Here is a 72,089-nt window from a genome sequence, read left to right on the forward strand (position 1 = left end):
AGTTTTTTTAACTGTTTTAATTTGCATTAAAATGTTCTATTTGCTTATCAGTGATACCACAGCTTGTGTATGAGAATTTGAGATAAAAGTATGCTGTCCAAAGCAGTTATCTATCACAGGAAGTCACTCACTATTTCCATGGTTTCAGCTCTGCTATGTTTTTCAATGGAGCAGAAGTAAAGACAATAAGCTTATCATGTTAGAGACAGAGTTTTGGAAAAAGCTAATCTTTTCTTATTACATAAAGGAGAAAGATTAAAAGAAACAATTTGAAAATTCTGCAGTGTGGGTTGCATACATTAAATATTGTAGCAGCTGATAGTAATTACAAAATACAGGTGGTAAAAAGCCATTGAATACAGTCAGGCAGCTGCTGCATTCTGTTCTTCAACCAGAGTTATTAAATACAGGGATGTTAGGACCTTAATATTTTTTGCACTATTTAGAAATCTAGAAGGCAAATGTCTATAGTGGAGAAGGCCAAGACAACTGATAGAAGTTTTTAAACTTTATTTATTAGTGTCACAAGTAGGCTTACATTAACACTGCAATGAAGTTACTGTGAAAATCCTCTAGTCGCCACACTTCAGCGTCTGTTCAGATGCACTGAGGGAGAATTTAGCATGGTCAATGCACCTAACCAGCATGCCTTTCGGACCGTTGGAGGAAACCAGAGCACCCGGAGGAAACCTGCGCAGAAATAGGGAGAATGTGCAGACTCTGGACAGACAGTGACCCTAGCTGGGAATTGAACCTGTGTTCCTGGAGTTGTGAAGCATAGTGCTAATGATTGTGCCACCGTGACACTGATAATGTAATGTAAAAAGAAACTGGGATCCGGTTGAGAGACTGGTGCATCGCTGAGAAGACATACCATCCCCTGTGGTAATATTCCAGGCAATCCAAAAAAAATCAAAGATAACAGCAGAAAATACTGGAAACATTCAGCTGATCAGGCGGTCTCTGTGGGAAAACATGTTTCAGGTCACTGACCTTCCATGAGATCTGGAAGATGTTAGAGATTTTTTAAAACAGGAGAGAACCAAAAGAGGCCCATAGATAGGGTAAAGAGTAGAAATAATTAAATGACAAAAAGTATGATGGTACCTGGTAAAAGTGGTGGTAATGGCTCAAGTATAGAAATGAAAGGAAGTGCAAGTTTCTCTCTCTGCCCTCCAAATTTCATTATTTCTTTCTGGTTCAATTTTTTTCCAAATCGACCTGAACTCTAACAGTAAAATCTTTCCCTTCTCCAAATTTCAAGTGCAGAGCTAATATTCCAACAAGCTCTGTTTCACTAGCACCTTAATTCATGTTGATCCCTAATTCCTCTGCTGCAGCCTTCAAGTTAACCTTTGTCAACTGTTGCAAGGTACTAAGAGACAAATTGTCTCTCTTCAAAATGGTTTTAGTCATGGGTCATCACACTCCTCATCTCAGTCGCAAACAGGAGAACTTTTTTTTAAGCTGTGGCCCCTAGTTCTAGATGCCCACAGCTGGAGAGCTTCATGCCAGTTTCCTCACCAGAACTGACACTTTGCCAATATTTGGTCAGATCGCCCCCTACGAGTACAATCAAAGTACACTCAGATACCACTGTACCACAGAGTTCTGCAGTTTCCCTCCATTTAAATTATATTCTGGTTTTCCATTCTTCCTGCCAAATTTGACAAACTCATCTTTTCTCTAATTATACTCTGGACCAGATTCTCCAGCCTTGCCTGCAGCTGGGATTCTCTGGGCCTGCTGTAGTGAATGGAGATTTGGTTGAGTGCTAAGTTCTCTGTTCTCACTGGCAGCGGTAGTGGGGCATGAACAGCCAGAGAATCCAAGCCTCCATCTTCAAATTTTTGCTTACTCACTTAATCTAGCTGTTTTTCCTTTGTACATTCTTTGTATTCCCCTCATGTTTTTCTACCTATCTTTATATCATCAGTAAACTTGGCTACAATGCATTCAGATCCTTCATTCAAGTCATTAATATGAATCGCAAATAGTTCAGGCCCCAGCACTGATTCCTATGGCACTCCACCAGTAACAATTTGCCAAATTGAAAAATGGTCCATTTTTCCCGACTCTGTATGCTGTTAGTTAGTCAATCATCCATCCACAGTAATATAAAACTTCCAATCATGAGCTCTTGTGTGGTATTCTTTTATGTGGCACCTTATTGAATGTCTTGTGGAAATCCAAACACACTACATCTACTGGTCCTCTTTTATCCATCTTGCTTGTTACAGCCTCAGAGGACTCTAACCAATTTGTTTAACATGTTTTCCCCATTCACAAAACCATTTTGACTCTGCCTGATTGTATAATGATTTTAGAAATGTCCCACTACTACTTCCTTTAAAAAGATTTTGTCATTTTAGAGTAATGGTAGAAGTTAGACTAACTGGCCTATAACTTTCTCCTTTTCATCTCCTTCCCTTCCTGAATAGCAGTGTTAGATTTGTTGTTTGCAAATCAGCTGGAATCTTTCTGGAATCTAGGAAATTTTGGAAGATTGCAGCCAATGTAGCCACTATCTCGACAACTACATACTCTGGGATGCATCAGATCCACGGGAACTGATGTCTTTCCTATCACTTTTTCTCCAGTTATTGATTGTTTTAAGTTCCTCTTTTGCCTCTTGATTTTCTACTGTACTCAGGATGCTTTTTCTGTTGTGAAAACAGATATGAAATACTTTTCAGGCCTCTGCCATTTCTTTGTTTCAATTATTAACTCTTGAATCTCCGCCTCCAAGGGATCAACTCTTACTTTAGCTACTCTCCTCCTTTTTATATATTTATAGAAGCATTTACTGTCTATTTTTATATTTCTTGCTCTCTCACTGCATTTTTCTTTAGTTTTTTAGTTAGCCTTTTCTGGTTTGTAAAACTTTTCCTATCTTCTAGCCCATTAATGATCTTTGTAATATTCTCAAACTTTTTTTCAATGTGGTACTATCCTTTATTTTCTAGCCACAGATGATGTATCCTTCTCATACAGTCTTTCTTTCTCAATGGAATATGCCTTTATTGAAGGTTATGATATATCTCCTTAAATGTCTACCACTGTTTCTCTACCATCTTGCCTATTAATCTATTTTCCCATTCCAGTTCAGCCAACTTTCTCATCACACCCTTGTAAATTCTTTTGTTTAAGTTTAAAATACTAAGTTTAGACCTACCTTTCTTGCCCTTTTCTTTTCTCTTTTGAGATTTTGCTTTCAGATTATCAAGAACTACTATCTGCAGAGTCAAAGGAACTCCAAGAAGCGGAGAGGCAGAGCAAGGGCACAGCCTTGTTGAAGAGGCCCCATCACTAGATATGACATTTAGCTTAAATACTGGTAATGCACTTACCTTGGGGATTAGTTAGATGAACAGTGTGCTTTGTCTGTATAGCACGTAAGAAACAATACTTTTCAGTGTGTACCAAAACATGTGACAATAATAAATCGAATTAAGTCAAATTGAGTGGGCTTTCCTGATAGTTTGGAAATATTGCCGTTCATGAACATACTGCTGGGGTGAAAGAGGATGGGGATTAAAATTTGCACATGATCATCATTGGGCACAGGTTGGCTGCAGCCAGGTCAGGGCTAAGAGCGGTTTATTTACCAGCACCCTGTCACAGACCTGTTCCACTACAGGGGAACTTAGAGGATTATCATGATGGGGTGGCATAGAGGAGAAGGCAGGTGGCCGCTCACACCAGCACACTGGGTTCTAGCTGCTCTCGCAAATCTTCTCACTGTCAAAGAGCATGGAGGAATCTAGTCCTGAGCTGGCAGACAGCATTGTGCAGTGTTTGCCCTCCACACAACCTCGGCCCATCTTCCTGCCATGTTACAGACCCAGAGGTCTTGTCACTACGACCCTTTTGTAAGAACAGGCCACCGACCCTGTGGGAATGCCGCAACATTCCCTGCCAAATCCAGCAACTCACCACAACTGCAAAAACACTCCGCAGCAATCGGTAATTTGTTAAAGTTTACCTGGTCTACAATCTGGGTGCCTGACTCTTTGAATAGATTAATGCAGAGCTCATCTTGCAAGACATTGTTTGCAGATTGATCTATGATGACACTAACTTGACCTGCGTGGTTCAACTTTGGTATCCTCTCATCACAGCAGCCAATTAATTGGTCAATGCGACATCAGGATGTTGCCAGTTCAAAGCTTTTATATCCTCAAGAGGAAGCCTTCTCATCATAACTATACAACGCCCCCACAAAACCAGCACTTTTACAACCATTAACAAAGCAGTCAACATGGCTGCAGTTTGCAGTGTTCACAGCAGTTCAGCAATCTGTGCTCGAACAGATTACTAGGGTTATTGAGGCACTACCCTGGGAGAGTTACCATGGCACCAGTGCAGGATCCATGAAGCATAAAACTGCTGTCCTTTCTCAGAATTGCAGCATTTGTTCTCCAACCCCTGCAACCCTTACTGCTGCCTGTGAGCCAGCCAGCCAGGACAGACTGCTGCCACTCATGCGAACTCGGTGCTGTCTGACCAGAGCCCCCACCAGCAGTTCTCACTTGAATTATCATAAATTCTCAAGATGTGATCATTTAAATATTAGTAGTAGATGACTACATTTGAAGTGGTGCAACAGGAGTATCCATCCTGCTCACATGTCAGTATATCGGAGTGGCTCTTAAGGTGTGTCGGACGGATCTCCATGAACAGCATTGGTATATTTTAATATAATGCCTGACTGACAGGGCCCTAGACGAACCGTATTCTCTGTCTCTGTGATCAATTTACCTTTCAATGGCCACTCCTATGGTTTTTCTCAGTGGATGCAGAGAGCACAGGGCCTAGTGGGGCTTATCTAACGATTCTAGTGACTCAAGAATACCTTCTCCCCTGCTGCCATCAGACTTTTGAATGGACGTACCTCACACTAAAAATAAAGTATACTTATTAGTAAAAAGTAAGGCTTACATTAACATTGTAGTAAGGTTGCTTGAAATTCCCCATGTCACCATAGTCTTGTATCTGTTTGAGTCAATGCACCTAACCAGCACATCTTTCAGAACATGGGAAGAAACCAGAGCACCCAGAGGAAACCCACGCAGATACGGGGAGAAGGTGCAAATTTCACACAGACAGTGACCCAAGCTGGGACTCAAATCCAGTACCCTGGCGCTGTGCTACCATGCCACTCCCAGTCGATCTTTCTCTATACCCTAGCTATGACTGTAAATCTACATTCTGCACCCTCTCCTTTCCTTCTCTATGAATGGTGTGCTTTGTCTGTATAGTGCGTAAGATACAATACTTTACACTGTGTACCAAAACATGTGACAATAATAAATCAAATCAAATCAAACTGAGTGGGCTTTCCTGATAGTTTGGAAATATTGCTGTTCATGAGCATACCACTGGGGTGTAAGAGGACGGGCAGGCAGAAAAGACATCCCCGCTGTATCGGAATTTCCCCATATGAGGTGGAACCTTGTTGTACCTGCCTCCTACCCCTTTTTCCAACTCCTCCATTGGAAAACTGCTCTTTTCATACAGTTTTCAGCTTTGGAAAAATGTCTGCTGTGAATGCCAGATGTAGGTTGAATAATATTATGCTGAGCAAAATTAACTTCTGTTTTGAAACAATTGTCTTCTGACTCATTTTCAATGATCATATATGGCAAATGTTTATTAACAATGCTGGGTGTCAGCTTTGGTACCACGGTGTCATTCACATAGACTCAAGCCACGCTCTTGTTCTCACTGGAACAACGGAGGTTGAAGGGTGACTTGATAGATGTCTACAAAATTATGAGGGGCATGGACAACGTGGATAGTCAGAAGCTTTCTCCCAGGGTGGAAGAGTCATTTACGAGGGGGCATAGATTTAAGGTGCGACGAGCAATGTTTAAAGGAGATGTACGAGGCAGGTTTTTTACACAGAGGGTGCTGGGTGCCTGGAACTCGCTGCCAGGGGAAGTAGTGGAAGCAGGTACGGTACTGACTTTTAAGAGACATCTTGACAAATACATGAATAGAATGGGAACAGAGGGATATGGTCCCTGGAGGGGTAAGGGTTATTAGTTCAATCAAGCAGCATGGTCGATGCAAGCTTGAAGGGCCAAAGGGCCAGTTCCTGTGCTGTAATTTTCTTTGTTTTTTGTTCTTTGTTCCAGAGACTTGAACATAAACTCTAAGCTGACTGTGCAATACAGTACTGAGAGAGTGCTGCACTGTCAGAGGTGCCATCATTTGAACAAAATGCCTTTGTTAAAGATCCTATGATATTATTTCAAGAATTTCATCAAAGTTCTCCCTGTGTCCTGGCCAATATTTAGCCCTCAATCAATAACACTAAATAAACAGATTACCTGATTAAAATCACACTGTTGTTTATGAGAGCGTGCTGTACACAAAACGGCTCTGATGTTTCCTACAACATGAACTGCACTTCATAGAATCATAGAATCCCCACACTGCAGAAGGAGGCCATTCAGCCCATTGAGTCTGCACCAACATCCTAATTAGGCCCATTCAAGCTCTATCCCTGTAACCCCACACATTTTACCCTGCTAATCCCCTAATCTACACACTAAGGGGTAGTTTAGCATGGCCAATCCACTACACCTGCACATCTTTGGACTGTGGAGAAAAGCAGCACACCCGGGGATATCCACGCAGATGCAGGGAGGATGTGAAAACTCCACACAGAGTCAGCAAACTTGGAATCAAACCTAGGTCCCTGACGCTGTGAGGTAACAGTGCTAACCACTTTGCCATCGTGTCATCCATGTAAAATTATTTCATTGGATTAAACATTTTAGGGCATCTTGAATTTGTGAAAGTCTTTCGTTCAATTGAAGCTTTGGAACTGGGAGATCTGAAAAAAGACCTGCAATTTAATTCAATAACCAGCAAACATTCTTCCTTGTCAATTAATGCTGGATGCATTTAATTCATTGTTATCTTGTTTGTTACATGGTGAGATTAGATATAGAAATTGTCGGAATGCCAGCAGATTGGTCAGTATCTGAAAGAAAAGGACCTGTGAATGTTTCATGCGGAACCTTTCAGCAAAATTGAAGCAAGAGTAAGGTTATCCACTTTGGAAGGAATAAAAGTAAAATGGACTATTACTTAAATGGTGAAAAATTACAACATGCTTCTGTGCAGAGGGACCTGGGGGTCCTTGTGCATGAATCACAAAAACTCAGTCTGCAGGTACAGCAGGTGATCAAGAAGGCAAATAGAATGTTGGCCTTTATCACAAGAGAGATGGAATATAAAAGCAGGGAGGTCATGCTGCAACTTTACAAGGTACTGGTGAGGCTGCACTTAGAGTACAGTGTACAGTTTTGATCCTCTTATTTAAGAAAGGATATATTAACTTTGGAGGGAGTGCAAAAAAGGTTCGCTAGGTCGATACCAGAGTTGAGGGGGTTAGCTTATGAGGAAAGATTGAGTAGACTGGGCCTGTACTCATTGGAGTTTAGAAGGTTGAGGGGAGATCTTATAGAGACATATAAGATAATGAAGGGGCTAGACAGGGTAGAAGCAGCAAGGTTATTTCCACTTAGAATGGAAACAAGAACTAGAGGGCACAGCCTCAAAATACAGAGGAGTCAATTTAGAACAGAGTTTAGGAGGAACTTCTTCTCCCAGAGGGTAGCGAATCTTTGGAATTCTCTGCCCATTGAAGTGGAGGAGGCTAACTTGTTCAATGTGTTGAAGTCACAGATAGATAGATTTTTGACCAATAAGGGAATTAAGGGTTATGGAGAACGGGCGGGTAAGTGGAACTGAACCACTATCAGATCAGCCATGATCTTATTGAATGGCGGGGCAGGCTCGAGGGGCTAGATGGCCAACTCCTGCTCTTATTTCTTATGTAAGTTTGCTAACTCTTTTTCACTTGTGGGTGTTGAGAACGTGGAACTCATTGCCACAGGAAAGGGGGGTTAAGGTAAGCAGCACAGAAGCATTTAATCTATTTGGGTACAAGAGGAGGAATTAGAAGGCGATGTCGGTAGGGTATGATGAAGTAAGCTGTGAGGAGGTTTGTGTGACTCATAAATACCAACAAGTTGTTTCTGTATGTAAAATTCTGGGTAATTCCCATGCTTCAGTGGGTAATGGTCTTACCTGGTGTATCACTGGAACACACAAACCAGATGCTCCCGAGTTCGATTCCTGCTCAGTGCTGAGTTAGCTGGTCCCAGCTTCAACACTAATTGGACTGCTCCAAGAAAAACGACCTGGTCTCCTGCTCTTGATTGCTGTCTAGGCCTCTTACTGGAAAGGGCGAGAGTGTAGGTAGCACATGAGTAGTGAATCAAAGCTCAGCATCCATCTTGGGCTGATTGAGTTATATTGATGGTGATTGGAATGATCTTTGCACCCTAAGCATTTTGTCCCTTCGGATAGATGATGATAGGAAACAAAAGTGGATCTGCAAAGGGGATGGAGAGGGGGGTGGGGTAGAAATAATAGTGTTTCAAGTAAAAATAGCCTTTCTGTAAATATAACCAATTCATGAGTTTTGGGAGTGAATAAAAACATAGCAAGGTTGCACTGTCAAAATCAGCTGTGAAAATACTAAGCATTGTCTTGGGCTGTGGTTAATTTGCAAGAAAGAATATAAAGAATTTGCTGTCACAACCCAGCTCCTTGCAACAAAGGTTTATCGGTGACCATTGTGTCCTATCTGCTTCTGGCAATATGTGATACCAAAAGTCTTCTTTGGTTGAAGCAGGGATAAATCCTACTGTTTTCATGCTGTTAACATATACTAATTGCAATCCAATTCTTTGCAATACCTACTGCAATACATTTTTGCTCTATGTGACAGCAAACATTCTCCCAGCTCCCTCTTTGGAAAGCAGCCCACCTCCAGTACAATCAAACCATATGTAAATTGTATCCATTAGTTTAAGCGCTGCTGGAATAAGTATTGTGATTGCAGCTGTCATATGCTGGCTTTCTATTTGCAGGGCTGGAGGCGGGTGCGGGGAGGGTGGCTGACGAACATAAAGGAAACACATGCTTGCAATAGAGTAAGCTCTGTCCTTTCTATCACATTCTATAGAGAAAGTACAGCCACACCAGCTATTGTCAAAGGTCATTTCTCTGCCTGCTTTAGCATGCCCTTTCATGCAGAAGACCCAGCTGCAGGACCAGATGTTGCTCAGGGCATTTTCTTTGAAGGTCAGCGCAAGGGTCACTGGGTAGTCATTGGGTATCCTGGGCAGTAGTGGGACACATTGGAACTGGTAAATACATGGAGTTAAAAGGGGATGCTGCCTTGTGAGGATGGAAATTTGGTTTATAGCAATTTGACCATTTGATTAATAGGCCAAGAAGTTACCCTAATGTCATATCTGTAAGTTGCTCCCAACACAACAAACACACAGCCAAAGCAGTAATGGCTTGATAATTTCAGTCAATCAGTTTGTGCAACATTAATGACTATTTTAGTAACCCTTTAAATACTTCGAGCACATCTAATTGTCCTTGCATAATTTTCAGTTGTTAATTCAGAGAAAATATTAAACACATTCAGTGGCTGCTTAGGATCCTATCCTTTTAGCTTTTCCTTGAAAGCAAAGTGGGATGTCCTGGGATCGTGAGAGAAGCTACCTAAATGAACGTCTTTCTTCCTGACTCCTTTTATAGCTTACACAGTTGTGTCTTTGACTCTGAAGCAGCAGGTCATTAGTGCAAGTCAGTCCTAGAATTACCAATCATTTCAACCAATCTGTCTTAGCCGAGAAAGATACTTCAGCTCTTGTCCAGTACTCTGAATGAAGCACCAGGTGGAAGTATTTCATCTTCATATAGGAAGTAAAATCAGTGACAACCTAATCAATGTGCCTCTCTTCCTTACCAGTTAAAACTTGGCATTAATAGCAGAATCTGTAAGTTATAAAGAAGACATTACAGGTAGAGACCATTCAGGCCAGCAAATCCATTCCTGTTGTTTTGCTAGAAAAAGCTAAAACTAATCTTACAGCTCTGCCCTCTGCTCATAATGCTGCACCCTCCTCTGTTTCAGGTTTTTATTACAAATATCCTACATTATATCCTCCTTTTGATGGGACTGCACTTTAGAAAAAGCACTTTTCATTGGCTGGAAAATGTTTTGAAATGCCCGGTGTTTGTGAAAAATGCTGCCGGGATTCTCACAAAACTAACTGTCCCTCGGGCAGGAAAATTGGAGAATTTCCTGCCCGTGTTTTGGACGTACTTACCTGAATGAATCTCCAACACTCTGTGCAATACAGAGTGCCTCAGGCTGATTCACACTGAAAAGTAGGGAGGGGGACCTATTCCCGCCCAAGAGACCAGCAGCATAGTGTGGACCACTACGCATGTGCCGATCTGCCGGTGTAGAAATCTCTTCCCGCCCTCTCCCATTGCCCCACTTGCAGAGTGGCAGCAGTTCTCCCCCACAACCGATTGCCCCACTCAATAGGACCGCCCACTATGCCCTGCCCCCCTCAGGTCCTGCCCCTCAGCAGTGCCAGTGTGCCCCTTGGGCAGTGCCAAGGTGCTAGGCTGGCACCAACTCTTGCCCCCAACCTCCTCGAGGGACCGTAAAGGCCTCTGCCCCCACCAGTGGGATGAGAATGCCGTTCCCTGTTAGTGGAGAGCAGTTGTAAACTCTGCGGATGGGAACCACTTCCAGTGCTGGGGGCAGGGGGTGGCTGGAGGGGAGGTGGGGTGGTGAAGGATGGGGGAAGACACTTGTGTTAAAAGTTTATCAGCAAAATCCTGTGAAATGTTTCATTAACTTTACTCCAAAGTTTCTAAAACAAAGTTAGGATCTAACAAGCTAGATTTCATTCTGAGATCTAACTTTTCCAGTGTTAACATCTGTGCAATTGGCATTCTGGTTATAGGAAAAAGAGGATTGGACAGATACAGCATTACAAAATCTGCTTGGATGTATTCTTGCAACATTCACCACAAGATATCCACCTACCCCATACTTTGACCGTCCATCACATCGATCCTCACATTGCCTCCCCTTATACCCCCTTGGAAAGCTAACAGGCTCTTCAGTGCCTATTGGATGATTGTTGGTTGTCTGCCCAACAGACTATTCCCCCACCTACAATACTTAAATAAATAATGAATGAAAGCAATCCAAAACAAATGAAAATTAACACAAAGATGCTGTTAGTAGGATGGTGGGAATTAATCTTTATTTCCTGAGCCTCCAGGACATTTCTGGAGGTTTGGCAACCCTTCTACCAACTGCCTAAGACATCTTGCAGTTTCATCCAAATGAGTCTGGGCCTGCGATAGGTTCAGTTTCAGTGTTCGGGTGTATATAGAAGAAGGCCGATCATAGAATCATAGAACCCTACTGTGCAGAAAGAGGCCATTCGGCCCATTAAGTCTGCACTGACCACAATCCCACCCAGGCCCTATCCCCATATCCCTACATATTTATCCAGTAATCCCTCTAACCTATGCATCCTGGGGCACTAAGGGACAATTTAGAATGGCCCCTAACCCGCACATCTTTGGACTGTGGGAGGAGCACCCAGAGGAAACCCACGCAGACACAGGGAGAATGTACAAACTCCACACAGACAGCGACCTGAGCCAGGATTCGAACCCAGGTCCCTGGAGCTGTGAAACAGCAGTGCTGCCCTCTGTGCTACCATGCCACCCATCAATGGTTGGAGGACTGCGATTCCTGGCCTCCTGCCTAAAGTTCCTCAGGCTAATTTCAAACATTGATGATGGTGTAAATTGCCCAATATTGGACAGGTTGCACTTCGCAGAATCATAAAATCCCTACAGTACAAAAGGAGGCCGTTCAGCCCATCGAGTCTGTACCGACTACAATCCCACCAGGTCCTTTTCCCATAACTCTCATTAATCCTGCTAATCCCCCTGACACTAGGATCAGTTTAGCATGGCCAATCAACCTAACCTACACATCTTTGGACTGTGGGAGGAAATCAGAGCAGCCAGAGGAAAGCCAAGGTGGGAGACATGGGGAGAATGTGTAAACTCCACATCGACAGTGACCCGAGGTCTGAATTGAGCCTGGGTCCTTGGAACTGTGAGGCAGCAGTGTTAACCACTGTGCTACTGCGCCACCCATCATCCACCACCTTGAAGTCAATGGAAAGGGAGATCAAGGGAAATGTATAAACAACAGTTGATCTGATATCACCGAAAGTTAAAATAAATACCATTGGGTGTTGCAAAAAGGGCTTACCTTAGGCTCCCAACAGGGACATGTTGAAGATATTTATGGCAAAGTCACAATCCACCTGTAACCCCTCTTCCCAGTTAATCTGAACTGCTCATGGAAGGGCTCTCCATCAACAAGCAAGAAACTTCAAATAGTTATGAGGACCCAATTACGGCTCTTCCTGTTTGAACCTGACATGTCTGTCAGGTTCTCATGAACGTTCACCTCACAGTGTTTACTCTACCGATGATCTACTTTACAGCCTTCCCTTACTGAAAATGCTATTTATAATCTCATCAAACTCAACATCTAACTTACAATATTATCTTCCTGAAAAGCTATCTTACGGTCTGAAAATTTACAAACTGTACTGTCATTCCTCACTGAGGCTATCAAAAGCTGTCACCCTTTTAAAAACTTTGTTAAATTTCTTTGTGACATTTTCTGTGCGAGTGAAAATTGTCCCTATCTGAAATTGCTCTTCATATCTGTAACTTCTCATCCCTGGTAGAACCTATTCTTTCTAAGCTGTGAATGAATGTGAGGCTTGGTTCTCTTTCTGCTTGGCTTAACAAGGACATTAAATGTCAAGCAGGCTGAAAAAGTAGAAAAATTGAACAATAAATCAATGAGAGAAAAGAAAAACTATATTTTAATCATTTGGCCAAGACTATCTACTGCACAATTGTTTTTCTTTATTTGTTTTGTAGTTCAATTCTTAAAAGAGATAAAGAATTATTTATATGGTGCCTTTCATGACCTCAGGATTTTCCAAAGATCTTTATAGCCGACTGGGTATTTTTGGATTTACTGTTGCAATCCAGCAGTCAATCTGCAATGTCTCATTAAAAACAGTACAGTAATGACCAGATTCGTTGTTTGCTGGTTATGCTGGGACCTTAAAACATAATTGGTGGAATTTTATAAAAAAGATTCTAAGTGTCCAGCTCATGTGAAAATGGGAGAATTCAGGCTCTTCTTTTGGTGTGTTTTTATGCCCAATCTTGTGCAAATACTGCAGGAAAACATGGGCTAGACCAATACTAGCTGCTACAGGCAGTGGGTGGGGCACAATTCACTAGCCAGCAGCAAAAGGAGCTATTGCGCATGTGCAGACCTCTGATGTTGCACATGCACAATAGCAACAACAGAGGTCTACCAGAAACAGAGAGAGAGAGAGAACTGTCAGGTCTCTGCTGCTGGAGGCACCCTGAATACAGGTGCAAACTCAATGGTCTGGGGCCCATTGCAAGCCCCACATTGCCTGGAAAGGTAGCCTCCACTGCTTCCCCCCACCTCCCTGACTGATTGCACCCCCCCTCATCCACCAAACAGACGCAGAGTGGCAGTGGGCCCTACTCCATTCCGATCACCTGCACAGTAGCAGTGGACCCCCCCAACCAATCTGCTGCAGAGTAGCAGAGGGACCTCCCCTCCCTGATCGGGCCGTCTCTTCAGGCTCTGATCCCTCCTGGCCCTGCCTCCATAAGCCCTGCCCCCTTCAGGGCATGCCCTCCCCCTCAGTGGACAGTGCCAGCCTGACACCTCAGTAATGTGTACCATGTACCTTGGCACTGCCAAACAGGCAGCCCCCTTTGCCCTCAGCCTCGCTGGGCAGCCTCAATAGTCTCCAGTTTTACCAGCGATGCCAACAAGACTGTTCACTTGCCATTCATGGGGGGCAGGTGTTTTCCTCACTGGAAAGAACTTCTCTGGGGGAGACCATAAAGGCAAGTGAGTCTGGAGAGTTGAGCGCCGGGCTTGCTAATCACATGTAAAGTAGCATCTAAATATATTTAAATAATTTATTCAACCTGTCGCCAGAAATGAGTGAAAGGCTGATTTTGCCAGAAATCCAGCTCCCATAAGATTGCGAGAGCTGAGAAATTGAACACGATCCTGATTACTTGGCTCTTGTATAATTTTACCAGCTCGATCTGCCCATTGATGGCCAACTGGTAAAATTCTGCCCAATGGGCATTCCAGTACTAGTTGATCTCCCTGTTGTTCTTCCTTTTTTTATTATTTTCTGAGATGTGGGTGTTGCTGGCTAGGCCAGCAGTTGCTGCCCATCCCTAATTGCGCTTGAGAAGGTGTTGGTGAACCACCTTCTTGAATTACAGCAGTCCGTCTGGAGCAGGTACACCAACAGTGCTGTGAGGAAGGGAATTCCAGGATATTGAGCCAATGACAGTGGAAGAATAACTATATAGCTCCAAGTCAGGATGATGTGTGACTTTGAGGAGAATTTGCAGGGAGTCGCATTTCCATGGTAGAGGTCATGGGTTTGGAGGGTGCTGTCAAAGCACCTTTGGTGAGTTGCTTCATTGCATCTTATATATAGTACACACTGCTGCCACTGTGTGCTAATGGTGGAGAGAATGAATACTTCAGCAGGTGAATGGGTTACCAGTCAAAAGTACTGCTTTATCCTGGATAGTGTCAACCTTCTTGAATGTTAATGGAGCCACACTCATCCAGGCAAGTGGATGATGGACAGGCTTTGGAGAGTCAGGAGGTGAGTTATTCTCTGCAGGATTCCCAGACTCTGGCCTACTTTTGTAGCCACCTTATTTATATGGCTGGTCCAGTTCAGTTTTTGGTCAATTGTAACCCTCAGGATTTTGATAGTGGGAGATTCAGCAAAGGTAATTACACTGAATGCCAAGAGGAGAGATAGTTATATTTTCTCTTGCTGGAGACAGTCATTGCCTGACACTTGTGTGGCGCGAATGTTACTTGCTACTTATCAGCCCAAGCCTGAATGTTGTCCAGGTCTTGCTGCTTCAGTACCTGAGGAATCATAACTGGTGCTGAACTTTGTGCAATCATCAGTGACATCCCCAGTTCTGGCTTTAAGACGGAGGGAAGGTTAATGATGAAACAACTGAAGATATTTGGTCTGAGGATAACTACCTTGAGGAACTCTTCCAGTGATATCATGGGACTGAGTTGATTGGTCTCCAACAACTACAACCATCTCCCTTTGTACTGGGCATGATCATAACCCCTGATTTTCATTGCCTTTAATTTTGTGTGGGCTTCTAGTGCCACACATCTGCACTATTTTAGTCATGAAGCATTGTGCTCAGAACCATTGCTACATCAGTAGTTTCATTGAGCTCCTTCCTCACTGATTGGGTTCCTATCATCTTCTTTACTGTTAGGGTTCCTTTTCTGTTCACTATTTCTCAATTCTTCTCGTCCTGCTGACGTCTTGCGAATGTTTTAACCACAGTCAAAAATAAGAGTGCTCTCAGCTACTTAAGCTTCTATTAGAATATCTCCCTATTGTTATTGCTACAGGCTGAGGGGAGATGATAGACATTACTCACCTTTGCTTTACACCTATGCACAGCCTGAAGACAGCATGTTCAGAAAAAAAGGTGTTTTAACTCCTCAGCACTTTAATTGTCAGGAACAGGCAAGTGTAGGGTTCTTATGAGTTTTAAAAGAAAGATAAATGTTTGTTGCAACCACCAAATATACCCAACTACTCCCATGCTCACATTCACAGATATACATATACACTTATAAAAATATTCCAATTATTCAAGTAGCACGTATTTAAATTTTGTGATTTTTTTTATACTTGCTTTTCTACAGGGTCTGGCATATGGAGTCCAAGAGAGTTCAAGGCACCTTCAAGTATTTGCCAACATGTGGCTTAAGGGCAGATGTTCTTAGGCAGAGTCTTTTCCCTTCATTGGCACAGATATTTCTGCCTGTCTGACCAGAATATGCCTGGTTAAAACCCTTATTAGCAATTTTATATCTGTTACGTGACCAAGGCATCTCGTCCCATGGTCCTCATCCATAGCTCCTGATGCTTAAGCTATTATCATACAATAGAGTCTAGATGCCACTCACTCGCCCATCTTAATAAAATAAAAGCTTTTTAATACCCATTTCTGGATTTCAAGTCTGGGGCCACAGAGGCTACAACAGTATTGTGAACCCAATTTTGTTTAGAGAGAAAAAAAAATTTCATAGTAAGGATTATTTGGATTTTAATCACTGCACCAAGACTTATCCAAACATGAAATATGACAATTAAGGTGCTGAGGAGTTAAAACACCTTTTTTTCTAAACATGCTGTCTTCAGGCTGTGCATAGGTGTAAAGCAAAGGTGAGTAATGCCATTCATCTCCCCTCGGTCTGTAGTAATAACAATAGGGTGAAATATAGTTCAGTTTTCTTACAATTCCATGTGTTAGCAAAAAAAGTCACCTGACCATTTTCTGCTCTAACTCTGAACTCAAAGATTTCATCAATTTTGCTTTCAATTTCCACCCTTCCTTTCGCTTTACCTGGGGCATCCCCAGCTCTTCTCTTCCTTCCCTCGACTTGCCTGTAGCCATTTCTGGCGAGAGGTTGTTGATCAATCTCTATCATAAGTATACAGACTGCCAGAACAACCTTGAATGTGTTTCCTCCAACCCTACATCCGGTGAAGACTTCATTCCATCTTCCCAGTTTCTCCAACTCCCACATCTGTTCTGATAATACTATCTCCCAAAACACCGCTTCCAACATGTCTTCTTTTGCCTTAACCAAAGATTCTGTACCAATCTGCCGTGAGGGACCTTGTCGAAAGCTTTACTGGAGTCCATGTAAACAATATCCACTGCCCTACCCTCATCAATCATCTTCGTCATTTCCTTGAAAAAGTCAATCAAGTTAGTGAGACATGACCTCCCCTTCACAAACTATTCCCCCCACTATTGTTAACAGGGTCTTTGGCTGTATCCATCCTATTTTTGCACACCTGCTTCCATCTCTATTTTTCCTCCTGGAACCATGATAGAGCTCCCCTCGTACTCAGTTTCCACCTCACAAGCCTCCACATCCAGGAGATCATTGTCCACCTTTCCTGTTACTTTCAACATGATACCATCATCAAAAAGTGTGTTCCCCTCCCCTGTCTTCCCCTTTTAATATCCTGAAGGATCTGTTCCCTCTGTCACATTCTAGTCCACTTTTCAACCACCCCCAAATAGTCTGAGGAGGGTAAGAGTGCCATAACATTTTCTGGTGTCAATCCCCACAGCCTGCCTTGCCCTTCATTTTCCTGCACAGCATTCTTCAGGCCAACACACTTTGCAACTCCACTCATTCCTCTCTCTCCAGGCACTTCATATTCCTATCTGAGCAGGCAGCACTCACACTCACACTATTGCCCTCTCAAACTCAGGCCACAGTCACCCTCCACAACTGCAACCCTTCCCTTCCCTCCACACAGGCCATTACAAACCCTCACACCTCTCTGCTTTCTCTCTTTGTAGGAGAAGAAAGCACCCAGTCTGGGAGGAAGAGGGGGATGCAGGGTGGTGGGACTGGGATGGGATTCTAGTGACAGGTACACTGTTGGCTGCAGGCCTGTTTCATTGGGAAGGGGGTCTTGATCCAGCAGGCTGCAGATATCAGTGACCTGCTGTGAGAGGCAAGGCCTCCTGAATCTCCGACACATTGAGAGATCTGATCCTCTCCCTGTAAACCCTGTGGAGAGGGAAGGGGGAGGGGGCTCCGTGGCTCGTCTGTGCAGAGTTCTGAATGTTCTTGCTGTGACCGAATGGGTTTCCTCCGGGTGCTCTGGTTTCCTCCCACATTCTGAAAGACATGCTGGTTAGGTGCATTGGCCATGCTAAATTTTCCCTCAGTGTACCCTAGAGGATTTTCACAGTAACTTCATTGCAGTGTTAACGTAAGCCTACTTGTGACACCAATAAATAAACTTGAACTTTAGGAGGGTGGGGTCCCTCCTCCTTTCAGCTGGGTCTCGGTGTCCATTCCCTCTGCCGTCTGAAGGGACATGCAGGGCAGGCAAAGGCAACTCATGCTGCTGCTGATGCTACAGGTGGCGGTGAGGCCCCTGAACTTCAACCTCAGCCCAAGAGGGCAGGTTGTGCTGAATGTTACTCCCATGCTATGATGGAGGTTGGCCGCAGGAAAGTGCAGCTGAAGGTGAGTGTAGTGCTGGGTGGATGGAAGAGATTGGCAATCACCTGCCAAGCACTGAAAGCACTCTGAGAGGGAATGCTAGGAGCAGCAGTCTTTCACCTGGCTATGGCAACAGCTCTTCAGTTTCACTGCTTAAAGGCTTCAAAAGCTTCCTGACCTGACAGTTTCACTGAAGCGGTTCTTCATGTTGTGTATTCACCTGAGTGACCCTGGCAATGTTGTTGACAGGTCAAGGAACAGGCTCCCTTGCTGACAAATCCAAGATTCAGTGCTAAATAACTTCTTAGACTTCTAAACAACCTTACTCTAAATTCCTTATGCTGGACCCTGGGAAAACCAGCAAAGGGCTGGATCACATCAGGATCCGACTCAGGGTCATCTTAGGCCCCATCTATCCAGGGTAAACCTCCAAATACCTGAAGAAATTCCGCCCAAGGATTTTAAAAGGAAACCATTTGTGACCCAGCCTACTGTAGGGATGTTATGAAATGCCAGGCTGCGCTGATACAAGGAGTTCTTTTCCATCTTCCTCTTGGACAGCTAGAGGAGCAGGGATATAATTCCAAATGGAAAGACTGAGGCTCACACTGCAAGGAGAAAAACATGTTTGAAAGGAAGGTCCATAAGTGCCATGCCGCAGTATTGTGACAGATATTTGTGTGTAAGGAAATGAATGAATGAAGAGGTAAGAATGAAAGCTAATGACATTAGTGTGAGAACGATCCAGACTGCACTCTCCTGCACTTTCTCTATTATGTCCTGCTCCCAATGTGTGAGTGTGCAGAGCACCCACAACCAGACCCTGATTCTCCTTCACTTCAATGGATACAAAGCAGGATAGCAAATACCTGAACCTGTGATACAGACCCCTAGTAAATAGAACTCTTACACTGAGACACGTAAGAGGAAAATTCTGCTTTTGCTTTTAAATAATGGAAATGTGAATATTGTAAAGTTATCGAGACTGGCCAGAGCAAACAATGCCACCTTCAGAATACGGGTTTCATTGTTCAGTGCCATCGTTTGATTTCAGTGATCAAATAGAATGAATTGATCCAGAATGCACTGAAGCTCAGATCAACAGTGTTGCTACGTGTAAGATTGTGATCTGTCTTCCCCCTTTGCTGAGTCTGTACAGGCTCTTTGAATTAATATCCTCGTCTGTGAATTACAGTTGCTGCATCGAACGATATGTGAACTGAATGTGTGCCTACAGCCACACACTTAGATCCAGCCAGTTCCTTAGACAGATGCTTTTGAGATGCCTGCCTACGAGCTGTGGAGATAACTTGCACATTTGAAAGAATCTTCCTTAATCCTGTAAGCTTTTTCTATGCTTTTCCCATTTGATAGTCCAGCCAGTGAGAGCTCGCAGAGAACCGACATTTTCAGTCTTTTTAAAGTGGACATCTGCCAACTGGAGACCTGGCAGTTCCCCAGAGAAAGAAAGGGGGAAAGAAACTAATTCATCCGCAACTCTATAAAATGATTCTGTTTTGATAGAGCCCTTTCACTTGATAAAATAATTGTTTGACCCCCCAGTGAGAATCCCCCTCTTGCCTTTTGCATCAGAGGAAGATATTCAGGAGGAGATAGTGGCATAGCGGTAATGTCATTACCATGGTGGCACAGTGGTTAGCACTGCTGCCTCACAGTGCCAGTGACCTGGGTTCGATTCCTGGCTTGGGTCACTGTCTGTGCGGAGTCTGCACATCCTCCCCGTATCTGCATGGGTTTCCTCTAGGTGCTCCAGTTTCCTCCCATGGTCCGAAAGAGTGTTAGTTAGGTGCATTGGCCATGCTAAACTCTCCCTCAGTGTACCTGAACAGGTGCCAGAATGTGGTGACAAGGGGATATTCACAGTAACTTCTTTGTAGTGTTAATGTAAGCCTACTTGTGAAAGTAAATAAACTTTTAATCTTTAAAAACATCATTGGCTCTGGTTTGAATTCCACAGTGGCAGATGGTGTAATTTAAACTCAAATAATCTGAAACTATCATCAATTGTAGTTTAAAACCCCCCCTGTCCTCTTAATACCCTCCTTAGGGAAGGAAACTTGCCAATTTGACCTGGCCAAGTCTACGTGTGACTCCAGACCCACAGCAATGTGCTCGACTCATAACTGCCTCTGAAATGCCTGAGCAAGCCACTCAGCTCATCGGCAATTGGGGATGGGCAATAAATGTTATCAACAAAGCACACATCCCATCAAAGACCTTTTAAAAAGTTCCACTTCAGCTGCCTCTGCTGGGTAGGCTGGGAATGGAGACCATGAAGGAACAAACCTGTCAAGTGACACAGATAAAGGAGAGATGGGCTACATGTGTCTCCATGAATATCACGGATGTACTGTGATCAGATCAACGCGATAACATGGCAACTCCGCCGTAGGAATGAACAGTTACAGACCATAGACTGTAATTGCAAAGCTACTGCCTCTGGAAAATGTTTTGACAAGATACTATTTGATTCTGGATGCTCTGTGTCTGCGTTATAATGACTTCATATTGCTAAGGTAACCAGAAATCTCTTGGCAACTTTAAAAAAGGAAATAAAAGAGCATGGTATGAAAAGGAAATTGTCAAAGCTAATCCCACAGTTCTACAGTTGCAAAGACCCATACATGCAATGTTTCCTTTGAATAAAGATTTGAATAAAAGGTGGGTTTACAACATCCATTTGTGGTTTGTTTCTTACTTTCTCTTCACTAGTTAGCCTCCTTACGTTCACTGTGTCAACTCAATAGGAAGAATAGGACTGTTCCACTGAATAGCATCCTACTACAGATTAACAATTTTGCTGTCTCTCTTAATTGTGAGGTTACCAGAGACCATTGGTGGGAGTAGGTGAGATGGGGGAGGTGACTAGTAGAAAGACCGAGAAATGTATAAAGGAAATAACCCCCTGGCTGTGGCCCCCACTAGAAAGTTGTGCATTTGTCCCTCTTTCATCATTAAATAGTGTGGACCTCAGACAGCCAAGAAGCTTTCTAGATTATTGAATAGAAAAAGGATTGGATTTGTCATCTGTTCAGAGGCTTGCAGTTTCCCTGTTAAGCCCCTTAAGCTAGAAATTAATATCATGCTAGGCAGAGGAGCAGAACTGTTCAAATTCTCAGTTTTGTCAAAGGATCTTCTGGACTCAAAATGTCAGCTCTTTTCTTTCCTTACAGATGCTGTCAAACCTGCTGAGATTTTCCAGCATTTTCTCTTTTGGTTTGAGCAGAACTGTCCCTGGCAAGAACTGCTCCCAGGCCATCTTTTGAATGGGATATATTAACATAAGTGGCATTTCGGTTCCATAGGTGATTAGCACTGCTTCCTCACAGCACCAGGGACAATTCTGGCTTTGGGTAACTGTGTGGCATTTGCACACTCTCCCAGTGTCTGCACGGATTTCCTCCAGATTCTCCAGTTTCCTCCCACACTCCAAAGATATGCGGGTTAGGTCGATTGGTCATGCTAAGTTGCCCCTTAGTGTCAGGGGGTTTAGTAGTGTAAGTACATGGGGAAATGGGGATAGGGCTTAGGTGGGATTGTTGGCAGTGAAAGCTCGATGGGCCAAATGGTCTCTTTCTGCACTATAGGGATTCCATGAACGATACAATTTGAATAGGTCTCACCTGCCTCTCAGGCTCACAAAAGGAAGAAGAGTCAAGGGAGATCTCCCATTTCCTGGGGAATATTTATTCTTCAGTTAACATCATTAAAGTAGATAATGTTACTTCTCTTACATGACCCGATGTCCAATTTTGCTTCATTGTGCTCTTCTGAAGCTCCGTGAGGCATTTCACTAAAGATGCCATATAAATTTATGTTTTTGTTGTTGTTGTTGTCATTTGTGGAACCTTCCTGAGTGGAATCGTGCTGTTATATTTCCCTCCATTAGAACAGTGGGTGCACTTCAAAAGTGACAGATTCACAATATGTAAATGCCAGCTTTTTGTTGCTTTCCCCATTCAGAATACATTTCAACAGTGACAGACTCTCTCCTGTACAGAAGCCAAGCTGTCAGTCTTCCTGTTTGAGTCTGATAGTGAACTACCCAAGTTTCAATCTGCCTTTATCCAATGCATGTTTATGCACATTTTCCAGCTCTGATCTCTGATTTCATAGCATCATAAAGGCTAATAGCACAGAAAGTAACCATTCAGCCAGTGGCTGGCTCTTTGAATGAGTTATCCAGTTAGTCTTTCTCCTCTGCTCTTTCACCATAGCTCTGCAAATCATTCTATTTCAAACATTTATCCAATACCCCTTTGAACATTATTATTGAATTTGCTTCCACCATCCTTTCAAAAAATGTGTGCTTGCTCATAACATCAAAATTAATTATCCTAATCCCACTTCATGTTATTTAGGCAATGATCTTAAATTTGTGTTCTCTGGTTATACCACTACAATCACCAGTTTTTCCTTCTTTAATCAAACAAAACCACTTATCATTCTTAGCACCACAACAATATTTCCCCTCATCCTTTTTTGCACTCAGGAAAACAATATCAGCTGTTCCAGCCTCTCCACACAACTGAAGTTCCGCATTCCTGGAACCGTAGAACTATAAAATCCCTACAGTGCAGAAGGTGGCCATTTTAAATAGGCCTGCACATTTACCATGGTTAATCCACCTAACCTATACATCTTTGGGCACTTAGGGGCAATTAAGCATGGCCAATCCTCCTAACTTTGGTACCATTCTGATAAATTGCTACTGCACACTTTCCAAGGCCTTGCTGTCATTTCCCATGGTCTGATATCCAAAATTGGACGTAGTACCATCAGAACTAGCCTTTGATTTATAAACATTTAGGTTAACTGCCTCACTTTTCTTACCCTATGGCTGTCTTAATGAAGTCAAGGAATTCCCTGCCCAGTGAAGCAGTTCAGGCAGCCTCGTTGAATGTTTTTAAGGCAAGGACAAATAAATTTTTGAACAGTAAAGGAATTAAGGGTTGTGGTGAGCGGGCGGTAAGTGGAGCTGAGTCCACAAAAAAATCAGCCATGATCTTATTGAATGGCAGAGCAGGCTCGAGGGGCCAAATGGCCTACTCCTGCTCCTAGTTCTTATGCTCTTATCTCACAATTTTTTGGAATACTTTTATCAATATGCCCTCCCAGCTTCAAACAATTGATCTTCCCCGACCCAAGTTGCTCTGTTCCCATATCCTATTTTGAATTGTACTATTTTAGTTTATTTTACCTCGTCTCATTCCTCTTCTTTAACAAATGAATCACTTCACAATTTTTTGCATTACATTTTATCTGCAATTTGTCTTCCCATTTCATCAACTTGCTACATCCTCCTGAACCCTTTCAAAAGCCCATATATGTTAATGGCAATACATTAACTGCATTAACCCTCTCCATTATTTTGTCAGAGAACTCAATAACATTTAACAAGTTAACAAATTTGCAATCATTATCATTAATTAATCCCTGTTTCTCCAACTGAAAGTTCAGATTGTCCAAGATCATGGTACCTAAAATTTTCTGCGCTACAGTTGTTAGGCTAACTAACATGTGAATTTCTGGTTTATCACATGTCCCTTTGTCGAACAAGAGTGTGATATTTGTAATGCTCCAGTCTTCTGGCTCCTCTTCTTCTCCTACAGTTCCAAATCATGCTTCTCAGATAGAGGACGGCCAAATTCCAGAATGCCGTATAATAATCAAATAATCGACTTTGTTATTGACTGAATGCAATGATTAATGATGCATAGTACTGTGTGTAGAGTATTCTTGACCTTATGCTTAACATCATAGTAACCTGTTGTCTTGACCATAGAAGTAAAGTGGGGAGGGTGGTGTTATATAGTTAAAAGGATTGCAGGTTGCCTTAACAGCTGATCATACTGATTTGATGGTGATGTCATTAGGGTGTTGCCTCAGGCTGCTGTTTTACACATGGTAAATTATGTAATAGCTTCAATAATGTAGTTAAATTTGCCATAATAATTTACAAATCCTAGACAGGACCTCAATTTCATCACATTTGTCAGAAGTGGTGCTTCTAAAATAGCCTCAATCAATTATTATTACTATTATCCGTTATTTCAACCTGTACTTCATGCAGACAGTTAGGATCCAGACTAGGAAATATTTCTACTTTCAACGCTGCCAATACGTTAAGTTTGTCCTGTTTGGTTCTTTTTATCCCATCTAATTTATCTACTTTTCCTCCTTTATTGTGGAAGACATTTGTAAATTATGAAATTAGTCCCTCAGCCACGAACTCTGTCTCCATTTCAAACAGCAATATGTAGGCTATGTCAATCCCTTGGGGCAGATTGTGTGGTGGGTCACTACCACACAAGACCCACACGGGTTTCCTCATTGATAGCATTGCTGCACCTACACAGTTGTCCATGGTTCTGCCTGTGCTTGGGAACTAACTTAATCTCTGTAGTGTTGTTTGAAAAGGTGTTATTCCCCCTTTACTTCCGTCCTTTCCTTCAACTAAACTTCTACTCTTTATATGCTTCCATAATATCTTGGGAATAGAAGCTTGCCTATTTTTTTCCTTGACCCAGGTTTCCTAAGCCTGACTGAGGAAATGTTAGGTAAAGCTTTGTCTGTGTGGATGGAGCATTTGTCCTGTTAAAAACTATCAGACAAAATGATGAATTCCTGTACCCAAAAAAAAATCCTTGAATTGGAGTGCAAGTGTACTTTAGGAAAATAGTTAAGCAATTTCAAATGTATTTTCTGTCTATTTGAATTTTTAAAATAGATTTTTTTTTACACCAGATGCTAATGGCATTATTGGGAAGACTGCAGGGCAAGATTGCTGAGCTCAACAGGAAGGCAAGGAATCAATATCAGAAGATACAATGAACTCAAAGTTGTATCAGTAATTATATCAGTCCTGTTGTTAATTGAATTCCCTCAGGACCCTGGCAGCTCACTCACCAGACATCAGTGGGATGCAGTAAGAAACTTAACTAGGGGAAGAAGATAAAGAAGGAAATGTAAAGAGTTGAAGCAAGCCAAAAGGGTTGGAGACTGTAACCCCATTTACTTTAAGGTGACTAAGATTGAGAGTGGTGCTGTGAGGTGCTAAGAACTGGAGTAAAGGTAAGTGGTTAGTGTAATGCAAGTTTGCAAACTGCATAACTAATAACAAATAACCCATTTAAAGTGGAAATGATTGGAACAGAGTCTGGTTTAAGTGGTACAGCACTACAGAACAGGATGTAGGAGCTTTCTATCGCCACCACAAACTGGTTCAAGCTTCACTAATGATAAGAAATGAGTATAACAGTTTGAGGCAACAGCCTGCCACCAGACAATCATAACACTAGGCATTCTGGGAGAAGATTCATGTTCAGATGTTGCCAAGAACTGAATGCCAGATTAGCAAGTGGATGGGGAGGACTAAAGAACAACTTCATTGAAGAGATCCTTTCAGAGTGTTAGACACAGCCACATTAGTACACCTGACATTGATAGGATGACAGAACAGCATTAGAACAGTGATATTTAGGAGAAAAATAAATGCATCTGATAATCAAACGGTCCAGCAACAGCACATTGAACTGAGTTAAAAGCCACAGTGAGTCAATCTTGGACAATTTGAGGTTTCCTTGAAAGACCATTTTGATTTTGAGGACAAAGGCAAGTCAGAAGAATTGCAGGTAATGTCCCTTTTGTTGTTTGGTAATATCACATGCACATGCCAAAATCATGCCTCCTCGAATATTTTTTGCGCTCAACAAAATGGAGGACATACAGGGAAATGGGAATCTTCCATTTCAGCCACCGGGTCCTACTCCTGATTGTTAGGCAGTGACTACTGCTGGAAAATGTCGATAGAGCCATATAGTCATAGAGAAATACAGAACAAAAACAGCCCCTTCGGCCCAACCAATCCATGTCGGCCATGGTGCCCTCCCAGCAAGTCCCAATTGCCCGCATTTGGCCCAAACTCCTCTAATCCTTTCCCATCCATGTACTTATCCAAATACTTTTTAAATATTGCTATTGAACCTGCCTTAACCAGTTTTTCTGGCAGCGCATTTCATATACGCACCACCTCTGCATGAAGAAGTTGCCTCTCAGGTCCCTTGTAAATCTTTCCTCTCTCAGCTTAAACCTAAACTCCCTAGTTTTCAATTCCCCTCTGCTGGGAGAAAGACAATGGGCAGAATTTTCCCATCCCGCCTGCCACGGGAATCGTAGTGGGTGGGACACAGAATGTGCAAGGGTCCATTGACCTCCAGTGGGACTTTCCTGCTTTAGGGCGAGCACAACCAGAAAACCTCACCCTATGTGCATTCATGCTATCTATACGCTATCCATGGACAGGTCTCAGGCTTAACTGTGATGTGTTCCACATTTAGACTTCCAATAGTCACGTTAGATGAGAAGCCAATTTGGATTTAATACCAGCAAGAGTCAACTCCTTCAAGAGATGGTATTGGCAGGATGGGAAAGATATGTGTGTGTGTGTCTGTCTGTCTGTCTGTGACTGTACGTGTGACTCTGTGTGTGTGTTTGTGCAGTGTGTGTGTATACATACATGTAGTGTATGTACTCTGTGTGTTGTGTGTGCATAATCTGTGTTGTGTATGTGTATTGTGTGTGTTGTGTGTGGATTGTGTGTGTTTTGTGTGAGTTGCGTGTTTGTTGTGTGTGTGTAGTGTGTGTGTGTGTATAGTGTGTTGTGTGTGTGTGTGTTGTGTGTATATAGTGTGTGTTGCATGTGTGGGTTTGTTGTGTGGGAGTGTAATGTGTGTGTGTATAGTGTATGTGCTATGTGTGTTGTGTGTGTGTATATAATGTGTGTGTTGTGTGTGTGTGTTTTGTATGTGTGTGCATGTGTTGTGTGTGTGGGTTTGTTGCATGTGTGTGTTGTATGTGTGGGTTTGTTGTGTGTGTATGTAGTGTGTGTGTATGTTATGTGTGTGTGTTGTGTGTGTGCGTATGAAAAAGGAGTACATTCAGCACACACAGTTTTATGCTCTGGGGACTAATTCCTGGCTGTACCCAATTTACTGGCCCACAATTTCCTGTTCACGTTGAATGAACGAGTTTGGTTTTAAGTGAGGGGGTTAATGAGAGTGAAATTGATAGCATGTTGGAAATCCTCCAACCCACATACACACACACAGAGTCACACATACAATCACACACACACACACACACACACACACACACACACACACACACACACACACACACACACACACACACACACACACACACACACACACACACACACACGTATATGTCTTTCCTATCCTGCCAACAGCATCTCTTGAAGGAGCTGACTCTTGCTGGTATTAAATCCAAATTGGCTTCTCATCTAATATGAATCTAAACCATGACCCTTGGAAGTCTAAATGTGGAACACATCACAGTTAAACCTGATTCCGTACATGGATAGGGTATAGATAGGACGAATGCACATAGGGTGGGATTTTCTGGTCTTGCCCACCCCAATACTAGAAAATCCTGCTGGAGGCTTGCACAGTTTGTGTCTCACCCACTACAATTCCGGTGGCAGGCGGGACAGGAAAATTCCACCCATTGTCTTTTTCCCAGGGGAGGGGAATTGAAAACTAGAGAGCTTAGGTTTAAGCTGAGAGAGGAATGATTTAAAAAGGACCTGAGGGGTTTGCACCTGAGAACTGCCTGCACGTGACCGCCTCAGGTACAACAAGTTGATCAGTTTCAAGCAAAACTGACACACTGGTGGGGCAGGGTTTCACTGCTGGTGGGAATCCAGATGTCCCGCTGAACAGGGCTTTGGGGGCTAAACCAGGATTCCCAACAGTATCAAACCTGTTGTTATTCATCCGGCTTACCCTGCGGCCTCCGATCAGGATCCTACCCAGACAGGGCAGGAATCCATTCATTATGTAGAACTGCCAATTTCAATGTAATTAGGCCAATTCAAATCCCTCCTGCCATTCACCCACCGCCCCATCATGAGGCAGGTGCTGAGGGAAATCCATCAGATGTGCCTCTCTTGTGGACGGCCCATTGAGGCCTCTGGTTGGAGGGGTGGAGTCAGCTCACCCTGTGCGGTGTGAGGGGGAAAGGGGGAGAGTGACCCATTCTTTCTATGGTGGGGAAGGATGCTCTCTGTGAGGAGGGATTGGAGTTGCTCCCCAGGTTAATGGGCAGGGTCACCATTTCCATTTTGGGAGGGGGGGGTTCTATCTGTCTGTCAGTGCGGGGCATGCTTTTTAAAGGGCAGACCACTGTCTCAGGAGATTCAGGAAATCACACCACAGCTGTGCAGCATCCTAGAAGAAGACTGGCTACCTGGTAGTGATCTTTACCAGTCACAGAATCATAGAAACCCTATATTGCAGAAGGAGACTATTCAACCCATCAATTCTGCACTGACTTCCAACAGAGCATCCTATTCAGGTCCACATCCCACCCTATCCCTGTAATCCCATGTATTTATCCCACTACTCCCCCTAACCTACACATCTTGGGACACTAAGGGTCAATTTAGCATGGCCAATCCACCTAATCTGTACATTTTTGGACTGTGGGAAAAGCACCTGGAGGAATCCCACGTAGAGCACAAGGAACACAATTCCTTTCCGAGTTCTGTTGCAGATTTGTCCAAGATCTCCCACCCATAAATGCATTCAACAGGTGACCAAAGGGTTGTTCATTAGGGCTGACAATTAGGTCAAATTTGTCACCCATGATGCCAGGCAGAATAAATGGGTACTCAGCTTCCCACATAGGCTGGGTGCCATCAACTGCGCATAGCAGTCTAGAGCACCAATAACAATCAGGATAATTCGCCAAGGATAAGTGTTTCCATTCCCACAACGTGCAGCTGGTATGCAACAACAAAAAGTTCTTTACACAGGCATGCACAAAGTTCCCAGGCAGCTACCCTGATGGTCTCGTGCTGTGACCACCTAATCTCCAAAATTTCTTCCCACTCGGGCTTAAAGGGGTGGTAAGGAACACCCAATGCAAACTTGACTCATGGCTCCCATGAAAGCCTCAAACTAAATGCCAACAGCACGCTGATGAATGTCAGTACACAGCTAGATATTGACTGAACAGCCCATCTGTATGTCAAAGATGCACCTCAGGAGCATCAGCCAATTTGGAGGCTCCTTCAGCGCACAGCCGCCTGGCTATGCAGAACAAATGTGGTTTGTGGTGCTCCATAAAAGGCTGTGCAACAGCAGAAAGGACAAGACGAAGAGCTCAGAGTTTCCTGAAGCAACTTGAAAGAGGAGGAGGAAGAAGACCAAGAGGAGAACAAAGGGGATATGTGTTACCAGCTGGTCACATTGCTGCCAGAGATGCTATAGATGCCTTTATTACTGCAAGATTCACCTAGGCTATGTCAGTGGATCAACATAATCAATTAAATGAGAAAGAAATAGAAGGTTATGCTGATAGGGTTAGATGAAGGAGGCTCATGTGAAGTATACATATCTGTATAGATTTTTTGGACCAAATGACCCTGTTTCAGTGCTGTAAAATTCTATATAATTCCACGTAGCAACCTCCTTCCAGGCACCTGCAGTGCTGCTACAAATCTGGCCACAAAAAGTTTGAAGAATTAGCAAGAATTATATTGCTGAGAGTATACCCTAAAGAAGTATTCTCAAGACAGAGCAATTTACAGTCTTGCAGCACCATCTGCCATGGAATGATGGGGATTTGCTTTGAACCTGTGATTCACCCACATATTAAATGTATTACCTCCCCTTTATCACCATGTAGCGACACAGAGTGGATATGGTGATTGGCACAGGATGTCTCTGAGTGAGGATAGGAGTGGGTGAATGGGGTGGGGGGAGTGGTGGAGCCTGGCGGTGGGTGAGATGTTGAAATTAGCCTACGAAAACAGCACAAAAGTGTATCATGGTGAATCAACAGATTGTCATACACTGCACCAATTTTTATTTTTTAATCAACTTGGAAAATATTGCCAAGATTTTTAACTTCAAACCAAGTAAAAGTGACAGTGAGACTACAGGAAACAAGTCTGCAGGAAGAGTTTGATCTATCGTTCTGTGAACTTCTGTGGAGAGAAGATTGTGCGCATGCAAAAAGCGGCTGCTGATTCACCTCTGTTACACATTACTGGCACAGACCGTCTTCGCCTCCTAGGCATTTACCAACATTGGCTCGTGTTACCCTAAAACCTGCAAAGAGGAAGTAGATGAGTGGCCAGATTCTGACTTTCCATCTCATTTGCCCTACTTGTTTTTATGAGATGCCGCAATTCCCCTCCCGGGAAATAGTCTTCAGGACATCTAGGACATCATGTGCTACTGCAGTCCGACTGGAACCAAACTGAAGAGTCGGCATTATTTTAAGTAGAGGCTGCAGCTGTTCTTGGGGCAGTTTTTGAAAGTGTCCAGCAGTACTTGGCAGTGCAAAACTTAAATAAGCTCAGAGTGATAATCTCAGCTTTATTGTCGAGCTTACACACAATGAACCAATTTTGACTTCATGTGAAGCTTTGAACCAGTCTGGAGAAAGCAGTGCTGTGCATTACACTGTAGACTGTGTACATGTCTCAGGCTGACATAGTAGACAAACAGCTCTAGAAACACCTGCAACTGCGTTGGTGTTTACACTCCAATTGATGCTGTTAGCCACAGTGCTTTGATGAAGGCCACTTCCTTTCACCTCACTACACACAATAATGCTTATTTAAAGCACAATACACCAAAAACAGCTGCGATCGATCTGGAGCCAGAGTTTTTAAAATCATGTATTTTAAATGTGTTAACCCTTCTTCAGCCTATACAAGTTGCAGAGTTGAAAAAATTTGATACTGATGCTATTAAATCGCAATCTAGTTGTGTGTGTGTGTGTGTGTGTGTGTATGTATATGTGTGTGCATTGCAGGAAGCAGTTTGCTAGTGCCTGAAGCAGTGACAGGTTGTGTGATTCAGTGACATTGCTGTACAGTACAGTTGACACGATGAGAACTACTGTAGCTAAAAATATCATAGACTAGGTTCTGCAGCTGTGTAAATAACACAGCCGCAATTTGAGCTCTGTAAGGATAAAGGTTTTATTTCAAATTCAATTTGGAATAGTTGATGTATTTGCATAAACATGCACATAGATACAACAAGAGCAACAACTTGCAATTATATAGTGCCATAACCCAGCAAAAGGTGCCGCACAGGAGCCTTATCGAACAAAATTCAACACCGTGCTACAGAGGGAGATATTAGGGTAGTTGACTTTAAAGGAGGAAATGGGGGTAGAGAGATGGAGTGGTTTAGGAGGGGAATTTCAGAATTTAGGTTAAAGTTTCAGCCACAAAGGATGGAGGGATTAGGGTTGGGCATAAGGCCAGAATTGGAGAAATGTGGATATTTTGAAGGCTTCTCGGGATATGGAGGGCTGAGGCCAAAGAGAGATGCCAAAATAAAAAAAGTCAGGGTGTTGCTTAACCAAGTGTCAATGTAGATCAGTGAGGTTGGGGTTGATGGGATGGACTTGCTGCAGGTTGGGGCAAACCTGGTAGATTTTTGGATGAGCTAAATTTTGAGCAGGGTAAGAATATGGATGGCCAAGCAGGAGTGATTTGGAATAGTCAAGATTTGACAAAGGCATGAATAGGGCTTTTAGCTGAAGCAGGGACAGTATAGAGTGATGGCGCAGAGGTGGAAATAGGATGGGTTAGCAAAAGGAATACTTCCATTGAAATGAAACGCATCATCCAAAGTGTTGACCTGCCTTTATGTTTCAGATGCTGACTGACCTACAGCAATTTCTCGTATTAATAGATGTTGAAGACAACAAGTTACAGTGAGTTACTTCTCCCCCTCATCCACTCAGCTCCATTAAGCAGACGCCAGAAGGTAAAAGGAATGACTTGATACACCAAAAATATTTTTCTTCCTTTAAGTGATTGTTTCTGTTCACACCCTGCTTATTAATTGGCGCATCCTGTGGACTTGTAGATTTGTAGTCAGGAATAAAAACAAATTAATTAGCCACATTTTATGTAGGTGTAACTGCTGGCACATATACTCTGGAGACCCAAAGCCATACTGGAAAAGAAGCTGAAAAAGAACACAGGTAATTAAAAATTGGGAAGCAGGGTGAGTAATGCATACCAGAATTGGTTTAGGCATGATGCAAAGTCATCTGCTTAAAATAACCTAGAAGTGAATTATACAGAACTGATATGCACTTTCCTGTGATTTATTACTATAAGATCAATGAATACATCAAAATTTAAGCATGTTTTGCAAGTCTGGTATGCAGATGCACTCAAAATAAGTGTCTCCTGTCGATTTTGTTTCAACTAAATTGATTTTTTTTTCCCTGAAAGTATACTGTTTCTCTCTTACTCCTCCCCTCGTCAGTGATTCAAGCTGAAACGTGGCTGGGGAGCAAGGAATCTTCCATACCTCCCCCAGTACAGTTCACAACGTGTGAATGTGTATAGTCAGCGCGTCAACAAGCTCTTCAGGGGTTGTTTCCGATGGGCTGCCATCATAGTTTAACCTTATGCAGAGCCTTTCCTGCATCCACCCATTCACACTGGTAGTCGCTGAATAGTTAACAGCACCGAGGGAAGTCTCGGTGATGTTCGTCTCCAAAGGTCATGGGCTTGGTTTTGACTCTGTACAATGAGTTTTGAATGAGTTAAAATTACAAAGGGCTAACAGATCAGGAAACAAACCTGGAAACTAACTCATTTGTGCAACTTAGCATCAAGCAATGGAATACATTTACCTGCTGCAGTATTTCTTTCCTTTTTAAAGGAATGCAAAGCAAGAGAGAAGTGCACAGGAGGTATCTGCGATGGTGATTTTAACAGCCTGCGTGAGATTTTGCAGCTACAGACTGCATGCTCCTGAGATACTTTCCATTGATAATGGATTCAGCAAGATCTCTAAAGACAAAGAGATTAAAGGTTAAAACAGTGCTGCCATCAAGATGGTGAGGGACAATGACAATCAATCACAAAACGTGGCCCTGAAAATAAAAATTTGCCGATCTAAATGCCAGATAAACATTTATAGTTTCCACCTTTAACTTTACAATTTATGTGTATAAGCGTGGCCAAAAGGTGCTTAAAGATATGAAGAGCTGGCGCTGACCTGTGAAATTGAATGTCCGTTATAAGGCAGGCATGGGATCAGCACTTTCTCTCCCAGGTGCGGTTGCCATTGCAACAATAATTGACTCGATTGCTGCCATCTCCATCTACCACACCAGCTCACTGAGCAACTGACATTTCAACTGTCCCATAAGTGTCAGCAGCAGTGACATTGCCGGCTCATTCCCGTGCGAAGCCCATTGTTCTGAAGTGAAAGCTGCATGTGTGCAGCTGATGATAAGAAGCTTGTGGAGCTCAGCTGACACTGAGAGTTCAGGTCTAAAGCAGAAGGTGACATTTCCCTGGCTGTTCTTGCATTTGTGCCCTTGTTAAGCTGTAGGGTGCTTTATATTTATACTGTAATTTTCAGCTGCTTATTTGTTCACCAAATGAACTGAACTTCTTACAGTTTTCTAAATTTACACAGGTTATTATTAGTTGCGAGTGATGGGGACACATGCATGAATAATAGACTATTGCACCATTCAGACTTTGACAGAAGGCCCAGCTTAATTGAAATGCTCCATCCTCCTTCATTGTTACTTAAATGAGAAACTCACAAATTCATTTTTATTTAAAAAAGCGCTTTTATTTCTTGATAGAAATTGTAATTTCCTTCTGCTGTACTACTGTTAAGTGTTAATAACTCTTCCAAGTTATTGACCTGCTTGCTATCCTACTGCAATGAAAGTGAACACAATAATACTCACTTTAGTAACAATGTATGGAACCTGTGCAGTTCATTTCAAGAAGAATGTAATAAACTGGTGGTTTTACAGACTATTGTGAAAATGAGATTCGGATGTGGCTCCAAAGGGCAACTGTTGAGAAAACAGTTTGAAGTTCTCCAGTTAGCAGGATATTGATGAAACGGGATTGCCACATGCTAACGTGACTCTGCCACTAACCTGCTGTTTTTTTTCCCAGCAACAACTTGCATTTGTATAGCATCTTTAACATGTTAAAACGTCACATGATTTTTTCAATTGGTGAGGAATCAGGGGAGGTCATGACTGAGTGGTATTGTCTGGACTAGTAATCCAGAGACCCCAGGAAATGCTCTAAACACCTCAGTTCTAATCCCACCATGGCAGATGGTGAAATCTGAATTCAGTAAAAAATTTAAAGTCTAATGATGACACTGAAACCATGGTCGATTGTAAAAATCCGTCAATCGCTCATGTCCTATTTGGGAAGAAAATCTGCACTTGGTCTGGCCTACATGTGACTCCAGATCTACAGCAATGTGGTTGACTCTTAAATGGCCTAGCAAGGATGATTAGGGATGGGCAATAAATGCCCGCATCCCATGAATGAATGAAAATAGACAAGTAAACATTTGTATTCATTTTTCTCTTGCACATAACATTAACAAGGACAGTAAACAATTAGAAAAGCAAATGGCATGATGACCCTGACTGAAAAGGATTTTAAATATCAGAGTAAGGAAATCTTGTTGCAATTATTGAGCTTACGAAACTACGCCTGGAGTACTATGTTTTGGTCCTCTTATTTAAGGAAGGAGATATTTGCCTTAGAGAGGGTGGGATGAGGATTCGCTTGATTGATTCCTGGGATGAGGGGATTCTCCTATACGGAGTGATTAGGTAGAATGTGACCTGGAGTTTAGAAGAACGAGAACTTATAGCGTTGTAAAGTATAGAATTATTAAATGGTTTTGGAAGGGTAGATGCTGTGAGTTTGTTTCCCCCGGTTGAAAAATCTAGAATAGGAATCATACCTTCACAACGAGAGGAGAAAAAAATCATCCATTGGAGAGTGAATCTTTGGAAATCTCTGTAACAGTAGATTGTGGGCGCTCAGTCATTTAGTATATTTAAGGCTGAGGTCAATAGATTGTTGGGTGATAAGGAAATTGTGATATGGGAATAAGGCAGGAAAGTGAAGCTGATGTAATAGATTAGCCGTGCTCTTATTGAATAGCAGAGTAGCCTCAATGGGCTGTTTGGATACTCCTGGGTAACACGGTGACACAGTGCTTAGCACTGCTGCCTCATAGTACCAGGGACCTGGGTTCGATTCCCGGTTTGGATCATTGTGTGGAGTCTGCATGTTCTCCTTGTGTCTGTGTGGGATTCCTCCAAGTGCTCCAGTTTTCTCCCACAGTCTGAAAGACATATTGGTTAGGTGCATTGGCCATGCTAAATTCTCCCTCAGTGTACCCGAACAGGCACCAGGGTATGGCAACTAAGGGATTTTCACAGTAATTTCATTGAAGCCGTACTTGTGACCGATAAATAAATTTTATATTAACTGAAATAAAGGCAGGTGCATTTTCATAATATTTCAAACATTAACTGGAACTACTCAGGCTGTTTTCATGGCAATCTGAACCGATGCCTAAAACAAGTGCGCTGCAAGGACTAGTAACAGATGTCACTGCCTTTCTTGAAAGTGGCAGTCAGTTAAAGGATCCTCTAATGCCAGCATACAACAGGGCGTCAGATCTGATATTATATAAAAAATGATTGTAAACGGGATCCTCAGGGAGTACATCTTCATGGGGACAATGGTCACCATCGTCCTCAGAGGTTCCAGGGAATCCTTCCCATTTACTTGCATCTCAAACTATCACTCAGGAAACAACTAGCGGATATATCAGAATAGGAGATAGAGCAAGTAAGTTAATCGGCACAACGCAGAGGCAAAGAGTTGTGAACAATAGCTGTAATTAATGTTTAAAAGGAATTGAATCACCTGTAAAATATTAGGCTGAAAACTTCAAATGTTTTTGACCACGTAGACTTGAAAGTTCATTTCTTTGGATGCATGCAACCTAATGGGCCATGTTGGTGAAATGTTGAATGTTCTTTATTAAGGCTGCATTTGGGGATGCATGTCTTAATGAAGCAGTTGGGAAGGGTAATGATAGACAAGGGAAATACTTTTACCTAGCCTTGCAGCTTCTATTTAACACAATCGATAATTAGTTGCTACTTGGGCTCTCTTAATCCCTCTCCCTCCTGAGCAATCTCTCCTGACGTTCTTTTATATACTGCCCATATAAGCTCACCTTGAGAGGCCCAGAACAGCCCCTTAATGGTGTTGCAAAACCTCAGTAATATGAGCTGGAAGTCCCAGGTCAGACATTCTGGTTTTGCCTTCCCTTTTTATGAGGAATAGTACAGAGAAATTGGCTCTACTCTTTCACAAAATGCTACCTCTGGACTTTGTTAAATTATTTTGGTTTGTTAGTAAGTTATTGCAAAAGTGACCAACTAATCAAATATTACAGAATATAAGGAAGACTCACTCCACTGTGTTTAAAAAAGATTCAGGAGAAAATAAATCTCCAAACAATTCCAGACCATTGAGCTGAAGTCCACCTCTTAGAGTTCCTGGATACTAGGAAGGAATATGCAGTTATAAATACCACCTTATTAGAACATCTGAAGACGTGTAACAATACCTTGCAACCTGATGGCCCGATACCTACTGAGGTCATGTCTCCAAGTGAGGCTGGAGGTGTTCTCCCACAGCACTCATGCATATTTTCTAGCATGATCATGCCCAGAAGCCAGTCTGATCGACAGGCATGCATTCCAGGGAACGCCATGGGAGAGGCCACGACAGCTCAGATTAGAGATCATAGAATGTTGGGTGGATATGGCATGGACCAGAGGAAGGTAATGGGTGATTACAGGCCGTTGGAGAGAGATCAGAGACAGTGAGAGAGGTATGGGGGGAAATGGTGGTTATTAAGGTGTCATTAATTTCACGGTGTCAGTTTTCGCAAAGGAGGTAGTGATCAAGTGATCACATTTGGAGTCCAATTGCTGATGGAAGATTTCAATTGTGGCGGGGGGGAAGTAGGTTAGTTTGGGGGCCGGGGATAGCACTGCTGTTGGTCTTGGCCCATATGCAGTGCTGGAAAGTCACTTACCCTTTCCAAATGGAAAGTCACTTACCCTTTCCAAACAGCATTCTTTAGGTCAGTCAACATTAAAGTTTGAAGAGAAATAACATCCGAAATGTGTAACCTCATTAAAATATTTCAATCGTGCTTGACTAATCTAATACATTTTTTAGGAATGAAATAATAGAAGAATGATAAACAGAAAACAGTTGGTCATATCTGTATAGATTTTAAGAAAACATTCAACAACGTGCTACATAAAAGGCTGGTTAACAAAATTAAGGCTCATGTAGTTGAAGGTGCAATGTCAGCTTGGATAAAAGAACTGGCTTAAGGACAGAAAATGGCAAGTTATGTTAAGTGAAATCCGAAGAAGAGACATTGTCAACTTGAAATATCAACTCTGTTTTTCTCTCCACAGATATGACCAGCCCTGCTGAGTATTTCCAGCACTTTTACCTTTTAAGTAATGGTAAATGTTCAGAATGCAGAAGCAGCAGACAGTGATCCTCTATGAGGGTTGGTGCTAGAGCCACTGTTTTTTTTGGACATATGTAAATGAATTGGATTTGGAATACAGAGTAAAATGTCAAAATTTCTTGATAGCAAACTTGGAGGTGTGGCAAACAGCGAGGATGATTCAGGTTGACTGCAACAGGACATAGATAGAGCAGAATGGGCAGACAAGTGGTAGCTGGAATTTAGTACAGAAAAATGTGAGGTAGAAGGGATAGGGAGAGACAATATTGACTAAATGGCACAGTTCAATGGAGTGTGCAGTGACTGAGGACCGGGGGTCCACGTATATTGGTTTTTGAAGGTGGCAGGGCATATTGAGAGAGTAATTAGCAAAGCATACGGAATCTTGCACTTCATCAAGTGTACAAAATGAGGGAAGTTATACTGAACCTCTATAAAGCTCAGGCTAGGTCACAATTAGAGTACCGAATCCAGTTCTGGTCAACACATGTGAACATCGTTGAGAGGTTACAGAGACTCCAAGGTCAAGTGATCTTAGCTAAAGAGGTTGAGGGGAAGATTTTATAGAGATATGCACAAATGTGACAGGTTTAGGTGAAGTGGACAAAGAAAAGTTTTCTGAGCATGAAAGCAGTAGGTTTCACAGATTTAAGATTTCAGGTCGGAGATACAAGAGAGATGTGAGGAAGAGCTTTTTTATGCAGGAAGTGGTATTTGAATAATTGGTGGAAATGGTGACAGCCAATTATTTCAAAAGGAAATTTAATGGGCACTTGAGAGATCTTGCAGGGGATACAGGAATAGACAGAAGAATGGAACTGACTGCATTGCTGTACAGAGAGCTGGCATAGGGATGATGGGCAGAATGGCCTTTATCTGAGCTGGAATGAATCTAGGGCCATGACTTAGCAGTCTCATTGATCACAAGCACAAATCCCGTAATTCCCATTAAATCTCGCAAGCGGTTGAAATGGGATTTGTGCTGGTGAGCTCTCGGCTTGTGATCTTCCCCACTGCAACCAATGAAGTGATCAGGTTTATGCACTCTGATTTCCAGAAATTTTAATAAATTAACATCTACTTGCCAGCCTTGAGGCCATAATGTCTGCCCACGTCTTATCCTCCCAGCCAGTCAGCCTGAAGTCACAAAAGCACAAAACAACACAGATTTTCAGAAACAAAAATCAGTCATGATGACCACGTCGGGGTGTGGAGATAAGAATAGCTCCTGGGTGATGAGGAACATGGCTTGGCACCCTGGCATTGGGGGGTTTCCCTTATGTGTTGGGTGGGGAAGGGTGACGTTTGATGGGGAGCAGAGCCTGTCAAAAAGAGAGGGGCCGCCCCAATCCCTCGGGGGGTGGGGTGGGGGGCGGGGAGTACCTTTATAGGGGGAGGGGAAGTGTTTGGTCATCCTGATGCTTGCATTGGTGATGGGAGCGGGTCTTTGATCTTTGCATTGTCAGGGATGCACCAGTGGTTGCATGGTGGAACGGGTATGTTGGGGTGTACTCCCTTGTCTGCCGAGGGGTCTCAGTGGTGGGGTCCCAGTCTCCATGGGAGGATCCCAATCTCATGGTGGGAAGTCGAACCTTAAAATCAAATTTTAAGAGATTGTGGCATCCTTTAAAAAGGCCACCGATCTCAGAATCCAGACGTTGCTGGCGTGTTTAGGCCTTGCCCCTCTAGCTGGCTGTGAGATCTTCAAACTGCATGCAGTGCTGTTAAATCAGGCAAGAAGCCAATAAGTTTCACATAGATTTTCTTGCCCAATCCAACAGTCTTGTACAAAATCACTCTCTGTTGGCGGGATTTTCCCTTCCTTCTTGCTGGCAAGATCCTCCTGACCTACCAAAGGCACACCACCGCAGTGGGATCCCCAGCAATGTGAGGTGGAGTCAATAGCAAATCCCATTGATAGTGGTGGGCTGTTGCCAAGAAACAAGTTGCAGGTAGGCCAGAGAATCCCACACTATAACTCCAAGCGAGCCAGCTGCCTTCTGGGTAGTTGTTTGCCCCTCAGTCGCACCAGACAGAAGGACTTATAGGAGGGTGAGTCTGGGTTTGAGATTTTAAAATTTTAGCTGGGCACAGATCCACTCTCCCACCCCCACAGTCAAACCCAGTGTGTCTCTGGAAGCAAAGCAGGCCTATGTAACTAGTTACCATATTGATCCAGCTGCTTGTGGGCTGAACAGGCACTCAGACTATCTGCAGAGGCCAACAATTCTGCTTTCACATTTGTTCCAGTTTCTTATCTAATATATAGCTCTCTGCTTCTTCCCTGGACAGAGGCCCAAACAGCCCCTATCCACCACCACCCTTCTCTGCCATGCTGAGCTTGTTTTCACTCTGAACAACTTCTTCAACTCCACTCACTTCTTCCAAGTAATAGCTGTTGTTATGGGCACTTGCACCGGCCCTAGTCGTGCCTTTCTTTGTGCAGGATACATGCAGCATTCCTTGTTTCAGATCTGCAGGGACCCCCTCGCCTGCAACTGTTTTTTAGGACATCGATGATCATGTGAGTGCTGCTTCCTGTTCTCATCTGAATCCAGAAAAAAATCATCAATTTGCTTCCAATCTCTCACCTTCACATGATCCATCTCTGACACTTCCCTCCGCTCTCTTGACTTCTCTATCTCCATTCAATTCTGTCTACCAATATTCATTACAAACCCAAGGATTCATACAGCTACTTTGACTATACTTCCCGACACCCTGCTTCCTATGAGGACTTTATTCCAATCTCCCAGTTTCTCCACATCTGCCGTATCTGTTCTGATGATGCTGCCTTTCACTGCAGCAATTCCAACCTGTTTTCCTTTTCCCTGTTGTTGACAGGGTCTTCAACTATGACCCATTCCCCACACCTCCGTTCTCACCCTTTCCTCTCCCTCCCAGGACCATCATAAGGTTCCTCTTGTCCTCACCTTCCAATCCACCAGCCTCCACATTCAAAGGATCGCCCTCTGCCATTTCCTCCAGCATGATGCCACCACCAAACACATCGTCCCTTTCCTCCTCCTTCCCGGTCAGTATTCCGAAGTGACCATTCCCTCCATGACACACAAGCACACCCCGCTATCACTTTTAACAGCTCACCCCTTCCCACAGCACCTTCTCATGCCAAAGGTGTAACATCTACCCCTTTACTTTCTCTCTTCTCTCTGTCCACTCCTACCAGGTGAAGCAGCAATTTGTTTGTGCATCTTAATTTAATGTAGCTACTGCTCCCAATGTGGTCTTATCCACACTGGGGAGACTGAATACAGACTGGGTGACCACTTTGTGGAACACCTTTGCTCAGTCTGCAAGCATGACCCCGACCTTTCGGTCATTTGCCATTTCAATTCACCATCTTACTCTCCAGCTCACATTTCTGTCCTCGGCTGCTGCAATGACCGATTGAAGTCCAGCCCAAGTTAAAGGAGCAGCATCTCATCTTCCGATTAGACATTTTACAGCCCTCTGGACTCACCATTACCTTCAACTACTTCAAACTGATCCTCCATTTTGAATTTTTTCCCCAAGTGTCAGTTATCCTGTTTTCATGTTTTTGTTTTCAGACACAGCTGAACTTTATTTTGCACCTACTCTGGACCAATACTTTATTTCTTTACTGCTACCGTTATCACTCCCTTTCTCTTTTGCTCCATGACATCTTTGCTATTTAACCTCTGCACTCTAACCTACCCCTGCCCCTCCCCCTTTTTCAACAGCACAGAACCCTTTATATTTCTGTTTCTCTGCAGTTCTGAAGATGAGTCATATTAGACACTCCATTTCACTCTCCACAAATGCTAATGGACTTGCAGAAATTTACCAGCAGTTTCTATTTTTATTTCAGTATCTCCAGTATCCACGGTGTTTTGTCTTCATTGTTCTACTTTAACACTGAGTTCAGAATCCAGAAAGCTTTAATGCAAATTCAGAATCCTATCTGCCATACCTTCAGAATTGCTTCCAATGGAAGCAGTTCCATGATGTAAACAGTGGTTAGCACTGCCGCCTCACTGCGCCAGGGACCCAGGTTCGATTCCCAGGTCGGGTCACTGTCTGTGTAGAGTCTGCACGTTCTCCCCATGTCTGCGTGGGTTTCCTCCGGGTGCTCTGATTTCCACCCACAGGACGAAAGATGTGCTGGTTTGGTGCATTGACCATGCTAACTTCTCTCTCAGTGTATCTGAACAGGCAGCGGAGTGTGGCAACTAGGGGATTCTCACAGTAACTTCATTACAGTGTTAATGTAAACCTACTTGTCATTCATAATTAAACTTTAGAAATAAATTTTAATGTAGGGACATAGGAATTAGGAGCAGAATTAGGCAATTCAGCCCTTCGAGCCTGCTCCACCATTCAACCAGATCACGGCTGATCTGTCCCTGATCTCAAGGCATCGATCAGATCCAGGCATTTTGCTCATTCCGAACAGTTGAGATGCATGTTGATTGTTTCAGAGGGGAAGTTCAGTCTTTGAAAATAATCTGCAGAAAACTGCTTCTGTAAAAACCCATTGGGAACAAAACCCAGGGCAGAAAGTTGCTTGCTCTGCAGACAAAGCACCACAAGGTTATCAAAATGAAAACCGTAAATTCTGGAAATTCTCAGCAGGTCAGGCAGCTCCTGAGGGGAGAGAATTAGAGAAGTTAGAGATGTGATAGCTTTTGACTAAGGGAAAAGGGGAGGATGGGAAGAAGATCAAAAAGTGAGGTCTGTGATAAGGTGGAGGGCAGGAAATGTGAAATGACCAAAGGTTTCATTGTTCAAAGTCAAATGGAGTCGTAATGGGACAAGTACAAGGACAAGGAAAGATGTGTCTAGAGGAGGGGTGAATGGCAGGGTCCTGAATAACTGTAGTCCGAAAGCATAGGAAACAAGAGAGAAGCCAGGGACCAATACAATCCAGTAAAAAGTCTGACAACACCAGGTTTTAGTCCAACCTATTTATTTGATAATATTATCAAATAAATAGGTTGGACTAAAACCTGGTGTTGTCAGACTTTTTACTGTGTTTACGCCAGTCCAACGCCGGCATACCCATATCATCACCAATACAATCCAACAGAGGAAAATGAAGCAAGCTGAGGGCAGCGATTATAATGTAAAATTGTTGAACTCAGTAGACTGAAGTGCCCAGTCGAAAGGTAAAGTGCTACTCCCCAAACTAACTTTGGAAGATGGGACTGGGCCAAGGACAGAGAGATCAGAGTGGGAGAAAGGTGGAGAATGAAAATGACAGGCAACCAGAAGGCAACAGAGAAATGGGACTGAACGAAGGTGCATGCTAATCACTCAGCCTGTCTCACCAGTGGAGAAGCAACCACAGCTCATGTGCAGAGAATACTGCATAATAAGTTGGAAGAAATACAACCAAACCACTGTCTCACATGGAAGAAGTGTTTGGGGCCTTGGACAGTGAGAAGGGAGGAAGTAAAAGGGTGGGTGTTGCACTTCCTGTACTTATAAGAACATAAGAAATAGGAGCAGGAGTAGGCCATCTAGCCCTTCGAGCCTGCCCCGCCATTCAATAAGATCATGGCTGATCTGTCGTGGCTCAGTTCCACATTCCCACCCTCTCCCCATAACCCTTAATCCCCTCTCTTATCAAAAACCCATCAACCCGCTTCTTAAAAATATTTAGCGAGGTAGCCTCCACCACAGAGGGGTGAGTCATAGACGGAATGGTCCCATCGAAATGTTGAAAGTGGAGTGGGGAATTCCAGCATCCGCTGTATTTTGCTTTCATATCAGGTAACAAAACTTGTTTGTGCTTGTGGCGCTTGTATTGAGCTCCCTTCCATCAAATAATTTATTTTTATGAACAATTGCTCCGTGTCATGTCCCCTCTCTATATAGATACATCTTTATCTATTTCACTTGCATGTATTCCTTATCAGACTTTACACGTTGCTTCTTGAGACAAGAAAACAAATTGCACACAGGAGTTTAAAATGAAATAAGATTTAGTTTAAAGATATGATTTAAAAAATAAATTAACAGTCAGCCATGAAATATGTTGTTGAGACAAGCTATTATCCACAATTTCCCACACAGTGACCTCCTGATTTCCTAGCTACCTGAAGAATCAAAGCAAAATCAGAGGAGAATTCCCAATGGGCCATGCTGGTGTATTTTCTAACACTAATGTACAGGGCAACACTACCAACATCCATGGAAGCCCAGACAAGGAATGAGGCATGACAACAGTACACTAAAAAAGGGTCAGTGATGTTAAAAAAAAGGTAGAGAAAAATAGCAAGAGGAGGGACAGAAAATACCAAAACCTTGGTCGCTAGGCTAATAGCCTCATGGTAATGTTGGATTTCCATTCCCAGAGACTGTCTCAAGATCCAACCTCACCTGAACTGACATTCATCCAAAACCATCCCTGGCTGGAGTACGCCTCCACTGAGATGCTCATTACTGTAGAACATTCGAGAAAAAAAGTTATCAGGAAAGCTTAGCTGCCCGTGCAACATCAGGGCCGGAATTTTATCGGCCCTCCCGCTTCGGGGATTGGAGCAGGTGAGGGGCGGAACATGGGAAGGTCCAGTGACCTCAGGCAGGATTTTACAGTTTCAGGATGAGCGAGGCCATAAAATCCCAGCCAAAATTCCAGGTAATAGAGGCTAAAAGTGAAATCATGAAGGCAAGAAATAAGGATAAGCATCTTTTTTTTTTAGTTGAATGCTGCAGACAAGGTTTGTTTCAAATAAGCATAACTTCCCACTCATTGATCGGTCTGTTGGTAAATATTTCCATTTAAGTGAAGCCTGAGTGAAAATCTCAATCTGGGGAAGGGTTGAATTTGTGTGCACTATTCAAAGGTCCAACTCCCAGGCATCGCAATTAACAAGCCACTCTGGCATTTTAATAAAATAATGTCATTGATGGTTTCAGAAGCACTCACTTCATTTAAAAACGGTCAGGTAAATATTATTGAGTTGAAAACTTACAGAAAATATAAATGGAAAGTGGACATGGCCAGGTAAAGTTAATGAAAAGGCATTCTGTTTTTCAGAGCTCAAAGTAAATTATTTCACAGGTCCCTACAGTGCAGAACGAGGCCATTTGGCCCATCAAGCCTGCACCAACAACAATCCCACCCATCCCATAACCCCAGGCATTTACTCTGCTAATTCCCCTTACACTAAGAGGCAATTTTCCATGGCTAACCAACCTAACCTGCACATCTTTGGCTTGTGAGAGGAAACTGGAGCACCCGGAAGAAACCCATTTACACATAAGGAGAACATGTAAACTCCACACGGACAGTCACCCAAGGCCGGAATTGAACCCAGGTCCCTGACGCTGTGAGGCAGCAACACTAACCACTGTGGCACCCATTTGGACATGGCAAGGTGACTTCATTTGTGTGTCAATTTAACTCACCAATTTGTGATGAAGGCTTGATAAGATCGTGACTGTGCATTATCTGCCGTTGGCTAGTGTCACCAGGGGCTCAGGTGGTAACGCTTTCCTGTCTAGTCAGTAGGTTAGAGGTTCAAGTCCTACTCTGACACTTGTGTACAAATCTAGGCTGCCACATTAGTGCAACACCGAGGGAATACTGCATGCTGAGCTGCTGTCCTTCAGATGTTATGTTAAACTGAGGTGAAACTATGATCAAGCAGGTAGTTTGCCCAGGATGAGGCTAGCCCTTTGCACTTCGGTGTACTGATGCCTGCAATGTCCCCACAAGTGGGATACTCGACTGCAAAAAATTTCTGGGGCAGATGTAAAAAAATTCCTTCACACTATTTTGATGGAGAGTATTGGAGTTCTTTTAAGTGTTCTGCTGAATATCCCTCAATCAACATCATTAAAACAGATTAGCTAGTCATTATCTCCTTACTGTGGGACTCTCGTATGTGTGAATTTGGCAGTCGCATTTCCCACATTACCAGAGTGACAACAATTCATTGGCTGTAAAGTACTTTGCAAAAATCTGCAATTGTGCAAAGCGATTCAGTGATTAATATATCCATCTATGTTCCTTCTGGAGCAATAAAAGATGTTTTGTGTATACCTTGTTAAAAATCTATTTATTTTGCCTTTTTTGGGTGCCTCTACTCCTATATCTGAATCTTGGGCAACGTCTGCAGATTGAACAGGCAGAAGATGAGGATGAGATGTAACAGAATTTTGGATAATGCCATTTTGTGTATTGTGGGCAACCCGTTACTAAATTATTGGAGTCATCATTTGGAATAGCAATTGAAAATATGGGAATCCATAGTAATCCCAACAATAAGAATATCATTCCAGGTAAGGTTGCCATAATGTCACCAAGGAGAGATGCCTCCAGAGTTTGCACCTGAGCAGAGAATTAATCATGCTACCTTCTTGAAGCAGCACTGCAGATTGTAATGATTTCAATCAGGCCTTTGAGGTTGGCCTACTGAAGTATGAACTCCCTGATTAAAGATCCAACTGATCAGACAATCAGGGAGTCTTTGTCTTGTACTTAACCTGGAGTATCAGTTCCTCTGGCATCCCCGGAGGGAGACTGCTGACCGATAGCACTCTATGCACTGCTGTTAGAGTTTGTGAATAAAGGGATTTTGGTGAAGGAACTTATGCCTCCGAAGACTTGTTACACAGATGTAGGCTTTAAGAAATTGGGATTTTTAGCACCTATGTTTTGGATGCTGTGACTGCCCTTAGGTATCCATCAATGGTGTCAGTCTGATGCAAAGTATGCCAGACTTCATCTTGGTGCAGGCATTAATTCTCATGGAACGTACACCCATTGAAGCATGCAGATCTGGCATGACATCAATCATGTACAACATTGATTTGACACCATACTGCCATTTTGGACTTCAATACTCCATCAACACCCTCTCATGAACACATACAGCACAATGTTAAGCAGCAGGAAGGACCCCCTCCATACTCTGCTTAAAAGGTCATCAACTGGTTAGGCTGGGGTTGTTTCCTTAGAGCAAAGAAAGATTGAGGTGTACAAAATTATAAGTAACATAGATATTTGATTTGATTTCTTATTGTCACACGTATCATGACACAGTGAAAAGTACTGTTTCTTGCATGCTTTACAGACAAAACATACCGTTCATGGAGTACATTAAATAGGATGATTTTTTTTCCTTTAGTAGAGGAGTCAATGACATGGGGACATAGATTTAAGGGAAGGGGTAGGAGATTTAGAGCGGGTTGGAGGAAAGCCTTTTTCACCCAGAGGGCAGTGAGTATCTGAAACTCACTGCCTGAAAGGGTGGTAGAGGCAGGAACCCTCGTGATATTCAATAAGCATTAAAATGAGCACTTGAAACACCATAGCATACAAGGCTACAGACCAAGTGCTGGAAAATGGGATTAGGATAGACAGGTGCTTAATGGCCGGTGCAGACATGATGGGCCAAAGGGCTTCTTTCTGTGCTGTAACACTCTATGACTTAACTACGTATAGTTGAGTAGCAGGTTGATTGCTTCAATCCTTCGCCACAATTTTGCGTGTTGTTGGTGCTATCAATAGTTTTAATTAAGATTCAAACGTTTACAGGGAGTGGTATAGAATATGTGGGAGGATTATTTTGCTGGCCTTGAGGCTCCTGCACAAATAGTTTGTCCCAGACATGACTACATTGCTAGGCTTTCCTCATGAAATAGAGCATAAGTGAGAGAACTGACAGAAGCCATGCAGAATAGTTATTGCAAGCATCATCTCCGTCAGAATTATCCTGCAATCTCACTCTTCCACAGGTTGTTACTGGCATCAGCCAGTTTGTTGGGTATCCTGTATGAAAGTTCACCAATCCCTTTTACAGGCATGCCATCATCTATATATGATCAACACAAGTGAGAAAAATCCATTTTCTCCACTGATAGTTCCTCCAGTGTTGCCTTGTCAAAACCCTGAAACTGTCTGCCGATCAGACTGTGGAAATTTAATGCAAAGAAGTGCGATCTGATTCATTTTGGTAGGAGGAATGAGGAGAGGAAATATAAAGAATATAATTTTAAAATGGGGGGGCCGACATGGGACTTTGCATATGCAAATCTTTAATGGCAGCAGGACATGATAGTCAGCCTGGTAGAGCACACAGTATCCACTGATTTATAGACAGAGGTAGAAGTCATGATTCTCCAAACTTGTCCACCGCTGGGATTCTCCAGTCCCGCTGCAATGTGTGAAGATGTGGCTGAGCACCAAATTCTCTGCTCCCATTGGCAGCGGGACATCAGAGGCCGGTGAATTCTGGCCAGAGGGTACAAAAGGGAGCTGTACTAAACATTTTGAAATTGTTCCTCAGATTCTAGCTGGAATATTGTCCAATTATGTGCTCCATATTTTGAAAAGGTTTGGAGAGTTGCAGAGATTTGTACTAGGGACTTCAGTTACGTGAACAGAAAAAACTCAGATTGTTATCCTTATATCAAGGAAAGTTAAGGAGAGTCGTTTAAAATTAGGCATCTTAGTATGACCAGGAGCACACTGCCTGAAAAGCTGCAGTTTTGCAGATTATAATAGTAACTTTTAAAACAGCACTGGAAACATACGTGAAAGGGGAAAAGTAGGAAAGGAACAGGAGAATAGGATTAAAATGGAAGACAATAAAAAGAGAGAAAATAAGTATACCAGTGCAAACTCTTATGCCTAAAGGGATCAAGGCATATTGGGGGTGGAAGTCAGAATCACGGATCAATTAGATGCTCAGCCATGATCATAATGAATGGTGAAGCAGGTTCGAAGGGCTGAATGGCCTACTTCTGCTTCTATTTTCAATGTAGAGCGGCACAGTGGTGCAGTGGTTAGCTCTGCTACCTCACAGCACCAGGGACCCAAGTTCAATTCCAGCCTTGGGTCACTGTCTGTGTGAAGTTTGCACTTTCTCCATGTGTCTGCGTGGGTTTCCTCTCACAGTCCAAAGATGTGCGGATTAGGTTGATTGGCCATGCTAAATTGACCGTAATGTCAAGGGGATTAGCTAGGGTAAATGAGGGTTACGGGAATAGGGCTTGGGTGGGATTGTGATCAGTATAGACTCAATGGGCCGAATGGCCTCCTTCTGCACTGTAGGGATTTTATGATTCTATGATTCACTGGAATATTATGTAAGTTCCTTATTGGGCTTTTTCAAAGATGGACAGAATGGCTTCTGTGGTGTTGTATGATTGTGTGAACAGTGAATAGTTTAGCGCAGGGGAAATTGCACTGGCAATATGGGTACTCTGCTGAACCCTCTAACGTCATGCGCAATGCCAGCTGTGTTTCCAAGATGTTACAGCCTAAAATGGTACTGTCAGCTCTTGATTGGATGCCAGATCTTGCAATCATGTAGCCTTGGTTAGCTGTCTATTTGAGAGCACACTTAGAAGGAATTCAGTCCCACTTCAAATCCGTCTGAATTTTAAATTCCTTTCTGTTCCGTGCCTCCCCCACTCCATTAATCCACAAATTTACAACAGCTGCATTTTAAACTCATGCCCTAGCTCAGATAAATAGTTGTTTACCTTCGAAGCAAAGCCATCTTTGCAGTCACAGGTTTGTTCTGATGTGGGTCTACTGTAATCCATCTGAAGGACTGGAAGTCCATGGATTTCACAAATTTAAGTATGTTCAATGCTAGCATGCATTACAGTGCAAGAAAACAGAAAATGTTGCCCACTATTTATCCATGTTTAGGCCACAGAGAGTAGATATACCAGCCATCTGTGCTGGAGTGTCCAGGCTGGAAGTATGTATCTGGCAGCTATCCAGACAGGACCACAGACGTGTTGGAATCCCATTGGAATCTCTTCCTAAGCACGGCATCCAGACCCCCTACATCTGGACACACACTGAAGCAGCCGGCAAGGCAGATCAGTACAATGATGGGAAACACAAGGGCTGATTTGTGCACAGTCAATAGGAAGTTCGCAACAGAGAGCAAAGGATAAACAGGAGGTGGGAAACGAAGGACAGGGAGGAAGGCAACCTGTGAATCAAAAGGGTTGATATCGCCCCTACCCTGAGGAGGTGTAGTAAGGGTATCACAAGTGGAAAGAAAAGCTGGACTCAAGAAAGATTCAGAATGGGCAAATTGAAGGTTTCAAGATTCAGAAAGGAATTAGCTGAAAAAATCAAGTCAATTGTTCACTGTGGGGAAGGGTCCATACCCAGACACAGTCAGGTTTTACCTGTTATACATTTTGTGCCATGAATGTATTATTATTATCAGGAAGGGTTAGTAAGAAAATAAATATAATTGGGTTCAAAAAGCAAAAGATGCACTTTTGGAGAGTGAAGGGACTGTGGGATAATGCGAACCCAGCACTTAGATTAATCAAAAGAACAGTTTGAATTTTATCTGTCTCCTCCTGCTACTGAAACTTCGCTTGTGTCCTTGTCTAAAGAAATGAGAAAGAACAAGGAAGGCTGAGGAAAGTGTCCCACTGAAGGACTGAAAGGCACACTGATAAAGAAAAGGAGAAAGAAATTCAAGAAGCTAGTCCACGATGGGTACAGAAAACAAAAGCAGGATTGGATTGAGAAGAAAAGCAGTAAAAAGCACAACTAAATTACACGAAGCATCAGTAACAATTAAAAGAAAATATGCAAAGAATTAAATTGTAGACAACCTTGGAAAAAATAAATCAGCAGAGAAGACGAAAGAGCATATTAATAAGCATCATTAAAGAAGGAAGGAGGAGAAAGCGGAAGGAAAACACACACAGAAAGAATCAGAGAAATGGAGACAAAAAGAAAGCCTACAGGACTGAACACAAGTATATACTGGCAGTGGATAAAATAATATGAACAGAGAGCTAAAGGTCAGTGTACACATTAACTTTTATAAAGGGAAATAAAGGGGCTGCAATCAGCTCGTGGTGGAAAATACAGAAACAATGCAAAAGATAGACAAATAAACGTAAACTGAAAAAATGTGTTGTATGTGGTAGAATTAATGCTGTGAAATTGCACATGAGAGTGCATTGAAGTCTGTCGGAAGAAGCTGCAATGAGAATAGGCAGGATGAAATTGAAATGTAAATGATATCTTTATTAACAATTCCTTTTCCAATAATGTGGGTTAAATAAAATTGATTACCCATTAACTAGGAATCCTTTTCCACCACTAAATTAGTACAAAGGGTATTCTGTCACATCCTTATACCCAGACCAGCTATAGTAAATGACAATGATTTTCTCACCCCTTGAAAATAATTCTCCTCCCCTCCCCCCACTCCCCAAAACTTGGCTCAGTGCCAGACTGTCGAACATCAGCCTTGCAATGATGCAATTTGAACTGGGCACCTTCCTTGATGAATAAGTTAACAGATAAAACAGATGCACACACTGCTTTTTTATGATGACAAACAGATTGTTGCCATTTATTCCAGGCACTGTACAGAATTGAGCTTTACACATAAGCAAGAAAGGCATTCATATCCCCTCATTCTTACTGTTGCCAGTTACAAGAACACATGTGATGCCAAATGCTAAATCAAGGACAAAAAAAAATTCTATTTGCATATTGCAAGGTTCAAAGAGTAAGAATAGAAGATTCACTGTCCACCATTAACCAGTAATAATTACTGATCCTCTTCATGGGACAATGTCAGACACTGTATTTGACAAGACCATTTAATCTTTTGATTAATGGGGCTGTGCACGTGCAAACAGTACATACTGCAATTCAGAATTCTTGTTCATGCATAAATTTGTACAAGGTCAATATTTCATTAACTGACCTTTGACAGTCTCCTCTAATATCAGCTCCAAAACTTGCAATATAAAAATATCCTTAAAAGAAATGCAGCCTCAATACCAGAGTTTCTATCCTCAGAACATTTGCAACAGCTCTTGCTTTCATGCTGCACCGATTGTGAATATGAATGGTTAATTAACCTTACCGTATCCATAATACTTTTAACCATCACATTTCTCTGCCATTTTATAGGGTGTGGTACTAACTTCCACCACCTTGCACATACAAAGGTATGCCTATTATAACGAACATCTGAACAGGGAAGGAGAGAGGTAACAGGGGCGGTAACAAGCACGACAATGGGCTGTGGTTATATTGGGGTTTCAGTCGCTGCGTGTCGGCGAACTTCATGAAAGGCAGTGGAACACAACAGGAAGTGTTTCGTGTGAAATGTTTCCAACAAGTTACTTGTGTGAAAATTGGCCTTTCATCACCAAAATGCCAAGCAGACATTTTGTACAGTATGTCTCATCGGACAGCTTCACACTCATATCGATTGTCATAAAATAAAGTCCCTGGTATTTTACAGCGGAATTCCAGTTTATAAAGAATCACAAAAACTGAGAAGCTATTGCATCTTGCAGAATGTACTTTGTTTTTATTCTATTTGTACTATTTTATTCTTTGTGTTCACCTGGATATGTTCTAATTGACCTTACCCCACACAGTGACAAAAAAAGCAAGTAATGAAAGAGCTGGGATCCAGAATGGCTGAAACTACATTGTGTTTGATAAATGAACTTAATAATAGTCCTGTCATTCAAAGTACCTGATAGTGATGACCCTGCAGATATGAAACCTCAGGCAAAATAGATCCTGAAAGCTTCTGCTTTCCAATAGCTGCTGTTGTCTTACTGATAAAGGCATTGTGCAGCTGGCATACGTGTTACCATTGACAAAACAGTAATAAGCACAACCTGCTGGATTTTCCACTTGCCTTATGGAATCATTTTAAACAGGCCTCAGCCAACAACAAGATTAAAAAATACTGCAAGCCGCACAGCCCTCCTCACACAGATTCTAGTCTTCAGTTACCTTGCGATGGCTTGTCAGATAAATTTGTAACGTTGGCTCAGAAATAACTTCCAAACTTGTAATCAGTCCAGATTCACAACAATGGGATTTGGTTCACTCCAGTCAATATGACATACAGCAGTCAAGTGCAAACAGTTTGCCCGAATGCTGCATTTCGACCGGGCTACGTTTTGTCGCCTGCCTTTTTGTTTCGATCTTTCAGATATGTTTGCACCAGAAAAGAGGTTATTGGGCCAAGCCGGGATTATAAAGAGCTGACTGTCATTGAGAAGATATTGTCATATTCACAAACATTTGACCTGCAATTTGCACAGCTGTTCAAAGGGCAATCAAAAGGCCCATTGTATTTCGCGCTTTGAACTGTGGTTATCAACGGATGATGCAATTATATTTTCCATGTTACAATGACAATCATTTGCATCGAAGAATATCATTGTGTATAAAACTGTCATGTGGCCACTTGAAGAAGAAATCCTAAAAGAATGGGCATTTTCGATCCTGAAAGTGATCTCCCTTTAAGCCATCTATTCAGAGTTTGTCTGAAGTGGAGGCCATTGGGGACTGTACATATGGCTTGAGAAAGAAAGAATTTATTGAAAATTGCATGGATTGAATCGGCTGGAGCCCGTCTTTCATTTGCATTGGTGCTGTGTACGAATATACCTCAACCCCGATTGCCAAGCTGACAATGCCCAGGGGGCACCCCCTTACCCCTGACCTCCTGGCAGGCCTCCAGGACCTCCCTTCACTCCAGCGGCGTTGGGCCACCAGCTCCCCATTAGTGGGAAGTTTTTGTAAACCCCACTGAAGTGAACGACTCCTGGCAAGGCAGGGGAGGCTGGAGATTTCATTCCCAGGTCGCTAATGGGGTGTAAATTTGAATTTAAATATTTTAATCAGCTCCACGTCGATTTCTGGCGCGGAGCTGACGACACTGGAAATCCGTCAGTCAGAGAGGCAATGAACACATCCAGCAGGAAGCCCACTAAACAGCCTCTGCTTAAATCTTCCGTCTTGCTGGGCTGCTGGGAGAATCGCCCCGTGGCGCTTAAAATATAAAAAAGAATTTGAAAGGATCGATGCAAGAAAGGTGTTTCTTCTGGATGGGAGAATCAAGGATCACAGGCATAATTTTAAAATTAGAACTAAACTATTACAGAGTGAAATTAGAAAGAAATTTCTCCCATAAATGGAAATGTTGAGTTCTCTCCTCCAAAACACTGTGGATGCTGGATCTATTTTCCAGCTGGAAATTGTTATTCAAAAAGTATTGAAATATTGATTAAAGACAGGTAAAAGATAGGTTTGAGGGACAAATCAACCAATAATCAATTGAATTGTAGAACCGACTAGGGGAGGCAGAATGAACTGTTCTGTACACTCTAGACCTTGTAAAAGAGCACTATTGGACCTGTTGGACTTTAACCTGGTGTGTGAGACTCCTTATTGTGCCCACCCCAGTCCAACGTCGGCAGCTCCACATCATGGTAAAGAAATGGATCCTGGATACCTATCCAATGATTTTCACACATCCCATATAAAACCTTTATTCAAGTCCAGGAGCCTTGGCCCCTATCAAGTCAAACTTTGTAACAAATAAGTGCCTTGCTCATCAGATGGCAGCATTTGTGATTAATTCAAGCTCTGTTGAGATAGGCTGCGCAGCTGTAGTTATTTTGGCGCTCACAGGAAGTGGCCTGTGCCATCATAATTTCCCAGATGTGGCTCCAGCACATGTGCAGCTGTCAAAAGATGCTGTTGATTTTTGTTAAGCAGTCCGTGGCCAAGGAGTAAGGAACTTGAACCTCAATAGCACAATCCCATGAGCACAACACCGACTTTGCTGAGTCTGTACAACGGGGATTTGAAGAGCAATTAACAAACAGTTACATATTGCCTGGGGTCATCAAATCAATAAGAACTGAAGCAAGCAAAGCAATGGCTTCCAGCAACAGGTAATACACAGTAAGGAAGTTATCAATTTCATTTTTTATGCTGAGGTTCTCTAAGCATTTTGTCAGACTCAGCATTTGATCACAATACCTTCACATGAGGAGGTGATGGCCTAGTGGTATTATTGTTAGACTGCTAATCCAGAAACTCAGCTAATGTTCTGGGGATCTGGATTCAAATCTCACTACAGCAGATGGGGGAATTTCAATTCAATAAAAAAATCTGGAATTAAGAATCTACTGATGACCATGAAACAATTGTCGGAAAAACTCATCTGGTTTGCTAATACCCTTTAGGGAAGGAAATCTGCTGTCCTTACCTGATCTGGGTTACATGTGACTCCAAAGCCACAGCAATGTGGTTGACTCTCAACTGTCCTCTGAGGATAACTAGGGATGGGAACAAATGCTGGCCAGCTGGCAACACCCATGTCCTAAATGAATAAAGAAAAGTTTTTAAAAATTTTTACTATACATTTCATCTTCTGAGTATCCAAGTGAGATTTTAATAAAAATTAAAAATCACAATCTTTGTTGTGGCTCCAACATTAAATATAAGGTGGAACAGGAATTGCTCAGTCGCATTGACATTTATTGCTTATGATCATGGGTGTCAACACTTTCAGTGATTGCCCTAGGATAATGAATACACCCTTAACATTCTACATTATGGCGTTGTTCACAGAACATTTAATTGCTTGACCAGTGGAGTCCTACCCCATAGGTAAATACTGTGACATGTTTCACATTTGCTTGAGAGGCCACATGGGTGTCGTAAAAGGCATGCTGTATCTCAAAATGCCACCTCTTTTCGAAAGTCATGTCAATTTCTCTTGCCGCTGTTGGAAAATACATTGAACAGCCAGCCATGACCAAAAGAATCACATCCTTACCAGGTCTTCTGCATTTTCTCTGAAGAAGCCTGTGGAAAAATCCTTGAATGTCTAATTTCGCTTTTACCATTATTAGTAATGCAATGCCACTACTCAAGAAATGGCACAGGTCATTTATAGCTCCTGTAATGAGGCTTCACCTTTGTACATCCTACCCCTCAGTGAGGCCAAGATAGCTTACACACCTAGGGTAGACTCTACATAGATTAGTTGCAGGCCAGTTAATTCATCTCCTATGGCTTTGACACACTCTGGTTCGCCTTTGATTACATTCCTCATCTTCCTCCATCCATGTACACAGCACCTTCAGTTAGACGTTCAGCTGGATGGTTGGAATCAGCAGAGCCGCCCCTTGTTATTTCTGCTGCTGCTCTGTGCTGGCTCTCCATCAATTGTCGGCGCTGCCATAGAAAGTAAATGAAGGTTCATTAAATTTTCATGTCTGCCTTTTAATGGAATCATAGAAGAATAGAATCACAGGATCCAACAGTGCAGAAGGAGGCCATTTGGCCCATTGAGCCTACACCAACAACAATCCCACCCAGGCCCTATCCCCATAACCCCACATATTTATCCTGCTAGTTCCCCTGACACTAAGGAACAATTTAACATGGCCAATCTACCTAACCTGCGCATCTTTGAACTGTGGGAGGAAACTGGAGCACCCGGAGGAAACCCATGCAGAAACGAGGAGAATGTGCAAACTCCACACCGATAGTGACCTGAGAACAGGATTGAACCCAGGTCCCTGGCGCTGTGAGGTGGCAATGCTAAACATTGTGCAACCATGCCACCCCGAACTTAACAAGTTCTCAACAACTTAAAACCAAAATCACTTAACACCGAAGCTGTTCATTTATCCATATTAACCGTGATTACGCCCTGGGGAATTTAAGGAGCTCAGGGAAAATCTGCAGTAGTTCCGTTATTCCTGACAAACTGCATGTTTGGTTAATGCATCTGTTTTAATGTGACTGCTAAATGCACTGAGTTTAAGTAGGTGATAGGCTGATGCACTTCACGAACATGATTTTGACCTCATTGAAATTAGCATTTCTTGCATTTCTTTCTAACCTGGTCATTGCATATTTAAACAAATAAGTGGGTGAACATCAGTTCACATCTGAAAGAACAGAGTTCCCTTTTGTAACATGATCTGTTACAGAAGTATCAGCAGGTGCTTGGCAAGTTGACATGTTGAACACATTATTTTGCAATGCCTTTTCCTCATAATCGGAAGCCAACATTACAGAATCAGCATCAATGTGGCATGGTCTTACAATGGAGCAGTTTGAAAACAGATTGTGACACAGATGCAATGCACATTATTTTGCTTTCTTTTTGAGTTTTGGTACTAACGCCAATATACTGGTACGAGAGCCTTAAATGTTACGCTATGTTCTCTGGTGGGAAATGGAATTTATATCAAAGTTTAAAGTTTATTTATTAATGTCACAAGTAGGCTTATATTACCACTGCAATGAAGTTACTGTGAAAATCCTCTATTCGCCAAACTCCAGCACCTGTTCCGGTACACTGAGAGAGAATTTAGCACGGCCAATGCACCTAACCAACATGGACTGTGGGAGGAAACCGGAGCACCCAGAGGAAACCCACACAGATCAGGGGAGAATGTGCAGACTCCACATGGACAGTTACTCAAGGCTGGATTTGAACAAGGGTCCCTGGTGCTGTGAGGCAGATTCTGACAGATTACAAGAAAAATAAAGTATCCGATCATTCAGAAACACCTAGCCTGTCCGAATGGACATGTGAGTTTGTATGCAGCATTGGCATTCGTTGCAAACCATGTCATTTTTCATTGCCTCTGTAAGGAATGTGTTCCTCATAATTCAAATGTCCAAGGTCAGTGCTTCCCAACTTCTTTTATGTCACAATACTGTAAAAATCATTTTGAAGCACACCTCCTTCTTTCTCCAAATAAACAGCTCTCTCACCAAATGCCTTTTATCTCTAAAGCCGCCTAAAAATATGTCAAGCTATCATTTAATGCAATTTGCATTAGCTTAAGAAGTTTATAATGAAAGCCTTATCACCAGCTGCATGACAAATACAATTATTATTGGAAGTGTGCACAATTTAAAATTATTTCTCGTCAAAGATTTCAATTGGTTTCAATGTTTTTAAAGTCTGTATTTCTCGATGTGGAAATTCATAAATGAAGGAAATACTGTGAACAGCACCTTACCAACAATGTTAGCGTGACACCTGGGCCTAACTCTGTAAGCAGAGTCTCCTAATCCGAGGAGGAAGTGATAATAGAGCAACTTGTTGGTCTTGTTTCACTGGCAGGTGCTCCGTCCTTTTGTTTTTCGCATAAGCCAGTGTTCAGAATGCCAACTTGCACAGGTAAGTGGTGGGAAACGGTAAAAGTACCGCTGTAGCATGATCAGAAATAGGAAGATATTTTTGTCCTGCAAGCAACCAAAAAAAATGTCCAGAGGCATCTCTGCAAATTTCAATATCAGTGAATGATCCATCCTGAGCTCTTCAAATTCTTCTTGTTATTTTAATGACAATGGGGCGCATTTTCCATTCCATCCATCACAGGAATCATAGCAGGTGACAGAGTGGACCTTGGAAAGATCTGGAGCGTGATTTTCTGGTTTCGGGACTTGCGCAGCTGGAAAATCCCAACCGGTGTCTTCAATGATTCTAGAGAAGGTGAACTAAATAGATCACTAAATGCCTTTCATACTTGTGGAGGTGAAGCAGCATTCAAACTTCTCTTGTGGTGTTTTAAGATGATCGGAGATGAGGTTGAGTATAGCTTTGCCAGCAAGATTTACTGATGCCACCTTGAGCATCTCAAAGAGCCCACTTGCCACATTTGCCTGTTAAGGGCCAGTTTTAATCCGGAGCCTTGAAGTCTATCCCGGGCAGTTAGAATATTCTCTTTCTCCCCCTACATTTTATCACTGAGCTCAGTCAGATGCTAAAAGATCACAGCAAGACTCATGGTATATTAAATCTTTATGTGGCAGTTCATGCAGAGCCGAAAATCCCTTCAGCGTGTTACAGAGCTCATAAAGACGAGAGAGGACCTTTTCCTGAGACAGCTATCAAACTTGTGCGTGCATGAGTAAACCTTTCGGTTCCCATCTCCTCACACAAAATAGTAAATGAACGTGATCCTAAAGGATGTTACTTCATCTAACTGATTGTTGTTTTCTCCTGAGATTCCATTCTTTTGGCCACATCTGAGTCAGAGCAGGATTCTTCACTTCTCTTCAAGAACAAATCCATGACAAGCTGTGGTCAGATACATCATTGCACCATAAATACCCTCACATATCAACTTATCAGCACAATTTCAGCCCTCCAGCTATGCCAAGCCAAAAACTACTCCTCCAAATGAGTATCCTTGCCAAATGCCCCACAACATCAAATCGCCAAACTTCAGTTGCCTTCTCAGAACTTTGGGGCTTCTTTTGGGATCTATTTGACCACTCGGGCTCTTCCCAAGCCTACCTCACTTGAGGTCTGCTCCTCGTAACCTGCTCTCCACCTAGAACCTTCTTCTCTGTTTCTGAATTTCATTGCTCCTGTTTCTTACCTCTGTCTTCTTACCATACTGAGAACTTTGTTTTTTTTAACTTCTCTCTGCCTTCTCTTTTTTTTTAACCTCTCCCTGTCCCCCTCACTTCTCCCAGGGTTTTCATGGCCTTTTTATGTTTTTGCTCTTTGCACATCTCCAAGTTCTGAGGAACCTGTGCCAAAACTGTATGAGGGGTCATACAGTGGATCAAGTGGCATGAGTTGGCATGGAGGTTAGAGAAGCAAAAGTTGACATGGAGAGTCTGATGGGGCATTGGGATAGTGGGACATACATTGGCATGAATGGGGCAAGGGGAGCGTGTGGGAGGTGAGGAGTTGTGAGGGGTGAGGGCTAGAGGGCCTTACTATTTTCATTACAACCAGGACAAAGTCCCAGAGCACTGAGGCAAGTTGCTTAAACAGTCTCTGTTCCCAGGGGCAGCAGGCCTGACTCCAGTTAGCATCGCGTACCACACACTGAACATCAGTCTGTTCAAGGAAGATTCTCACAAGTCAGTTTTGCAGAAAATTGACCATCACATTTTCATTCTTGGGTGGGGGTGTGATGTGGGAGTGTGCTTGAGTCAAGCACACCAACCCTGGGGACACAGGGAGCTGAGGGGTTTGGCAGCATTGCATGTTGCAGATGTCAGACACTGCTGTGGCGGAAGGAATGGCAAACATACATGTGGCACCACGGTGCACAACGTCTAGTCACTGTAGTACTGTCAGCACGTACAATCATATCTGTTTGCTATTGTCACTCTCGGCATAGGGGATCTGGTTTGACAAGGCACAAGCTGGCGTTCTCTGCAGCTCATTAATAACCTCTGTCTAAGCTGTGCAGACCAGGTTGTGAAGGACCTCTCATGGTGCACCATGTTGAGGCCAAAGGTTATGATAGTCATGGTTTCAGCCAGTGTTGGTGGCATTGGCTTCCAGAATGTGCTGTTAATTTCCTGGCTGATTGAGGATGGGCTTCCATGTTAAAGATTTATTATGTGGCTACTCACCGGAGCCTTGCAATGGCTGATGTAAATTTCTACCTTTCAAGAACCTAAGAGAATCAACTCTGAATTAAAAAGCTTCTGCTGATAATCCCCTCCAATAGCCATAGCCAACGGGCCTGCCCCTCAGCTGGTCTGTCAATGCAGCTCTCTTCCTCCATCAGCCTGGACAAGGGTCATCTTCTCCTCATCCTTATCCTCTTCATCATCGCCCTCTTCAGATGTTAGAATCAAGAACCTATCTATCTTAACTTAAAGACACTCAATGACCTGGCCTCCACAGCCATCTGCAGCAAAAAGTTCCACAGATTCACAACTCGCTGGCTGAAGAAATTCCTCCTCATTCCTTTTTTAAAGGATTGTCCTTTAGCCTGAGGTTGTGCCCTTTGGTTCTAATTTTTCTGACTAGTGGAAACATCCTCTCCATGTCCACTCTATCCAAGCCTCGCAGTATCCTGTAAGTTTCAATAAGATCCTCCCTCATCCTTCTAAACTGCAACGAGTACAGACCCAGAGTCCTCAACCGTTCCTGAAACGCAAGCTCTTCATTCCAGGGACCATTCTTGTGAACCTTCACTGGACCCTTTCCAAGGCCAGCACATCCTTCCTTAGATATGGGGCCTAAAACTGCTCACAATACTCCAAATGGGGTCTGGCTCGAGCCTTTTGCAGCCTCAGAAATACATCCCTGCTCTTGTATTCTAGCCCTCTCGACATGAATGTTAAAATTGCCTGTGCCTTCCTAACTGTCGACTGAATCTGCATGTTAACCTGAAGAGAATGACTTCCAAGTCCCTTTGTATTTCAGATTTCCTAAGCATTTCCCCATTTAGAAAATAGTCTATGTCTCCATTCCTCCTTCCAAAGTGCATAACCTCACACTTTTCCACATTCTATTCCATCTGCCACTTCTTTGCCCACTCTCCTAATCTGTCCAATTCCTACTGTAGGCCCCGCTTCCTCAATACTACCTTCCCTCTACATATCTTTGTACCATTTGTAAACTTAGCAACAGTGCTCTCAGTTCCTTCCCAAATCATTAATGTATATTGTGAAAAGTTGTGGTCCCAGCATTGACCCCTGAGGCACACCACTAGTCACCAACCACTATCTTGAAAAAGATTCCTTTATCCCCACTCTCTGCCTTCTGCCAGTCAGTCAATCCTCTATCCATGCCAGGATCCTACCCTTAACACCATGGGCCCTTAGCTTATTTAACAGTCTCCTATTGTGGCTGCTGTACTGAGACACCATGGGCAGGGAAAAGTACAGGTCAAGAGAGGCAGAGACTAGGCACACATGCCAGGACAACCCCAAGGTTCAATGATGCTGCCTTTGAGATGTTGGTGAGATAATCAGGGTTTCTTGTTCCTAGAGAGTGACAGGAGAAGAGTAAACAAGCCTGGCTGGAGGTTACACAGCAAGTGATCAGCCCTAACGTCTTGAGGAGGACCTGGCCAACCTCTGAGAAGATCATGTCCAATTATTGCTTCTCCTTCAGCGCATGAAAATAGCACTGACGTCCGGGTCCTAAGCCCAAAAGGAAAATCCAGCCCTTTTACATCCACCTGATAGGGAAGATGGGGCCCTGGTTTAACACTTCATCTGAGAGTCAGGCGCACATAGTCATACATGTGTGTGAACATGACAGGTCAACACAAACACGGCACTTTGTGTATTTGTTTGATTTTTAAAACAGAGGGGGATGTGAGCATCATGTTGCACTGGAAGTGGGGGTGGAGGGAATGGGGGCCAGCGGGAAGTCAGGAATTCTGGTCCTCCCCACACACTTGCAATAGGATGTCTGATTCCTGATCCCTGGTGGAATTGGGATGGATTCTATCCTTGACCATGGGGGTGGGGGATTTTGTGTGGGGGATGATCTCATGGTGAGTAGGCTTGCGGATGGCCCACCTGAACCATAAGGAGTGCTGCGAAAACATTCACCTTCAACGTAGCAGGGCTGTTCACACCTCACAGCAGCTGCCGGCTTTCCAGAGATTTTGTTAAAAATGTATAAATTTTATGAAAACTATTTGGTAAACCTGTTTTGATGCGTGATAGTGTAAGGATGACTTTATAATGCATCTAAAAATCTTGCCTGTATTGTTGCAACTTTTCTTTCATTCTGTCACATTTTGGGAGTGATTCTCCCAACCTGCTATTATATCAGCGTAAGAGGCTGGGAGACTCAAGCTGAAGATCTTTAGTGGGCTTCCCATGGACGCTACAGTCTCTGCGTATCTTCATCCGCCAGATTTCCAGCTTCATCAGCTCCGCTTAAATTATGTTAATGTTGATAAGGAAATTTGGCATGAGATCTATGACTCTCACCCAGTTTTACATATGCACCATAGAAAGCATTCTTTCTGGTTGTATCACAGCTTGGCATGGCTCCTGCTCTGCCCAAGACCGCAAAGAACTATAAAAGATTGTGAATGTAGCCCAATCCATCACGCAAACCAGCCTCCCAGAGTGTAGACTCTGTCTACACTTCTTGCTGCCTCGGCAAGGCAGCCAGCATAATTAAGGACCACGTGCACCCTGGACGTTCTCTCTTCCATTTTCTTCCATTGGGAAAAAGATACAAAATTCTGAGGGTACGTACCAATCGACTTAAGACCAGCTTCTTCCCTGCTGCTGTCAGACTTTTGAATGGACTTACCTTGCATTAAGTTGATCTTTCTCTACACCCTAGCTATGACTATAACACTACATTCTCCATTCTCTTGTTTCCTTCTCTATGAATGGTATGTTTTATCTGTATAGCGTGCAGAAAACAATACTTTTTACTGTAGTTAATACATGTGGCAATAATAAACCAAATCAAATAAAATAAATTTCAATCTCATCAACAGGACTGAAGTCTTCCGGGCCCATTAGCCTCTCCACTTCCACCAGGTGTGGTTCACTCCAGCAGGGTTTATACCAGCTCCCCACTAGTGAACCTTGCTGGAGTGAAGGGGGGCCATGGAGACCATGGAGGCCATCAGGATCGAGTGGGGTAGTCAGCCTGCTGGGGATATCAGGGCTGCAGGGGATGGGGATCAGACTGCAGGGAAGGGTTGGTGGGACTGCGGTGGGGGGGGGGTCGCTGTGAGTGAGGAAGGGCCGGAGATCAGGACGGCTGGGGAGGAGGAGATCAAGGTAGACTGGGGGTGGGGAAGGTCCAATCCAAAATGTGTGGGGGGCCAGCAATTGGAGGATGAGCTGGGGGGGGGGGGGGGGGGGGGGGGGGGGGCGGGGGGAGGTGGTCACACAGCTGGAAATGCAGGGTCATGAGGCTGGCCAGCAATCAGGAAACTACAGTGTGTGGCTACTGTACATGCGCTGATCTCGGCACTGACAGATTTGCGCATGCGCAGTGGCCCACTCAGCACTATGCTGCCGGCAGTGGCAGATTAACTACCACCCGGACCTTTAGGCTGAGCTTTAGTAAGGCCCCCTGACATTGCCCCTTTCCCCCCGCCCCACCCTTTGTTGAATAAAATGAAGTGACGTTAAGTGATGTTAGATAACCTATATCGTTGTACTAACAACGCACAAACACGCAAACAAAAGTCTGTTTTGACGTTTTCACAGGTGGTAAATGCGCTCAACAACAGTTTTAATGATGGATTATGCAGTGAAGGTAGTGGGAGTGATTTAGATGCCGAGGATTTTGATGTTGATATTGGTGAATTATCAGATGATGATAATTTGATGATACGTTGAAAGCACTGGAAGCAGTGATGACAGTCATCATGCTATGGTGTGGGACTAATACTATGTAAGGGTGAATGTTGAAAAAAGTACTATATGTAACTAAGTATGCATTACCTTTTATCGCTTTATTTTGTATTTATTTGCATGTAGTACAAGTCCTGCGGTGAAGCGCCTCTACTTATAGGTATTTTAATATTAATTCACCCATGGGTATAATTATGAAAATTTATTCACCCTTAAAAGGGTTAAACCAATTTATTTTTGCTCTTGGGCCCCCCGCTCCCTTCTGGGCCCCAAGGCTTAAGCCTACACAGCCTAATGGTTAACACGCCACTGGCTGCCAGCCTTTCCAGTCAGAATAGCCCACTGATTTCTGGAGTGAATCACACGCGTGCACTCAGCAGTGCACAGTGTTGGAGATACATTTTTAAAATGCCGCTGAAAGAAACCAATGTGATTTAGTCCAGTTTTTACGCAAATTCGGCAGTCAAAATTTTTTTGGGAGAATCCCACCCCTTATGTTAACCCTCTGCGGACTTAAAGTTTCCTTATTTCTTGGCGGTTGGATGGACTGTAGAATACAAAAACAAATTGGGTATTGAAGAAAACTTAAAGACACAGTTGTCCTTATTAATACATCGCAAGTAATTCAAATCATCTGAAATCTAGATCCCAGTCGTAAACACTGCCATTCATTTACACCGCAATCAGACTTGCGCAATCATCCACCTCTTTATCTATCTATCTAGCTATCTATCTTTCTATCTATCTATTTGTCCATCTGTTTGTCTATCTGTCTGTCTATCTACCTTCCTATCTGTCTGTCTGTCTATTTGTCTGTCTATCTATCTCTATTTGTTTATATATTGATGCACTTATCTATTTCTTATACTTTCTTTAATTGAAGCTAAATTAGAATGCACTCTGATGCAATGCTTTCACTTAATTCAAAGTATGCCGTCTCACACAAGTCCCCAGCATCTTTAATTTAATCAGCCTGAGAGCTGTGCAAATCCATATCAATCTCTTCATAAATCTCTGCCAAACACTAGAGACTAATATTTAATTTAACCTAATAGCAATAAGACCTCTCTGCAGAAGTGAAAAATGGTTAGGTGACCTTATTGAAAAATGTAATTCAGAGGAAAGGCTGTTCTTTGTACATTGATCTGCCTTGACAACAATTCTGCTGGATCACCTCCAAAGGACATGCCAATGGCAATGTGCACAGCCACTTGATAGCCGCATTGATGAGCAGTAAAAAAATAAGGAAGAACTTGAAGTTATATGCCAACAGCTCCCTCAATGGCTCAGCTAGTTAAAGTCATACAGACCAGAGGGAGCCCAAGCTTAGCCTCTGGTCTGAGCTGAATTTAGACTTTTAAAAAATGTTTAGACAATTACATGAGTAAGATGAGAATAGAGGGATATGGACCAAATGCGGGCAATTGGGGCTGGCTTAGTGGTTAAAAGAAAAAGGGGCAGCATGGACAAGTTGGGCTGAAGGGCCTGTAAACCTCTATGACTCTATGAGTTAACTGACCTCATCTGAGCAGCAGTGAGAGGGAAATCGGCTAAAGTTTCTTCTGCTCCTCATCATTATTTAGCAATCCATGCTGATGTTTGTACTTGAGTAAGAATAGGGAAAAGCATAACAGGGACTGGCTGGCATTAGCCTCTGCCATTTGCCTTCTGCATATGGGCTGGGAGTGAATGTCTGTGGGGGTTCTCCCGATTGCCTGTGTGGCAATACCAGAAAGTCCATGCTCCAGATGGACAGCGCATTCCATGCTGGGAGCTTGCACTGCACATCTAGATAGGGTTGACACTGGAAGATATAGCCAGGCTCTATGGTGAAAAGCTCATGCCACAGCATTGCTACTGCCTTGGGCTTGTCTATCCCTGGAAAAACATTCTTTGGTCCCTACAATAGTATACACTGAAAGATTCCCAACTAAAACAGATATATATGGATCCATTTATGAAATAACTGGGTATGTGTCCAAGAATTGGCTTGAATATTTTAATAGGAGTACAAGATTGAGCAAATTTACGGTAGTTACTGAAAGATAGAATTTACTTTGATGTAATACGTTTCACTTACTCATCACATTCTCGCACATGAGAGAATCTGAAGTGTGGCACCATCATAACACAAACATGATAACCAAGTAATACCCGGCAGAGATCCACAAGCAGCATTTGTATAAGTGACCAGTAATCTACTTTTGTGATGCTGGTTGAAAGAAAGAAAGACTTGCATTAGACAGCACCTTTGATAACTTCAGTATGTACCCAAAATACTATCATAATATAGGAAACACGCTTTCTAGTCATTGGAGCACATCAAACTTTAAAGATACCAAGAATAATCAATTCTTGAAAACCACAGGGTCTCTTATGCCTATCTAAGCAGGTAGGTGGGGGTCTCAGTGTCATACCTGATGACATCACCAACAGTGCACTGGTACTGGATTGAAGTGCCAGCCTAGATCATAAATTCAGATCTCTGGTCTGGGGTTCAAATCTATAGTCCTCCAATTCAAAAGTGAGAGTTCCGCCACTGAGCTAAAGCTTTTGAAATGTGACTGGTCCAAGCTAATAGGGCTGGAATTTTACTGCTCCATAGCGGACAACCTCAGAGCCAAGGTTCCGGGAAAGTGAGCAGCATCTGAACAGACCCCCACCCAACATTATCGTGTTGCACTGGCCTTTTACTAGTGGCATGATGGCAAGTGTGCAAATGTCACGTTCTTCTTCAAAATGGGTAATTGAACACTTATAAGGTGATTAAAGATCCAAATAAATGGCATTTTACACATCCATTCAAACTTTGTAAAGAATGCAGTGTTACAGTCACCACTTGGAATGTTAAGAAATTTTATCTTCCAGTTAATAACCAAAAAAGATAAGACAACAAGATCTATTTTTTACTGTAACAAATAACTAAAAACACTTTTGACTAAACACTAGCCTGAATGTTTCACATGGTTTTTGTGCTGGATCGACAGATGTCAAGTCTGCTGCCACCCAACACCAGCAGCCAACAGTAATCACGTGCTGGCTGGTCAATGAACAGTCAGCCAGTGTGCAAGTCATTCACTGAGGAAGTCAGCACTGCTGAGGGGGCAGGAACAGGGCACATTCTTCCATGAAGCTTGCTTTAGACAATGGCTTTAGAAAGACACTTAGTGTAGGGGAAGGACACTGGGAAAACTGAGGGAACAGAGTCAGCACGGTGACACAGTGGTTAGCACTGCTGTCTCACAGCCCCAGGGACCCGAGTTCAATTCCCAGCTTGGGTCACTGTCTATGCAGAGTCTGCACATTCTTGCTGTGTCTGCGTGAGTTTCCTCCCACAGTCCAAAGATGTGTGGGCTAGGTGAATTGGCCATGCTAAATTGCCCCTTAGTGTCAGGGAGATTAGTTAGAGTAAATGCATGGGGTAGGGCCTGGGCAGGATTCTGGTTGGTGCAGACTTGATGGGTTGAATGGCCTCTATCTGCACGATAGAATTCTATGATTCTATAACCTTTGTACAACAGCAAAACCCACTGCAGGTGATCTTCCCAAGCCCATGGCTGCTGAAGGCAGCAATAAACTCATTTGCCACCTTTAAATACCTGCTGGGACTCTGTTGTCCCCATTACAATTATGAGATTGAAAACGTTATTATGTTTCACAACATGTCCTAGGATGATCAACTCTCCCATATTATTACTGATTGACTGTTATTACGACAGCCAGTGGGAGACTGAACCCCTTTATTTTTCTGTGCGCACGTACGCTGTGCCTCTGCCCCTTTCTTATGGTCACCACAAACCAACCCCCCCACCACCGATCACCTCCTCATTCTTACAAAGACCAGCAACTTCCCTTCACTTCCTCCCTGCCACGGTCAAAGTGTCAATTCAATCTATTGCAGAAGAGTTGACCACACTACTTTTAACTGAGGTTTAAATAAAGAGGATTATGTGAGGGGCGGCACGGTGACACAGTTGTTAGCACTGCTGCCTCACAGCGCCAGGGTTCAATTCCGGCCTCAGGTCACTGCCTGTACAGAGTTTGTACGTTCTCCCTGTGCCTCCGGGTGCTCCAGTTTCCTCACACCATCCAAAGACATGTGGTTAAGTTCTTTGGCCTTCTCAATTGCCCCTTATTGTCAGGGGGGCTAGCTAGGTAAATAGATGGGGTTATAGGGATATGCATGGGTGGGATTGTGATCAGTGCAGACTGGATGGGCTGAATGACCTCCTTCTGCACTGTAGGGATTCTATGATTTGATGATTCTATGACTATTCTGAATTCTACCTGTCAACAACCCTAGGTGAGAAGTTGCCAAACCTGGGAATAAAAGGTAAGGGCAGCTGTGTTAACAGTGGATGGACTTGCCAGCTCCAAGCTTTTTGGTCAGAAGAGAAGAGGAAAGGACAGTAGTCAGAGGTTGCATGTCCTTTGCAAACAGAGCAGGATGCAGGAGGAACACGGTCTTCAGATGAAGAGATGCCGGGGAGTTTTGGGGGGGAGGAGGTGGGAGGGAGAAGAATCATTGCAGCAGATTTGATTGCTGGTTGTGGATTTGAACAACTCTTTGCAAACTGAAGGCAGAGCTTGGAGATAATTATTCAGTGAAACAGGAACCCATTGGAGGCTGGGAATGAGTGGGGAGTGTTTGCTCTAAGGACTGTAATTCCATGGAGCGGGGCTGCAGAATGGACCACAAACAGGATCAGATAAGGAGGTAGGAAAGATGTACAGAGGATCAGCTGCTTCCAGATGTTACAGAGACAGTGGCCGGAATTTCACTGCCCCGCCCACCACAGGAATTGGAGCAGGCGAGGGGCAGACCATGGAAAGGTCCGCTGACCTTTACAGTTTTACAGTTTTGGGACAAGAGAAGCCGTAAAATCCCACCCCTTGTCATTGAAAGCTGCGCATCTCCCAAGCGGCTATTGTGCCATGATGGTGAACAAGATGAACACCATTGGCATAGGTGGTCGCCAATAGCGATTAACGAATAGTGAGATCACCGTGGTCCTTAACTTCTACACCTCAGGTTTATTTTGGGGGCCAACTGGAGATGTGAAAGGCATCTCCCAGTCAGCCACACATCGCTGCATCAAAATAGTGACTGATGGCCTCTTCAGGAGGCCCAGTTAACACATCCACTGTCACACGAATCCTGACAATCAGTCTGACAGACCCACAGGACTCGGGGTCGTTGTTGAATTCTCACAGGCACAAGTGGTAGGACTTTCTTGTTGCTTCCATGCCAAGACTGGAAAATCCTGCCCAAGGTCAATAGACCTTTGCATGATCCGTGTCCTGCCTGCTACGATTCCCAGGGTGAGCGGGATAGTAAAATTCTGCCCAAGCTTTGATCGCCTGACCATCAAGTCTCTCAATGCGCAGCCAGCAGTCTTTATTAACAGAAAAGGACTTCGTTCAATCAATGTGCAACTAGTTGGTGACCACTGCCAGTGAATCATGCAGGGGTGTGTTCGGTACCCTGGGATTAGCCATGATACCAACATACTCAAACACCCACTAGGTGCCCTACTCTTCACACCACTATCTCCCCATGTGTCTTCGAGGAAGGATTCTTGCTGTCAAAAGATACTTGTGATATACGTATATATATTGTACATTGGGGTTTGAGGTACAGACTGCCCCTTTAAGAGTGCGGGTCAGGTGACCCCTGGACAATTAGCTCCTCCCAGTGTGGGATACCATTGGGCAGCCTTAGATCTGACTGTGGATGAGTGCACACCTTCAATAAAGAGCTCCCTGTGTTCAACTTATTAAGCCTACCTTGTGATTTCTTTTTATGCACCCTTAGCCCACAGGGGTATACATAATAATACCCAATAAAGTGAAGGCTGCTGACTCCACTGGGGAACTCTGGAATGAAAGCAGAGGAGAAATACACCAGCAGCTAGAATGTGACCTGAGCCAGCATCAAGGGGACCATTTATCTCCTGAAGATGTGATTCAGATGCCTGGATGATTCTGCAGGGTTTTGCTGATTTTCATTCAGCATTCATAGAGTTATTGTGGCACAAAAGAAGGCCATTTTGCCCATTAGTCTATTGCATCTTTCTGTAGAACAATCCAATCAGACCCATTCATCCTCTTCATCTCTATAGCCCTGGAAGTTTGTTTCTCTCTCGCGCCCATCCCATTTCCTTTTGAAATTATTGATTATCTCTGCATCCATCACACCATTTCACAGGGAGCAAGTTTCAGGTCATTATGACTTGCTGGGTAAAAGTTGAATACTCCTCACATCCTCAGCCCTATCTCTTGCCCAGAACCTGAAATCCATGCCCCCTCATCTTGGTATGATGAGCTAATGGCCACAGTTTTCCTTGTCCACCTCATCCTGTCATAATCTTGGCCACTCTGATCAGAGTTTCTTTCCATTTCTTTTATTCCAAGAATAACAACCTCAGCTTCTCCAACCTGAACTTGGAGCTAAGCCCTCTCATCCTTCATTCTGGTAAATCTATTCTGCATCTTCTCAAGAACATTCACAATTTTCTCATGTGTATGTGTGTTTGTGTGTTTGCATGTGTTTGTGGGTGCGTGAGTTTGTTTATCTGTATGTTTTTGTGTGTATATATGTGTATCTGTGTGCATGTTTCTGTGTGCATTTGTGTGCACATGACTGTGTGTATGTGTGTTTGGGTTTGTGTGTGTGTGCATGTGCCTGTGCGTGTGCACACGTCAATATGCATTTATGTTTGCATCTGTGTGTGTGTGTTTATGTGTCTATGGGTGTGTTTGTGTGCATGTTTGTCTATGTGTGTGTGCATCTGTGTGTTTGTGTGCATGCACATGCCTGTCTATATGTGTTTGTGTGTGGGCATGCACCTGTGTGCATGTGTGCGTTGTGCATATGGGTGCATGTGCCTGTGTACGTGTGTTTGTGCATGCATGTGCATGAGTCTGTATGTATGCATGTTTCTGTGTGCACGTGTTTGTATGTGTGCATGTGTGTTTGTATGTATTTGTATGTTTTTGTGTGCATGTTTTTGTCTATGTGTGTGTGCATATGTCTGTGGGTATGTGCTGTGTGTGCATGCACGTGCACATGGCTATGTGTATATGTGTCTTTGTGTTGTGCACCTGCTTGTGTGTATGTGTCTGTGCATGTACGTGGTTATGCATGTATGTGTACTTTGTGTGTGCATGTGCCTGTGTGCATGTGTATTTTTCTACATGTGTCTATAAAATATACTTTTCCAGTTCCCTTTTGAAAGTTCCTGTTGAATCTGATTCCATCACCCCACCCGGATCATGACAACTCACTCTTAAAAGTTACTTTAAATGTGTCCTCTGGTATTGACCCTGCCTCACAACACCAGGTTAAAGTCCAACAGGTTTATTTGGTAGCACAAGCCACAAGCTTTCAGAGTGCTGCTCCTTCATCAGGTGAGTGGCAGCTGGGCACAAACAGGGCATATAAAGACACAAACTCAATTTACAAGATAATGGTTGGAATGTGGGTCTTTACAGATATCTGAGAACAGTGGTGATAGGGGATTAGCTCAGCATCACAATGTGGTTTGCCAATTAGAGAGTGTCTGTGTGTATATGTGTGAATATACATCTGTGCGTATACATGTGTGTGCACCACACTGGGGAAAGACAAGTCGGCAATGATATATCCTACCATTCTTAATGTTTGTCCCATGGTCTGTGCCTACGCCATAGACAGCTTTCTTTAGGAGCTCTCTCTAATCATGAATTGGGAGAAGATTCACCGTTATGAATATGAGGCCGCACTGAACTGAAATCACAAATGGCAGAAACAGGCATATTACTTTAATACAGAGGCTAAGGCAAAATGGATGCTTCCAGGACGACTGCAACAGTGTTAATAGCCCCTTAGTGTCACAGTAGGAAAAAGCCCTCTGCTGTTTGCTCATCATTTCACTTCCTTGAGAAACAATGGCTGAACGGGAAAAGGGCTGGTCAAGCGACAGGCTGGGGAAGTGAGCGAAACTGTAAAGGAAAACATCCACCCCGATCAGAATTAATATGAACCCCTGGAGACAGCGAGGGGGAAGGCCCAATATCCCTGTATAATTATCAACAGTCACTGCATCTCAAAAAGGAGTGTACAAGTAACGGCACACAGTAACTCTCTTCCTCTACACATTAAATACCCCACTGGACACAGGCAATGTTTGACAGGCCTGAGATTAGGAGGCTGGAATACTGAGCTGTCGTTAGCCAAAGGGGAAAAAAAAGAGAGAGGCGCTTCCTGCTGCTGACACCAGTTTAATCTATTGTTCTGCACTGTGGCTCCCCATGTTCTAGGCTCCTAATTTGAATTTGCATTTAAGCGAATTGTTCTTGAAGAAATACCTTGTAATATCAAGTAATATCTTGAAATAAGTACATGATGGTCAGAAACAAATTTGGCACACATTTTATGATGTTAAATGGGCTTTCAAATAAAACTGATTTTTAAAATCAGAACTCAATGCCTAATTTGTGGTACCGAACATGATTTTATGCGCTGCTATCTGAAATTTAAAGAACAGCTGGCCCTTCAAAAGAACTTGGTAAAAATGTATTCCATTTCAGTAAATCAATTGTAATTTTATTTGGGAGTCTATGGCCTTTGACACACAAGGTTTAGATCAATATATTG

At 43.1% G+C, this 72,089-nt stretch overlaps 1 long non-coding RNA gene across 1 annotated transcript; it reads right to left on the minus strand.

Annotated features, from left to right (window-relative positions):
• Positions 1 to 31,209: 31,209 nt before the first annotated feature.
• On the minus strand, positions 31,210 to 33,755 carry LOC145345439 (uncharacterized). Its single transcript, XR_013887066.1, has 3 exons — positions 33,205 to 33,755; positions 32,837 to 32,996; positions 31,210 to 32,157 (listed from the first exon to the last, which is right to left on the minus strand). It is a non-coding gene; the product is annotated as an uncharacterized LOC145345439 (long non-coding RNA).
• Between the last annotated feature and the right edge of the window lie 38,334 nt (positions 33,756 to 72,089).

The sequence above is a fragment of the Carcharhinus amblyrhynchos genome, chromosome 7 (genome assembly GCF_965287045.1).
Source record: "Carcharhinus amblyrhynchos chromosome 7, sCarAmb.v2.hapA, whole genome shotgun sequence".
NCBI classification, from domain to species: domain Eukaryota; kingdom Metazoa; phylum Chordata; class Chondrichthyes; order Carcharhiniformes; family Carcharhinidae; genus Carcharhinus; species Carcharhinus amblyrhynchos.